The 72,089-nt window shown below is 34.1% G+C and overlaps 1 protein-coding gene and 1 long non-coding RNA gene across 8 annotated transcripts; both read left to right on the top strand.

The window, feature by feature from the left end:
* The first annotated feature begins 25,625 nt into the window (after window positions 1-25,625).
* LOC107845699 (outer envelope protein 64, mitochondrial) lies at window positions 25,626-66,183 on the top strand. Of its 7 annotated transcripts, none has more exons than XM_016690151.2 (14): window positions 25,626-26,002; window positions 26,077-26,229; window positions 28,416-28,540; window positions 29,213-29,338; window positions 41,445-41,627; window positions 41,767-41,911; window positions 52,035-52,203; window positions 53,185-53,319; window positions 53,439-53,639; window positions 55,452-55,576; window positions 55,660-55,711; window positions 56,172-56,241; window positions 56,979-57,029; window positions 65,551-66,183. In XM_016690151.2, exons 1-14 carry the CDS (start codon window positions 25,764-25,766, stop codon window positions 65,631-65,633), a joined length of 1,857 nt encoding a protein of 618 aa, XP_016545637.2. In that variant the 5' UTR covers window positions 25,626-25,763; the 3' UTR covers window positions 65,634-66,183. The 7 variants fall into 7 exon arrangements, with proteins under 7 accessions (XP_016545637.2, XP_016545639.2, XP_016545642.2 ...); XM_016690153.2 differs by having other exon boundaries at window positions 25,640-26,002; window positions 56,979-57,079; XM_016690156.2 differs by lacking the exon at window positions 65,551-66,183 and adding an exon at window positions 58,171-63,948 and having other exon boundaries at window positions 25,640-26,002.
* Window positions 66,184-67,760: 1,577 nt separating this feature from the next.
* LOC124887936 lies at window positions 67,761-68,796 on the top strand. The gene is made up of 2 exons (XR_007045577.1): window positions 67,761-68,136; window positions 68,407-68,796. It is a non-coding gene; the product is annotated as an uncharacterized LOC124887936 (long non-coding RNA).
* Window positions 68,797-72,089: the final 3,293 nt, after the last annotated feature.

The following is a 72,089-nucleotide window of genomic DNA, read 5'->3' as shown; positions in this document are numbered from 1 at the left end:
ACTGAGTCTCCTACTAAGGTAGAACAGAAAAAGAAACCGACAGACTCTCAGGACCAAATCTAAGATGCACAGCCACAAATGGGGTAACATAAGATAAGGTAGACCCTAGATCAAGCAAACAGTACACATCACGAGACAAAAGTTTCAACATACTCGTGACAACATCGGGTGACGCCTCAGAATCCTGGTGAGTAGCAAGTGAATACAAATGATTTTGACCAGCATCGGTACCAAAAACAGAGGTAGAAGCAAAAATAACACCGTTCAGTACGGGAGTAGATGAAGTAGCAATAGGGGCCCTATTAGCCCAAAAATCTATTAAAGAGGGGCACTCTCATTGCATGTGCATAATCTGACCACATCTAAAATATCTATTCTGCCCCTTCTCACACTGACCATGATGAGGCTGACCACAGAATATACAAGGTGGGTAGGATGAAACTGACTAAGCCCCACTAGTCTGAGATTAGGCAGCTAGTGCTTGAAACCCACCACCAAACTGAGACTGACGATCGCCTGGATAATGAGTATTAACTGAGGAGAAAGAACTCAAACTCCCCCACTTCTTTCTAGGCCACTTACCACCACCTCCATCACTATGCTCAGAAGATTTAAATTTTATCCCTTATATTTCACTAAACTCAACTTGTTTTTTTCTCCTCTACCACCTATTGTATGTACACAATCAATCTAGAAATATCTATGTTTTTAATCAACAAAGCCGCCTTGCTCTCAAGCACTAACTCATAGGACAATCCCAAAACAAACTTATACATTCTAGCCCTCATGCTAGAAACCATCTCGAGAGCATATCTAGACAACTGATGGAACTTTAAGGCATACTCCTAAACGAACATCCTCTCTTTCTTCAAGTTCACAAGCTGTTTTGCTTTGATTCTCTTAACTCGAGGAAAGAAGTCATCCAAGAAAGCCTCAGAGAAATCCTCCCAAATGGCAGGACTAAAATCCATACCTCTAAATAATTCCCATACTACATATTTCAATTGGTAGAAAGCAAGATCAACTTTCTCAACATTCAAAGAATGCATAATTTAGAAAGTCTTATTTATTTCATGAATGAAGCCTTAAGGAGCCTCCTCAACCTTCATACCCATGAACATAAAAGGGTTCAACCTTATAAATTGGCCAACTCTTGAGGCCTTAGAAGAGACAGTAGTTGTAGCACCACACTCCAATTAAAAGGATACTAATTAAATCAAGAGGTCGATAGAGCAACGAAATTCAGCATTAGTAGCATCTTCTTAAACTGATGGAATAGAAGGGTCACGCTCATAGTCGAGGTTGGTGAGAAAGGTAGAACCCTATAAGGATGGTCAGATGTCATAACTTTAGCCCGGGTCTGAACCCCGAAAGTTAAACAAACTCCATCCATAGGGCCCTCAGAAGAGTTTGTCAGAGTCTCAGATCTCCTTAGAGTCATTATCTAAAAGATAAGCAAATAGAAATCAGAGGATTCCAAGACCTTAGACTCTATAGCTTGATATTGAAGCACGGGAAATGGAAAAATTCCTAAATGTCTTATACCCATAAAAGGGACTCTACTTGACACGGCATTGTGGACACCCAACTGACCATGAACCTAGGATCTTATACCAACTTGACATGAACTGAAATTAGGCCTTGTCATATGGGCATCTTAAGCCCAAATTGGGCTGCAGATCTCCCCACTAATCCAACTAAACCATCACATAAATCCATAAATATCGGGTGAACTCCGACTATATAATCAAGGTAGCGGAGACATATCTTATAATCATAACTTAGACAATGTCTAAACATTTTATTTACATAGACATACTACCAAAATACCCAAGTTCATAGTCATCCATAATGCCTCTACGAAAATCCGATGTCTATATATATGTCAGGACAAGCCCTTGACAATAGCCAAACCAAGTCTAAATATATATATACGACCAAAGATAAGAGACTATGAAATGTATCCCTTCCAAAAAATAGAAGCTCACAACTTCAATGTCAACACACGAACTGCCCGAACACCTATCACTGTGCAGAAAGAGAAGAAGATGCTCTGAACCCTATGTCGCGTGGGGACATAACATCCAGAGATGGTTAGCGGTCGGAACACTAGCATGTAACTCAAGGATAAGGACAAAATAGCATCATCATTTAAAGATAAATTATTACATCAATTTCAATCATATTAACATACATAATCATACATATAGAAATACATACAACACATTTGTAAAGTGCCATAAGGAAACAAGGCTTAGCAAATATTCTCGATGTACTCATTCGCATGTTATGAGGTGGAGGACTCTGACCTTCTACCCTTATAGATTCAAATATTTATCATTTAGTAATGGACTTTAAACTTACTCATATTTTTATTGGGCAAGCGACTTTACCCACATATGTGTTCATAGACAAGGTACTTTACCCACATACGTCTTTGTTAGGCAAGGGACTCAAACCCCATGCCTTTTTATTAGGTATAGGACTCTAACCTTATGCATTTTATTAGGCAAGGGACTCTAACCTCAAGTCATATTAGATAAGGGACTTTAACCACAAGTGAGCTCATTTGGCAAGGGACTCAAACCATACGCAATTTTATTAAGCAAAGGACTTTAACCGCAAGCAATATTGTTAGGCAAGGAACTCAAATCTCAAAACACTTAATAGGTAGGGGACTTTAACAACAAGCCATTATGACAATTATTAGTCGACATAGGGACTCTAACCATTATCCATACACCACAACCATAATATTCCCACTTAAGGCTTTAACCCATTTTAACCAAATCAATACCATATATGACCACAAGGTCTTTATGGGACCATTTATCCAGCAAATACTTTAATAAGACAATGCATTATTTTAATTCATCATTTAATTCAATGTATGGTCAGCAAGACCCTTCTAAGCTATTCATTCCTTATTAACAATCTTATACCGCACTTTAGTTCAAGCATCAATTAATTTCATGTTTAGGGACTTTAACCCTTTTTTGCCATCAAACCAACAAGGTCATAATTTAACTATTACATGGCTAACATTATATTTACCATACCATTTATTAACCATTCATACTTATTAGGCCATTTCCCTAGTTCAAAACATCATCAACATGTGACAAGTCTTTTCACTTAGATATTTTCACAAACACCATGTGTGCATACCTTTTATCAACGCCAAATTCATAGTAGAATTCATCAATATTAGGGTTAATCAAGACCTATTTGTTAAACCCCAAACAACAAGCACCCATATATGTAAATCATCACTAATAATGTGTATAAATACAAGTCTAAGCAAGAACAAACATCATTCATCATTAGGCAACAAAACCCTTATCATTTGAAAGCAAAATCACCAATTTCAATTATTTATCCATGTGTAAAATACATGTTTTTTTAGTTATTTAACAAGGGATAGAGTTACATGCCTTAAACAAGATGATCCACCAAGAAATTTGACTTCTCTTTGTCTCTAGATGACCACCTTTGAAACCCTAGCCTCCAAATATTCAAAGATGTGATTGAGAGAGTATTTAGGATGTTTGATCCACTAAAAATATATTATAGAAGGCCACACACACTTTCATAGTAAGGGGACTTAAGGGTTTTGGGATAGGAAATGACCATAGAGCCCTTAGCTAAATGTTGGAAACTGAACCCGCAGGGGGGTACGCCTCACTTAAGTCAACTGTACCCTAAGGTATGAGTGGTACCCTAAATCATACCCTAGGCTTTACCTAGGACCCCTACACTATTTAAGGTACGACTACACAGCCCATACTCACGTCCAAAGGGTACAATTAGTACCTTAAACCGTACTCACAAATCTTACCCAAACAGTGTGCACTATATTAAGACAACACTCCATAAAAATTAGTTTGGTCCAACTCGTACCCTAATGTATGACCATGGGGAGGCTAACTCGTACCTAGGATAGTGTGTAACCCCAACCACACTATCTAAGGTACGAGATGGGGGTCACCAACTCATATCCAAAGGGTACAATTAGTACCCTTAGTCATACCAAGTCCAGAACCCTCAAACTAAATGAATTCTCTAAGGGCCCAAAGCCTAGATGTTTCAGTGCATGGACTTAGCTGGTGCATTCTCTTAAGTGGGCCTTTGGTCGCTTATGATAAGGCTACTTAAGTGTACAAGTGGTCACTTAAGTGACCAAGTCTGGTCTAGCCTAATCACTTTAGTGAAGGCCTGTCCGCTTAAGCAACGTTCGTCCCAGTTAAGCAGAAGTCAACCTAAGGTAAGGATCGCGTAAATGATTATGGACCCTTTTAGTAGTGACCTCTTAAGCGACACTTGGGAGTGCATTAAATTTCTCTCACATGATTTTTCATTATTTTCTCACAAATCTCAAGATTTAAAAGCCCTAGAGACTATGGGAAATTAAGAGACTGATCATTAGGAGATTGTGGGGTATTTGTGAGCTCGGAATAATTATTTTCTCATTGAAATCCAAGTAATTTTCTGTCTAATTTATGGTTTAATTCCTTATCCATAGATTCTTTTTAGGTTTATTTTAGTATCATTTGAGCTAAGAATTTATCCATTTTTATGGTAAATGATCCTGTACATAGAGGAACATGTTGGTGGTTTTGAAAGTGAGATTCGACAAGTGGACCACACATAGGATTTTGGCTTATTTGGACCTGAAGCATAATAGTTTAATATAGGTACTGTCATTCTAATATTAATGCATAGATTACCATTTGATCGTCTGACATCATGAAGAAGCTTTTCAAAAGGAAAAATCTCTAGTTTAGAAAATTTATTGGGCTTTCTTCGATGCCTAGGTAGGCTAGGCTTACCTTTATCTTACATTGAGCTTTATTTTAGTATCGATGTGACAATATCCTAGTTTTGGGTTGGGAATTAGGTTTTAGAGGTACTCTTTGGGTAAATTAGATTACTTAGCCAATTAAGGGATAGTAATTAGGTATAGCTGACTTAACTACTTGTTCTTTAGGTACTATCCTAGTACGCAATAGGGATATTTAGTATTTTTTAATGGGATTTGACACCCTAACCAAGTTTGGGGTATAATTTGCCTTAGAATGGATTTTCAGGGTTAGAAGTGGGCCCCTCTAATCCACCTTAGGCTTAGTCTACTATTAGCTTCCTGTAGACTCGATGGACCTTTATGTGTTATTCTATTTATGTTCTTGAGCCCGGAGAGGATTTGGTACATTATGGCTTACTCTAGGTATGAACTTGAGATATGGTAAGACAGGTTCAAGTCTAGTAAATTATGATATTTATTATTGGTTCAAGTTCAACATTGATGATGATATTTCTCTGGTTCAAGTGTAGTGTTCATGATAATATTCTTAGTTTAAGTTCGGTATTGAGAGGTTACTTATAACAGTTATGTAACTGATTCAAGTCTGGTGTTTATGGTATAAAAAGATCCACGATTATAATTTCAAGATATGGGTAGTGTGTACATTTACTTAATTATATCTTGATTGCATCCAACTAGCTTATAGAGGACCGAGTTAGGTTCTTTACTTTGGTTGAATCTTCTAGGCTCGTGGGGCTTAGTTATGTTAGAGATAGTTATGTTTTCTTTATTATTATTATTTATTTTGACTGTTTACCTTTAGTATTTGTAGAATTATTCTAGGTTTTCCATTTTCCTTAGACTTAGCTTATTTATCTTGCATTTTATTATATTTATATAATGTTTTAGCTTAGTCGGCCAATGATATCTTCTGATTAACCATGGCCTTGGTACTCAAACTATACTTCTGTACTATTTTGGTGTAGATCTAAGTACTAGCTACCGCTGTTGACACTGTGATTGTGCGAGTTAGAGCTCAGAGATAGGGTGAGATCTTAGAGCCAGAGTTGACCTTCTCAACATCTTTTTTTGTATGATCTTGCTATTTTTAAGACTGTTATATATTGACTTGGATAGTACTCATATTCTTTTTATTAGAGGCTCTTATACCAACCTTACTAGGTGTGGGATAATATTACTCTTCTCTCTATTTCCCTTCATTTTATGCTATAGTTCTTATGATTTATGTCTTGTAATTTAATTACTTGCATAATTCCGATATTTATGCTATTTTCCACTAATTAGCCTATAACTTATAGTTTTGGGCTACAATTTGGCATGCCTACAAGTAGGGTAATGTAGGTGTCATTATCACTCATAAAATTAGGTTGACACACATAGCTTACAATATTTATAAAGAAAATAAGATTAAAGTAAGTAAATGAATACAATGTACATGATTTCAAAGTATAAGCCAAGGTGGTCTCTTATCCTTATCTATACATTTGTACTTGAGTTCATTTGAGATCTTGTTTTACCTATGGTTATTTTATGTCCTACAGAGTCAGTACATTCTTTCATACTGATTTTCCTCATAAGGGGCACTATATATCATGCTTTAGGCACATGTACTCTAGCTAGTATATCTCCCTAATAAAAGCATAGAATACTCAACGACCTTTGGTAAGCTCCAGGTTGATTCGGGGGCTTGTAAAATTTTTAGCACATAATTTTATATTATAGTTGAGGGTATGATGGGTGCCTATCCTGACCTAAACTAAATTGTCCATCTTTTAGAGGCTTTATAGATTAATGTTAAATAAAAGCCCAGTTGGATCTTATATTTTAGTAATTAAGGCCCCAACAACCAAGTCATGTACATCTATTTTAGACCTATATGTGTTTGTATTTTTATTTTTGTATCTTACCTATACTTTTCAAAGATTTTTTATTATCATAGATATATTCACGTTAATCATTTATTACAATTTAGTTCTCTAGGCCTTTTGGGTATCAGGTGCCTCTCAATCTCAATGGAATTGGAGGTATGATAGAAGTGGTATCAGAGCAGGTTATCCTAAGGAGTCTATAAGGTTGTGTCTAGTAGAGCCTTACTTCTGAATGTATTATGCACCACATTTATATTTCGGGGACTTCTTAGACATTTAGGAAATGTGGCCATTTACAATTAAGATTATGCGATAGATCTTTGTTAAGAAGTCTATTACTAATTATCTATAATCTGTGTCTTCCAAATTATGCCTACTACCATTAAGATGAAATAGAGCAAAGTGATAACGCCAATATTTTCTTAGAGAAAAGCTTTAGAGAAAGGTCTCATGTTATAAAAATTTAGAGAAAGACTATAGAATTTTCTGTGTTACTTGCATCTACAACTTCATTTGTACAACTTATATTATTGAGGCTTATTTAAGAAGGATATGGTAGGATTATTAATGTGTTACATAGTAAATAATTACCTATCACAAAGATGGGCTACAATATTTCCCTATATAACTTCTTAGGAGGATGTCATCAGTTCATGAGTCTAAGGTTTTCTTAAACATGTCTCATCTAGTGGTTATAGAATCTGATCCTATAGAAGACATTCAACACTTAGTAACATACATAGATTTTTTAGGGCATGTATAGGAAATGGAGGTTGTTGAATAAGCTTTGTATTAGGTAAAGGTTGTGGTAGTAGCATAGTCCAGTAAGTGAATATACAATAATTATATTGGTTAGAGATACACTTAGTTGGTCAGTACGGCCCAAATACTTACTCATCATCCCAGGTATATTAGTAATTAAAATTATAAGATATGTACATATGATCACCCTAAATAGATTAAAATGTGTCATCCATTTATGGTTAGAAAACCTAGAGGATTAGTGTTTTGATTGATTCATATAAAAGTTTATGTGTAATAGTACCTTGTTGATCTATGTTTTGGTTATGTAATAGAATACAACAAACGCTTAAGGTTAAAAATGTAGGGATTAGATGTAAGTTATGATTTGTTGGAATATTCATAATAGAAAAAGGCATAGTTTTGATTATTCAATAGTAGGAGAGTTTTTTATAATATATAAAATAAAGGAGAACGATATTTGAATGCCACAGAATGGAGATACAAGTTAAATAAAGTTCCTTGATAGTATAATAAGATGATGTATATGTGTATTAGAAGAAAAAGTTAGGTTGGGCCATTATTATAGAGAATTTATGAAGCATGTGACAAAAATAGAGAGAGAGATTTAACCCTTTAATCCTAACCATTTGAAAAGGCACACCAGAAACACTCCCTAAACAAATCTTTAAACTTTTGTTAGAAGGAGAAATAATTTTGGTATCTAGATGACTTTCGATAACCAATATTAATAGCAACATGAATAAAGAGGATAATCAAAATATCACATTCATAGAAGATAAATTGACCAAGTGTATAACCCTAGGATGTACCTCTATCATTCGTACAAAATAAAGATAGTTCATTATGCATATGTATGGAGTTAACTAAATAAATCTACTACAAATTTCATTTGATGTATACCCCCAATAGAGAAATCATAACTCAACTAAAGGGCTGGACAATTGATTATATGCTATTTTTCTTATTGGTTCCCATGGAAAGGGGTTTGAGCACCCTCATTTGTTATACCATTGTGAGAAATTTGTTAGCATGGAGAAACCTAACTTGATAAGCCAAAGTGGCTACTGCTCACTTTCTGCGAAATTACAAGGTGAGTTTTCATGTACTTAATATTATGTGCAACTAATAACATGTAAAAGTTCATTGGTTCCCTTATAAATTACTTAGAATAGTTAAAATTTCTGAGAAAATTTTATAGGATCTAAAAGACAACATAAAAAATCAATTGTATATTCTTCTAGGTGAGTAAAGAAACACGAGTAGAACTACGCCACCCGTGATTTAGAACTAGTGGAAGTATGATTGAACTTAATATATAGTAGAGTGGTGTAACGAACCATTCTATTATTGCTGAAAATATTTGTGATGAAGTCTAAGAATCTCATTCTTTGTAGGTGTTAGGATTAATTCTCTAGTATGGGAGTACATTAGATATGAATTAAGGTCATAAAATATCCCTAACACAAAGTTATATTGGAAGTATCCTTACTGATTTAGTTTTGAGATAAGTTTAAACTAGGTTCAACATTAAATAATCACTCCTCATAGAATATAAGGTGCTATAAGGCGCAATACCGATAAAATTAAGCATCTCTAGGTCTTCTTTCAAACACAACTGACCATTTGTTAAACCACTTCTTGATTAACAAGTTATTATTATTTTATTAAAGATTGTTTGTGCTGAACAACTAAGGATGTTGTAGTTGGTTCAGGCTGTTATAGCAGGATGAAGGCAATTTATAAGATTATTTTTGATGGGTTTCAGTTCCAGAACTCAGATATTCACTCCCCATCCCTAGAGAGGCAATTTCTTTAGTTTCCAATCAATTTCTTCCATTGATATATATTTTTCCATTAATCCAACACTCGCTTGATTCTAAAATCCTTAAAATAATATTAGATTGATCATAGTGGAGGTGTAAAGTTACCTAGATGGAATTTTCAAGAGTAAAGTGAATTAATAGGCTAAAATCCCTTGAATTTAAGTTAGTATTAAGATATTATGTCCTTGGGACTAGAAACTAATCAAACTATTCAAAAATATAAGATTTTTAGTAGATTAAAGGGTAGAACTAATGGGTTTGGATATCTAAAAAAGTATTTCTTTTAAGAGTAGTTGATTAATTAATCTTAGAATTATTGTTTATTAGATGATTTATTCTTCAAAAATATGAAGAAGAAGGAAGATAATTCATGGTATATCCTACTTGTTGCAGCAGCTTGGCACTTAGGTAGGTTATGATTTATAGTTGTAGACTGTGGTTAGAAATTTTATACATAATATAGATTTTAAGGGAGAAATCATGCTTAGGCTTGTGGTCATGGAGTGTGGATAATTAAAACATGGGATTAATGCACTAAAGACCTAATTATGTGTTGTTATATTAATATATAATTCTTGGTGGGTATTTTGTGTTTGTGTGACTCCATGGTGGATTGTAATGTGAATTATGTGAATATAGATGATGATAAGGAGATTGTGTGATCTTATAATCTAATAATTCAGCCTAAATACTATAAAAGGGTTAACTAAGGATGGACACGTTTTGAATGTGTGGTACTCCTATTGTAATATTATTAGAAGTATTGTTTTTGTGAGGGAAATACGGTATCATGACATGGGAATCAAAAGTCAAGTTAGGCTAAAGGTCAAGAAGCAAGATGTGTAAAGGTTTGTGACTAAAGTTAGAATTGTAAGTTGTATGTTTGAAAAAAAGAGTAGAATGTTGGACCTAGTAATGACTTAAAATTAAGAGTTACTAAATAACAGCAGAATCATTGGTCTTAGTAGAAATAAAGGAGGATTCGATTAGTGAATGAGTTTATGATTATTAAACTAGAGTTTGGACTCCATTTGATTGAATATGCACTTCTAAAATGAATACTTGAATTTGATAAATATGGCTTATTAATTCTTATTAAGTTGTGGATTGGTCTTGGCGTGATGACCCTCCAAGTAATTTTTTGTATTTCCATTCATTTTCGCCGTTTAGAGCTTTCCTATAGCTGGCCCAAGTCATTATGACTTGCTGGAACTGACAGTTTGGTTACCAAGAAGTTCGTTTGGTTTCAAAGTCAATCCCTTGTTTTGAAGCCTTCATTGGTTCAAATTGGCTACTAGGAAAAACCTTCAGCTAAACAATCTCGTATGCCAATTTTAACTATTCCAGCAGCTTTGAAACGTCAATTTTAGGTTAGGTAGACCCTTGGTTTGGTTTCCGAGGCTCTCGGACTCATTTTGGGTTATTGGTCGATAGTTAAGAAAATGACAAGTAGGTGTGGGACTCATTTTTTATCAAAACGACCTCGAATAAAACTTTAAATTATACCATTGAGTCCAGAACGTCAAATTTGATAGGATAGTATAGTTTATTTGTATATACGGGATCCCAAATGAATCTCGAGAGATTGGCGGAGACTTATAATTTCTCCAAGTCTCAATTGGTGCATCACTTTAGTGATGCCTTTGATCGCTTAAGAGATCTGCCAAACCCCAACAAGTATTGCTTAAGCGACATATTTTGTCTCTTAATTCATACAACAAATATGATATTTAGCAACCAAATTGTTAGCTACGATATAAAATTTGTCATTTATTGTTTATTTTTTATGAAAAATTTTAGGTTTCTCCATTAAATACCTTTGATACATGCTCTTAGTGACAAAATATAAAATTTTATGCCAAAAAAATTGTCCCCAAATATTTCCCACCAAAAATTGAGTTTACGCCATTTATTGGGTAATTTTAGCCACAAATTTTAGGCTATCCGTGATATATTATTTTGTCACTAATAATTTATTCAATTTGTGACAAATCATCTTTTGTCATAAATTAGTTAAATTTTAGGCACGAAAAATATTTCATCACAAAAACACGTTGTTGCAATAATGACAAATTAGAATTTGTAGTTAATATCAAACGCTTCATAACAAATCGATCGGGTCCATCAATTAATTGGTGGGAAAAAACTTCAAAAATTGACAAATTTGGTTGGTTTTATTAAAATGAAGAAATTTATCAATTTTTTAAATTAAAAAATTATAAAAATGCGCCATCTAGATTTGCCTATGCCTCGATTTGAATTCTACCAAATCCTGGCCTTTAATTTCAAAGCTATGCCACCCTCCCCCTCCCCGAGATATTGCTCAGCTCGCTTTAGTTCGTCTTAAATTGCATTTGCACAACAAAAGAGTACTTTTATAATTATGTTGTAATTATGTTATGACAAACAAATAGATCATTATAATTACGGACAGACATCTCTACATACAACGGTCTTTTGTTATAATGATATTTCTCTATATCTGCCTAGTTGTCTTCAAAATTAATTTTTTATTTTATATTTTACTTCTTTATAACGATAATATACTTATAATAATAATGACATTTATTATAGTAGTATACTCTTTGTACCTCTCTATAATAACATACTCAACTATTATATAGTAATTAATATTTTATAAAAAATATATTATTTTTGTATAAATAAAATATTAAAACATTTATGATAATCATCATTAAACTAAGTTGTAAGCTTTTTTAAGTTTTTCAACTGTTGTACTTTAGGCAACATAATATATAAGAATCCTTTTTTGCTAAAAGTTTGGACAAAAATCTTGGTCAATTTAAGTGGTAGATTGTCATTTAGAGATAAGAATTTACGAAACAGCCTACAATTATAGAATTCTTACATCAAAATTGAAATATTTAATCTTTTCATTAATTCAACATATATATGTTTCTTAGGTTTAATTCTTTGGTAGTATGATATATCTAGTTATGAATTTTTTTAGTAACGTATTAGTCCTTTCAATAATGAAATGTGAATATCAATTGGGATTTTAAATTCGACAAGTATTTTGTTTTCATTTATAAAATCAAAAGTACAAATAAATAATTTTTGATATTTTTATTTACAACAACAAAATGAGATTTAAACATCAAATGTCTCTATGCATGTATAACACCTCTCTATAATAACTATGAACTTTGCGAACAAATACTGTTATTGTAGAAAGATTTGAATATACTATATTGTGTAACAATATTCAAGTAATTACATCATTCTAATTATAAAGTAACTTTTCAAATAAATTTTAAAAATTCAAAAATGACTCTATTTATGTCTAAACACAACTTCAATTATTTTTTGAGTACTAAATTTTTCCAAACAAATGTTTATATCCAAAGCCCTACTTACTATTTAGTAGGCGTTTTGTCATGAATATTATTCACAATATTTTGAAATATATTTTCACCTTATTCTGAATGCATATTTGGCATAAATTTTTTGGAATACGTTTTTCCCAATATTTAGATTTTGAGGTGTTTTCACTATGGATTAATCCTGAGGTGTTTTCACTATGGATTCACTTTTTTTTTGCACTTTTTAGTTTTTTTGTTTTTGAGAAAAATCATAATTTTGTATTTTTATAAAATAATTTTATTTTCACAAAACTCTAAATTTTTAAAATTTATTTTTGATGTTTATGTTTTTAAACTTCAAAGATATCCCATTTTAAAATATTGTGGTCAAATACCACTCCAACTTTATTTAACTTAAAAATACCAAACAAAGTAGATGTAATTTTAAGTTTTCAAGGTAAATGGGTCATTAGCTTGTTTCCGAGAAAATATTGTCAATATATTTTTCAATTTCACACAAAAATAAAAGCAACAATATTCCCTCGACTGTTTTTTTTTACGAGAGTTCTTCCCTCTTTTAGCTTCACTTTTAGGTTTTCTAATTTCACTGTCGGACTATAGCTTTCACTCAACCTAAAAAACTTGAATTTGTAAGTTTCTTCTCTCTAGTTTCATTCATTTCTTGCTTATAGTTTGTTAATTTTTTTCTAGTTTCAAGTTTGTCTTGATTATTTTATTATTGTTTAGAATTAAGTTTTAACTTGGGCTAAAACACGTTTAATGAAAAAAAATTAGAGGTTTGTTTCCCTCTAATAGTTTTTCTGATGTCTTTATCGGCCACAAACAGTTGTGAGTCTCTTCTTCAAGGATTGCAGGTAATTTTTTATGCAGATTTTCTCTTTTATCTTCAACTTTTCTTGTTTTTTTTTCATAAATAATGTGTGTTTGAAATTGATTTTTTGTTCGTTTTCCTTTTTCTTTTTGTTATCCAGATCTTTGTTCGTCTTTCTTGTTAGAATAAAATTGAGTTGCTTTATAGAATTTTTTTCGAATTGACCATAATGATAGTTATGATAGTGGCAAATAGTTTCTTACATGATTTCTAGATATGTCTGGTTAATTTGATTTTGAGGCTTTTTCACTTTCCTTGAGGTATCTATATTATAGTTCCTTAGTTCTACTATCTACAGAAAAGCTGGAAGGGAGATGAAATAATTTTTATGTGAAATAACCATTATAGTAAGGTATGACTAAATACAAAAAAAATTGTTATTTTTGTTGTCTATTAATTAAAAATTTTATTTCTTTTCTTTATGAGATTTTGTCTTTTAAACCAAACCTCTAACAAAAAAATCAACTACACAAACTTTTTCTGAAGATAGAAAATTTTATACAATATCCTTTCCAATACATAAAAAGCTTCTTAGTTAACAAAAAAGTTACATTTCTCATATCTTAATATTATGAAAGGAAATCATCTTTCATCCAACTGACTTAAACCTTTAACCTCTCCTGGGAGTTGATGATAAGAGGAGAAAAAGAATTTTTTTCCACAATCAGAAGTTAATTTTATAAAAAAGTCGGTTACTTGATTAGCCTCTCACAAATAACGAGTAATAATCATGGAACTTAACTATTGTAGTGAGTAATTCTCTTTTCTTGAAGAAATTTCCTTGTTTCTAATATATCTTCTTTTTTTTTGTTTTTGCTTCTACCTCTTTTGGTAGAGTTGTTAGTGTCTTTGTGTTTCTGTATAAAGTTGTGTGCCTCATTGTAGTAATTTTTTTCATGTGAAGTCCCTTTCCTCTCTATGATTTTTTCCTTTTTCCTTGTTCTATTTTTGCCCCTAATTTTGGTTTCCTTTTGTTTTTTCTGCATCAGATGATTGTATCTCTTATTGCAATTGATTCTGGATCAGAGGAAATCCTCAATCTCAATATGTAAATCATTGTTTCGGATAGTACATGGTTGTTTTGATTGAATTTGGGGGTGAGTTTCTTGTCTCTAAATTTCGCGAACTGTTCACTTTCAATGTCGCATCCATTTTGAATTCTCCAAAATTACACTACTTTGGGAAAATTCAACACGCTTTCGTTGTCATTTTTTGAAGAGTCTGAGCAACATAACTTGTCGTAACTTTGGTATAATACCTCTTCTGATTTATTTTGTATTTATCGTGCAATAGAGTCAAATATAGAAACATCTTGGTGTTGATGAGTTGATGGTCTCTTGAATTTATCTGCTAGATCATTCAAAAATTCTTTTACGACATTACCCGAAAATAGAATATTTTGTTGTTTTAGGGTGACTCGCGAACTTTTTTACCTTCATTTTAGTATTTTGAGGTATAGCAGTCTTGCAACGCACTATGTTTTTCAGTTTAGGCAACTTTTTAAACATTTTGGTCTTCTTTTTCTTCTTTTTTTCCTGATGACTTCAGTAGACATGTTCAATTTTTTCCCTACAATTTTGATCTTCATGTATCTTTTTGTATTAGTATCTTTGTTGGTATCAAGTTGTGTCTTTTGTTCTTGAAAATCAATATTCACCTTGTACTCCTTATGTATCACTATTTCATTAATCTATTGGATGTTGTTTGTTCCCTTATAACTTTAATATTTTGTTGTTGGATATTTTGATCCAAAGTTTTTTAATGGTATGTTTGTTAGTATTTTGATAAAACACTTTTTCATCATTTAGCACATCTTCGGCATGTTCATCTTCAATCTTCTTAGCATTTTACTATTTCAGAACCCAACAATTTTGAATAGTATGACCCAATTTTCTTCATTTCCTACAATATTTTGGGATGCTCATATGTTATATATTTGAGTATATCCTTTTAGAAGAGAATCATACTACTCTTTTTATATAGTTTAATATGACCTGGGTGAGAACATTGTCTGAAAATGAAAGAAAAAACAAAGCTTAAAGACAACCAAATATAAAATTCGAATGACATATATAAACTAGCTCAACTAAAAGATTGTTCTAGATAAAATATGTTACCCTTCCAGTGATGCCTATGCTTGAGTTAGAAACTAAAACATCTGTTGATGGAGTTGCATTCTCTAACCTTAAATCCTCGCTCTTTATCCAGCAATCTTATCGTCTTCGATGAGTTCTAGAGCTCATGTCCATTGCTAGCTTTATGTATTGATTCTCATTTGGTGTTTCCCTGTTCTTTATAGCTCTAGTGGTGTTGATGGCGAATCCATTAATGGATCTCTTTCTTTGCTCCACCATTTGCTTCTCTTTCATAGTAGGTAATAACTGATTTCTCCACAAGTAGTTTTATGTTGTAGTTTTCTCTTCGAGGTTTTCCTTGTAGAAATTAATCACCTATTTAGATCTTTTCTAGGGTTTTGTAAGAGACTTTTTGGGCTTAGTCTGTGAATCTGGTGTATGAGGATTGACGCTATTGCTTTTATTTTGAGATAGAGACGATCACCTCATTTGTAAAGCCCATGTTTATCAGATTTTTTAGAAAATCAATAACGGGAGATGTGTACATGTGATGTCTATTTTGCTTCCCCTACTCTTATATTCCTGTCACATTGATCTCCTATGTTCTAATACTTAGCATTATTGTCTATTGTTTCTCCAAGTTTAAAATCTATCTAGCTTGACTAGGTAACTCAGTGAATTGGTTGATCTCTAGTGCCAGGCATATCAAGAGCTAAATTGGCTAAAAAAAATTAGCTATTTTTTTCTTCTCTTTATAAAGATGTTGTATTTATCGATAGGAGAACAAATTAGCTAGGTTTTTTAACCGATTTAGCTCTTCATATGCCATACTAGAGATCAACTTGTTCACTGAGAATCATCATACACACGAAACCTATCTAAATAGATTTCGGGAAAGATTTTAGTAAGTCGGCGCTGACTTCAATGGTTGTCATAATGAAGCATGGTAGAGATGCACCGTTTAGTGAAGTTGTTAGGTTACTATTGTCAGTAGAGAGGAGAGCATTTTAATATTCCTATTCTCCTTCATTGTTTATTAAAGAAAGAAAGGAATAAAAGTACCAAGAATTTTTAAGAGTAGAAGTTACTTGGTAAATCATCTAACAATCATTTTAAGAAGATTTAAGTATTCTTCTCAAAGTAAGGTTATTTAATTTTCTTTGCTCTTGTAGTCTAAAGTTGTATGGTTGCTGCAAGTTCAGAATCTAAATCTTATCCTATACTTCAATAAGCGTGCTATGCTTTTTGTTATTTAAGAATAAGTTCTATTCATGATTTTCCTTGTGTAATTCATTATCCATACAACAATCATTGATTTATTTTTTTTCCTCATGTTAATTTGCGCTGAAACTTTTTTGGGCATATAGTTTCAGTGTTAATTTAATTTTTTTTGACATTCTATCATAATTTTATGTATTTAGTTCTTACTTCTCCACATTACAGTCATTGAAATAATCTTCAACCATATATTATATATTTATTTCACTTTTTATTTTGCATTTTGAATAGTATTTAGAATTGACTTCTTTTCTGTGAAAGCGATGCAGATTCAATGAGAGTCAAGAAAGTTTGTGAAAAAATTAAAAGGTCTCGACTATGAAAGTAGTCTATGGAGAAATAATGATATTAGAGATCTTAGAGGTTAAAGTGAGATCACCCCAGGCAATTCCATCAGTAAAGCTATTAAATGTGTTGCAGATAACTCTTGCTCAAATTTTGTTTCTCATCAAATAAGTGGAATGAACTCACCATGAGAGAGGAGAGCGTAATTATTAATTACATTGTATTTGTCAACATAATCTCATTTTTTTGCAAGAGATATTAGTTCATGCCAAATTCACTATATTCGTGACAAAGAGTCTTTGTCCCAAGACAGTCTTCTGATAATAGGAGTATAGTTTTTTCTTTTGACTACAATTTAAATTTTAAAGCAATTGTTATTGGTGACGATTTTGTTAGTAAAAAATAATTTTTAGTGACGAAATGATAGGTTTCAACTACAAAATATAAGCATTTTTATGAAAGGAAAATTATCGCCAATTTATATAATTAGGGACGAAATATCTTTTCATATAAAAGATAGTCTTTAGTGATGAACTTGCCTTCATTCAACTGCGACAACAGATAATTCAGAGACAATTAAAGCTATCACTAATTAAATAAGAAAGTTAGTGACAATGTGATTTTGTCAGTACTAATGAACCCTTTTAGTGACGAAAAGAAACTATCAACTACATATTTTTGTTCTTTTTTGACGAATAAGTTTGTCATAAAAACTATGAATTTGGGACCAAAAAATAATTCGCAGTTAATATATTCATATTTAGTGACCAAACACTAAGTTGTCTTTGAATACATTTAGCGACCCATGCTTTGGGACGAATGACTGATAATTTTTTTTTTGTAACGAAATATTTTTGTGACGAAATATGATGTTTAGGTGATGAAATAGTTCGTCGTTAGTAATCAAATTTGTTGTAGTGTTGGGTTATCACATTCTCGTTCAAAGATTTAGTTGTGAGGTTCATTCGAATAAACGATTAGAAGCTCAGAAGATCATGTCTCATATAATCAATCTCGTGAATCAACGCTAAATAATCAAATAAATTGATGAAAGTGATACTCTACATGATTGTTAGCAATATTATCCTAGAATGATTTATTCATTGATCGCTTAAAATCTTTTCTTCTCTTGTTTAATTGTTCATTAGTTACTTTTTTTTTAGTTTAGTTAATCCATAAATACATATTTTGGGATTTATTTCTTGAATAAATAGAAAGAATTAGTTTAATTTAGAAAAATAGTTGATTGACAAGTCTCTGTGGATATGATATCTGGACTCTCAATCGTATATTACTTGTATGACCATGTACACACACGTGTGCGTTTGGACACAACACCCTTGTAGACCGATGATACCTATTATTACTTGTGTTTGTAATGATACTACATTTACTATACCTTCTATTGAGGATGTAGATATGCATGCAGGTCAATTGAAGTTTCTATAATGCGCCAGAGATTATTCCTCAACAACTTCTGGTTTTCTACTCTTACATGGAGTTGTGTCTTGATTCATCATTCATGTATTTGGAGCTCTTGTACGTATTTAGATTAGGTTTTGGGAAGTTGTTGAGCTAAATTTTGTAATTGCTATTGTAAAATGCTTTTGATTTAAATTAGAGGTTAAAGTTGTTTCCAAACTTTATTTTGTGGTACAAAAAGCTCCATTTAATGTAAATATGTTAAATTAAAATGCCAGTTACTTTTTCATTATTCTATAAACATAATTGTTCGATGTCCAAAGTTTAGTTTTAATAGTTGCTTCAAATCTTCATCTTAGCATTCCTTAATCGAACATACAATATTGTCTACAAAGTACTTGGTGTGATACGCTTTCTTACAGGTTTATATTTATACAATAAAAAAGTACACACACACATACATATATAGAGAGGGGGGGGAGGGGAGGGGGCTAATTAAACTATTATCGTTTATCTTGATAAGTTGAGACGTTATTGAATTATCTTGACATTGACAAACAAGTCATGTATATATGATAATCCAAAAAAATTATACACCCTCGATTTATTTTTATTTGTTCATTTACTAAAAATAAAAGTTCAGTAATGCTTGTGTAGTTAGAAAAACTAATGGATAATTTATCTTTTTCTACCCATTTTATCCTTACTATTAAATAAAATTCATCACTTAATATATTTCTCAAATTATTAAATTAATGATATTCAAAGAGAGTTAAAGTAAAATTATCCCATTATTTGTTATTTTTAAGGTATGTATCAAATTAATAGTAGATAAGTATTGTTGAATAGATAAAGTACATGTCATGCATATTTATTATCTTTGTTCTGATAATATTAATATTATTTTATAAAAACATGTACTACTTCATAAAATTACTCTCTCAGTTTTGTAGATCATTTTTCTTTTTACACGTATATTAAGAACTCATAGATAAAAATGTAATTTTGTTAATTCACTTTTGAAAACTTAGTGTGAATACTTTAAAAATAAATTGAAAAGATAATATGGGAACAATCTCTCTCTCTCTCTCTCTCTCTCTCTCTCTCTCTCTCTCTCTCTCTCTCTCTCTCTCTCTATATATATATATATATATATATATATAAAATCAAAACTAAAAGCAAGACAAAAAGGCAAGTGACAAGCTATTAAAAAGCTATGTGAGAATTTTTAGGACAAAACTTGATAGTATTGTAATAAATTTTTTGAATTAAATAATATTAAATATTTTAATTTAAAAATATTAAGATTTTAGAAGCATTAAAAAAAAGAATTTCATTATCTTAAAGTTGGGAACCCATAATTGAAAAGTATTAAATAAATTATAATTATTTCATATAATAATAATAATAATTTATATAAATAAATAATAATAGAAATCATAATATCAGTGCATACATTTAACAAGAACAAGAACAAGAACAACAACAATAACAACAATAAAAACAACAACAATAACACCACCACCAACAACAACAACGGTTGCACCAACAACACCAATAGTATCAACAACAATAACAACAACAAAAATAGAAATAGCAGCAGCAACAGTAGCAACAGCAACAACAACAATAACAACAGGGGCAGCAACAGCAACAACAACAACAATAATAACAGCAACAACAACAGTAACAACAACAACAATAACAACAACGGTAATACCAACAACAACAGAAGCAACACCACCACCAATAACAACAATAGCAACAACAACAGCAGCAGCAATAACAATAACAGCAGCAGCAACAACAACACAAACAATAATAGCAACAACAATAACAATAACAATAACAACAACAACACCATTAACTACAACAACAACAATAACAGAAACAACAACAACAACACCAATAACAACAACAACAATATAAGGTCACTACGAAGACGACCATGCTTGTGACTGCATTTTTCGAGAATGGTTCTACTTGTGTTGGCAAGACCATCATCGACGAATTTTTTCTCAAAAAATCAATATGATATTATTTGAATTTATAAGATTAAAAATATTTGAATTTGAAAGTATTAGATATCTGGAAATATTGAAGATAAAATTAATCTTTTTTTAGGGTGGGCGAGGGAAATGGGAAATTGTGTTACTATTTTTACATTAGTATTTCATTAAAATTCTTTAAATTGTAAACAATATAATATGAAAAATCTAAAATATAAAAGATTTTTTTTGCAATTACATGATTATTTTTATTCATATAAATTTGAATAAAAATGTAAGGGGAGGGGACGGGAGGAGGAATACTAACAATCTATCATCTTTAAATTATGAATAATATAGTAACAATGAATATAATTTTTTTTAATAATTATATGATTTTTTTTGTATAGATTTAATTAGTTAAGATGTGGGGGGATTCGGGTGGGGGAGGATGGTTGGAGTAGAGGCATGTTAGAGGGAAGGAAAGTAGAACAAAGTTTATATATATATATATATATATATATTAAATTGAGGGTGTTGGTGTGTGGAGATGGAGTTGGAGGTGGGAGGTGGGGTGAGTTGAGGTAAAATAAATATTATTATTTTTTGTATTTTATTAAAAATAACATGATAGTTGAATTTTTTTTTAGAAAAAAGTGTCAAATTTACCCCTCTACTTTAAGTTTACCTTCCATCATACTTTAAGATCATATTTTCCCTTGCCGTTAGCAAAGTATTCACTTGTGCCCCTTAATTTAACGGAATGATCCAAGTTACAACAAATTATCCATTTTTAATGATAAAATCCATTTCCTATTCCAATTAACCTGCCCGACCCAAATTAACCAAAATGGACCTAAGGAGAAGAGAGGTTTTTTTCTATGCTCTTTAAAACTTGAGAGAACATCACAAACTTGAGATTTTAATAGAGTTGATGAACTCAAAGAAGACGTACACATCATTCTATGTTAAACGTAACTTTATGTAATGAAGTGTCTGTTAAGTTATACTCACTTAAATCTGGCAATGCTCTTCCTCCCACCTCCTTTTTTGTAAACTTACTGAATCTTTTCCTGTCCAGCAAAGACACTGAATACAATACAGGATGACTGTTGGAGAAAAATACACCTTAAAGATGTCTTTTTGTAAATGAAGCTTAGTGTCCTTGGTGCTCATTAGAAAGATAGGTGTCACATTAGTCTGCTCCATTCCTTACAGCTTCTTTGATCGACCAACTTCGAAATGCTAATAATTTCCTGATACCATGAGCAACCTAAAAAGTGTTTGCCCGCCTACTGCCTTCGTATTGCATTTTTTTATAAGGAAAAAGTTTGTTTCAAGAAAAAGAAAGCAAATGTTGAAAAAAAACAAATAGAATGATGTGTACATTTTTTTTGAGTTCATCAACTCTGTTACAATCCCAAATTTGTGATGTTCTCTCAAGTTTTGAACAACATTGAAGAAAACTTCTCTTCCCCTTGGGTCCATTTTGGTTAATTTGGGTCGGGCGAGTTAATTAGAATAGAAAATGGGTTTTATCTTTAAAAATGGATAATTTATCGTCAGTTGGATCGTTTCGTTAAATTAAGGGGCACTAGAGAATACTTTGCTAACGGTAAGGGCAAATATAACCCCATAGTATGACGAAGGATAAACTTAGCTATTAAACTTAAGTAAAAGGGTAAATTTGACGCTTTTGATATAATATAATTTAACATGTTTGAATGAGACACCTAAATATAAAATGATAAAAAATAATATTTAAATATAAAATACCCAATTATTATGCATACATTATTATTGTGTGAACAAATTATTAATTATTGAATTATTCATTATGTATCAACTTTTTTGAGAGGGTGATCATAAAAGTTATTATTTGTTTAATTCTAAAAATATTACTTAATAGAATGATACATTAATTTTGAATGTTGGTTTTTCTTTGAAGGAAATAGGGGTCTTTTTCGGGAAAGAAGAAAGCCTATAGCGATTAGAAATTTTGAAAAATACATTTTATTTGGCACTAAAGCTTTTGACTTTTTTGGTTGGATTATTTGCGAGCAAAAGTCAGTTTTCTCTATCTTATTAGCGTATTTATCATGTCATTCATGTGTAAACTCCTCTTGCTTCATTTTTTCTATGGTCATATGAAAAAATGCTTAATAGACATTTTTTATGAAAGGTTTAGAGGTTCAATAACACCATGGTCTAGTTAAAGTGTCAATAAAAAAACTCAATAAATTTAGGAGCCTGCTTATGTGTTCCGTAATAATAATAACAACAACAACAACAACAATAATAATAATTTTAAAAATAATAATAAAAAGAACTTCCAAGCATAAAAAGAACTCAAAATACTTAAAGTTTTTCTAACATTAAACTTCTTGTTTATCTAAGAGTAAGAATTTAATGCAAAAGAACTTGCAGTATTGCTAACTCTCCTTCCCGTCGTATTCTTTCAAATCAATTTGTATAAATTGAAATCTCTTGATTCTGAAACTACATTCTCAAACAACTGTGTTTCTTATGTTTCATAATAAAAATAAATGCAAACCACAATACACATATGTAGTATTATTAAAGAAAAAAAGTAGGGAGAATAAGCACAATTATAAGCAAAACACAAATAATATTTATCCACACATAATATAACATAATTATGTTAGATGATTGCAGATATTATATCTGGGTGCGTTAACTACAATATAATTATATCAATTATTGAGAGTTAAAATAAGATGAAAAACTTATCAGAAGGAGGACACTTAACAAAAAGAAAGCATGAATATGTTTTGTTGATGATACCCCTCTTTCGAGCAACATAGGTGTAGCCATATTTCAAATAGATTGAGTTTTATATATTCATAGAAGGTGCATATTTACCTTAACTTTCATGATTCCGATGATAATGTTATTGACATATTGATCCATTGAATCTTTTTCTAGTGCCATTTCATTCTCATTAATTAGCCCTCAGCTGATGATAATATAAAATTCAACTATATACAAAGTTTCAAAAAAAAATAATCTTCAAAATCAGACATGTCTACATTCTACAAGGATTGCAGACCCACAAACAAAAACAAAGCAAGAAAATATGAATACACATGTATATAAATTAAAGAGTCCTAGGGCTATTATGATCAGCTATTAATGAAGATGGAATGGATATTTAGCTGCGGTGAAGTAGGCACGAATATCAACACCTAATTCTCAATTTACAACTATCTATCAAGAATACGTAATAATTTATTTATTATAAACCTCAAGAACATACTAAAATTTTAGAAAACAAAACCTATGCTATGATAGCTATTTTAATGGTGGATCCAAGAAGATAAGAAATCTTAGCCATTGATATGACCTTTCTTCAGAATCAATCTAATACCAAAAAATATAAGAAATTACACATCTCTCTATCTCAACGTTTTTATATAATAGAGAGAGTATATAAGGTAAAAAAACATGCACGAGTATATAGAAAGAATATGATGGAAGATGATATTGCAAGATATATAGGAAAAAACCTAGAAAGTGGGCAACATTATTTCGTATAATACTTCTAAATTAAAGGTTCAAACCCTAGGTTCAATTCTATTTTGGGAAACCTTTTGGCAGTGACTCCTATGCTAGAAAGGTAGAGAAAAAAGCTCCAAATTTAAGAAAATATAATTAAATATTTATTTTTAAATATTAAAAAATTAGTAAAACAAGATTTTGTCTAAAGAGAAAACTTTTAATGAAGGGTAAAAAATCTATATATTATAGATTATGGATATAGATTTATGTATACTAGTTTAATTAATAGTACTTGTTTTAAGTGGACATATAAGCGTAGACTGTCAACTCTTCACCGATAAATGCTTTTATGGAATATTTTCTTGTTCACCGTGGAAAAAGGGAGATTCCGTGCGTGTAAGAAATACGCAGAGTCACGTGGAAAGTTGGGCAAATTAATTAAGGGTGACAAAAAAGTTTTAAAACTAAAAAAGAGTGACACAAGTCTTAAATATTGAGTAGAGGTGACAATTTTAAGATTAGTGTTAATGACACTAATTTTAAAATCCTCAAGTTTTATTATTTACACAAAGATCCCTAACCCATATTTACACAAAAATCCCTACACCATCACCACCACTCCTCCCCCTCACCCTTTTTGTTGCCGCCCACTGCCGCCACCTTCTCTTCCTCCACTATCACTATCACTACCATTGCCACCTCTTCCAGATTCATCATTTTTCCTCCCTCTACATAACTATCGCCTATTTTTCTTCTTTCTCCCCTATCACCATCGCTATCAACACCACAATAAATGTCATCTTCTCATTCGGCATCACCACCAGCACCACCACCTTTATTTGACCATAAATATCACTTTTTCGTGGGCTCCTCCTCCAATCACATTTTTTTTCAGAAATTAAGTAAGTATTGAAGATGCTGCAGCAACAATCGAAATTGTTGCAGCAAATTCTATAGTTGCTGCAACAACTTCTATAGTTCCTGCAGCAATTTCGAAAAGTTGCTGCAACAACTTCTATAGTTCCTGCATCAATTTTGATAGTTGCTGCTGTAATTCGATATTTGCTACAGTAACTTCGATGATGCTGCAACACAAAAACTAATAATAGTTATTGCACCAATTATCGTAATTGCTGAAATAACTCTCGTAGTTGCTGAAGCAACTAAATTATTTCTTTATTCATTTTTAAAAGAAACCAAAAAATATATTTTTAAATTTTTTTTTCTTTTAAAAGTAGTCCATGAAAATTAGAAAAGGAAGAATGAAATGAAAAGAGAAAGAAAAAGAAGAAGAGAAGATGAAAGAAGAGGAAAATTTAAATAGAAAGAAAAAAATAAAAAGCAAATGGGGAGAAAGAAAAAGAAAAGAAAAATTGAAAGATAAGAAAAGGGGACTCTAAAATTTGAAATTTGAAGTTGGAGGACATTTTAAGAAATTTAAAAGTTTTTAAACATTAGATATTATATTTCAATTAATTTAATCACAATTTAAATAAAACTTTGACTTTAACGGGTCAAAATTATGACTATTTTTAATTTTAAACACTTTCTTGTCGCTCCCACTTAATTTTATCGGGAAAGTTGTAGGACGAGACTAGGCTCTTAAACCCATTTCTATGTCCTTGACTTTGAAAAAAACCCCAAAAATAAATACCACCACCATTTCCCCTGTTGCTTAAACCCTTGCAAAACCCTGACCAGTGATGACACTAGTACCGAAGCTGAATGCATCGAACCCCAAAGTGTGGGTTATGATCGGCGTCGGTGTCGCCGGAATATTAATCCTGACTGAGGTTAAACGGCGACGATTGAAAGGCAGAAACTCAATCAAACAAAACTATGGCGCTTTTATTCAGCGGATAGAGTTGCTTCCGTTTCCTCAACCACCTCCTCCAGCTGCTCCGCTTTCCCTTTCTGCCCTCACATTTGCCATCAGTGACAAGTTCGTCGCGCTCCTCTCTTCAAATGATGTTGTGCTTGCTTTCTGTATCTTATTTCTTTTTTTTCCTGTTACAGTATTGATGTGAAGGAATATGTGACGGGTTTCGGTAGTCCAGACTGGAAACAGACGCATGAGGTCGCTACAAAGACGGCCATGCTTGTGACTGCGCTTCTCAAGAATGGTTCTACTTGTGTTGGCAAGACCATCATGGACGAATTTGGACTTGGGTACTTCCCTTATTCTATGTATTCTTTGGCATTAATTCCCTATATCACACTAATTTCATATGTATGCACATATTAATTGTACACGGACATTAACTGTTAATTCTTATATACACTATTTTTTTTTTTTTTTTTTAAATTTATACACTCTAATATCTACTGGAATAAGCATTAACCCAGTCTTGAAAAGTAGTTCAACAAGACAACAAGTTTCAAGTTTCAAATTTGGGAAGGATGTGGCCTCGGGGCTTTGGTCTCTAGCGATAAGAGCACAACAAGTAATGTGTGAGTTATGCACATATCATAGGTTCAAACCTTGCTGCAATGTAAAAGTTGGGACAAAAGTAGTATGATTTTCAACTATATGCATCGCTATTGTGAGAAAATATAAGAGAAAAATATTATTGAATTATTGTAACTACATTATTACATTTTAACCAAAAAAAAAAACTACATTATTACATTAAGGCTCTATTTATAGACGCTACATTCCAATCCTTTTCCTAATAGGATACTACATTCCAATCCTTTTCCTAATAGGATACTACGTTACAATCCTTTTCCTAATAGGATACTACGTTACAATCCTTTTCCAAGTAGGATTGTATATGCTATTCCTATTCCTACTCATATTCTACACTCCCCTCAAGTTGGTGCATAGAAGACATATGTACCAAGTTTGTTATGGATGTAATTAACACGAGGATGGGTGAGGGACTTGGTGAAGATATCTGCAAGAGAACTGATAAGGACTGCTCTGGACATCTGGGAAACCTTAATTGAAAAGGAACAAACTAAAGAAGTGATCCAAAAAGTAGTAAACATCGCTAGAAAGTTGATTTGTCACTAGAAATTTATTGGAACTTGGTATAAAATCTATGAATCATCTCGAAATCAAGAGACGAGTAGATCTTGAACAAGAAAGTCACCGGAAACTTATCCGAAACATTCTCACATACCGGATTATTAGATTTGATGACTGAAAAGTGACTACAATCTGAGGAAAAAGAATTATATAGACAGGGTCGGAATGATGACACACCCTACTGAAAAAGAGAAATATGGGTAGGGTCGGAATGACGGCACGATCCTACTGGAAAAGAGAAGGGCAGGGTCGGAATGATGGCACGACCCTACTGAAAAAGAGAAATTATATGGGTAGGGTCGGAACGATGGCACAACCCTACTGAAAAAGAGAAATTATATGGGAAGGGTCGGAATGATGGCACGAGCCTACTGAAAAAGAGAAATTATATGTGTAAGGTCAGAATGATGGCACGACCCCACATAAATTAGATCTAGGAGTCATCGGAAAGACGTACGGAAGAAGCACGTTGCTATGCAACTCAAATATGAGAAGTAGTCTGGAAAGATGCACGGTGCTACGCAAATCAGATATGAGAAAATAGTCACCAAAAAGAAGCACGGTGCTAAGAAAAATAGATATGAAAAAGTAGTTACCGGATAGATGCACGGTGCTACGCAAATCAGATATGAGAAAATAGTCACCGAAAAGAAGCACGGTGCTAAGAAAAATAGATATGAAAAAGTAGTCACCGAACAGATGCATAGTGCTACGCAAAGATATGAGAAAGTAGTTACTAGAAAGATACACAGTGAGTCAATGACCCAACTTTTGGTAACATAATCATTGGCCAAACGGGCGGCATATATGGATTATAGCCGCCCACCGGTAGCGGAAACTCTTTGATTCTTTACTAAGATCGTGGAAGCTCTGATAACATGTGAGAAAATATAAGAGAAAAATATTATTGAATTATTGTAACTATATTATTTCATTAAGACTCTATTTATAGACACTACATTCCAATCCTTTTCCTAATAGGATACTACGTTATAATCCTTTTCCTAATAGGATACTACGTTACTATCCTTTTCCAAGTAGGATTCTATATGCTATTCCTATTCCTACTCATATTCTACCAGCTATCACCTATTGCTAGTGTGAGAAATAGGAGAAAAATATTATTGAATTGTGCAGCTAAGCCTTATTTATAGACACTACATGACAATCCTTCTCCATTACATACAAATCATATTCCTATTCCTATTCTAACAGCCACACTCTTGTTCCTCCCTCTATGTTTCTTTTGGCTGACAAAGACAGTTTGTGTTTGAAGAAATGCGAGTTCAGCAAAGGGAATTATGTCTCTGTTGAAATGTTTCAGGATTACCGGAGAGAATGTGTGTTATGGTACTCCATTAAATCCAAAATTGCCATCTCATATTCCAGGTGGCTCAGCCAGTGGTTCAGCTGTTGCTGTTGCAGCTGAACTTGTTGATTTTGCTTTAGGTATGGTTTCCCTATTTAAATTGCAGTTATTGAAAGTCTCTGATTTAAAATTTTCTCTTCTTTTGTTTCATGTGTGTGTTCAAATTTTTTATAATGGTTTGAAGTATGAAGATGATGAAGTTACTGTATTCACAAAATGTTAGAATTGTTGAAGATATTCATGTTGTAGTCACCAAGAGTGTTTGCATGTGGCTTAGTAGTCAGAGATGTGAGAAAAGAACCATGAGGTCTCCGGTTCAAATCCTGGGAAAAAAACAACACTCGGTGATTCTTTCCATCTGCTATGCCTTGGTGGCAAAAGTTGTACGCGGTACCTGGTAGGAGGTAATAGGTATCCGGTAGAATAGTCGAGGTGCATGTAAGTTGGTTCGGATACCACCATTTTGAAAAAAAGATACTATATTTATTCCTGCTATAGTCTAGGCCTCCTATTTGTTGCCTCCCTTTTTCTCTCCTCTTTCCTTTTTATCTCCCTCTTTTGGATAAATTTAACATTGAATTGTGTTTCCTTATCTTATATATCTGCGAAGTATGAAAATGATGGAATTGGAGATTTAACTTTTAAGTGGTTGGCAGGTTTCTGTTTAACTAAACAGGAATGGTATTAATTTGTAATAAAAATTGACTTTGGATTCAGAATGTTAGATAGTTACAGAAGCTGATCTATTGCAGGTACTGATACGACTGGGTGCATTAGAGCACCAGCAGCATTTTGTGGTGTCTTTGGGTTTAGGTCGTCACATGGGGCCGTATCAACTATTGGTGTTCTTCCTGTATCACAAAGTTTGGACTGTATTGGTATGCATGATTTTGCTTTCTCTAGACTGTTACCACAGTATTTGCTTTGTGACTAATGCAAAAAATGCATGTAGAGGCCAAATTCTGTATAACTATGTCTGCCATTGTTAAGTAAACATTTAATCCAGAGGTAGAAAAACGCCCCATGGAGAAGGCCTTGTTGCAAAATGCGTTAGTGGAACCAGGGTAATAGCAGAGAAGGCCTTGTTGCAAAATGCATTAGTGGAACCAGGAAAATAGCAAGTTCTTCACTTTTTTTCATATTAGAACAACACCAGAAAAAGGAGAAACAAAAGATGAGCAGTTTCTTTTTAATGCTTAATGGGATAAAAAGTAACTTTTACTTGTTTCCTTCTTTACCATTTAAGGCCCGTTACGACTCCAATTTTTGATACTTTTTATGACAACAAAATTAACTGACATGGCAATCTACAATTCCAATACCTGATATTTCCACGACCACAAAACTAATTGACATGAACAATTCCAATTCCTGATATTTTCACGACCACAAAACTAATTGACACGGCAACCTATTGGAATGTCTTGATTTAGTAGGTACATATTTAAGTGCAAGGGAACTATCAACAACTTAATTTAGTATTGGGCAAGTATTTAACTGACACAATGTAAAATTACATAGCTTCCTTAGGAGTAAAAAATATTATGAATTAAAGGAAATAAGAATTTTTCGTATAAATACACAAGTGCTTGAAAACCTTTCTCTATCAAAAAAGCATTACGATCTTAAGTTTTGTCTCTGAATTTCTCTTTTTGAACAGGTAAGAATAGTATTATCTCTAAATTTCTTATAAAAAGGTTTGATCAAATCTTCTTTTAAAACATGGAATCCCTGTATGGTGGGTGATTTGGAAGGAAAGAAATGCCCAAGTTTTTCGAAGGCAAGAAAGACATTGTTGTTAAGCTTAAGCTCAACTGTATGTATATGCCTGCTGAGTTTTTGGTGCAACATTGTAATGCCAATTTTTTTAGAGCCAGACCTTATGATTGGATTCTTAGTTCTCTCACTTTTTGTGAAGTCCCTTTTTTATTTTCTCTTGGATGTACCTGAAATATAAGGACCACAAGTTTTCATATATTTGGACACTATTGAGGGATGAAACAAGATTGTCTTTGAAGAACCAAGCCATGCTAACTTCAGAGTGATGAAAGAACTGTGTGCGAATTGGGACTAGTTTGCGAGACAAGACAGTTTCATAGACATGTGAATTGACGCAAAGGGTGAGGGGAAATTTTCATAACTTGTACCTCACCATTGGAAACAACCTTTCCTTTTGAGCTGAGGGTCTATTGAAAACAACAACTCTAGCTCACAAAGGTAAGGGTAAGGTTTGCGTACATACTACCCTCTCCCCAGACACCACTTGTGGGATTACGCTGTGTATTATGTTGTTGCACCTTATCGTTGGTCCATTTCACACCTCGACCGTCTCTTTCCTCGAACTATAGTTGTTTGGTTAAGTGTGTATTACAAGTGCTTAAGGAAGCAAGATATGCAAAAAATACTGATTCGACAAATAGGTCAAGGCCAGTAACATAGCTGACAAATAAAAGGACACATGCTTAAAGGGGCTGATTAGGGGCAATCAACATTATGATAAGCTAGAAAATAAGAGACGAGTCAAAGAAAGCTTATAATCATTTTTAAATTAAGCAACACTTAAGAATCACTTCAATTCTCATTCCGGGCAAACTCTCGATTTAAATGCAGTGCATAGAACATATTAAAAACTCATTTCACACGTGGTACATGATTTAGAAAAAAAAGGATGGCTCTATTTCGGCTCTTAATCAAAGCTAGTACTAGCAACTCTAAGAAATATATTTTTGAAGCACACAAGTAAACCAAACCTAGGAGTTCAGAAATCGAGTGTAAACGTCACGAGACATGCTATTTAATAATTTCAAGGCCCTCATGATATTTCAATTCACAACATTGTTTAATCTACTATCATGGCTCAAAAATCTAGGTCATGATGACACCTACTATAAACCACTCGTAGGTAAGGCAAATCCATAGCTCGGAACGACAAGTAACGGACTAATAAGATAGAGAAGTACACAAGATATAGAGGCCAAACATAAAGAAAGTGCCCATGCATATATACAAGATAGTGAAGGAACAAAATATACAAAAATAACACTCAAGACCTAGTGTCAGTCGATGCAAGAGACACTACATATACAAGAAGTACTGAATAGATAAAGTATGTATCGAATGGTCTGTGAATATACAAATTAAAGACTAGTCCAAAAGTAGAAGATGGATCAACTTCGATCGTCAAGAGCTCACCCTAAGTCTTCGATCAAAATGCTCCGCACGAGAAAAACGTCAGCGGCGATGGCTCGTACTAGGATCTGCATCAGGAAAAAGTGGAAAAAAGATGTAGAAGTGTAGTACGAGTACCAAAACTCGAGGTACCCAGTAGGCATCATAGCGCGACTGAGCTCAGATAAGATATAATAAAATGCGAATATAAGCGAAGGTTAAGTATAGTAAGGCCAGAAAGGGGATAATAGTTCAAATCTATATGATTACTAGAAATGTAAGTAAGTTACCACCAAACACATAATAATAAGTTATCTAAAAACTAATCAGGCCCCTGTAAATCTAGAAGGCACAGACACAAGCAATATAACCCAACCGACCCCTATAAGCATGGTGGACCCGCCCCTATAAGCATGGTGGATACAAGCAACAAACAATACTAATTACAAGCAATGCATAAAATAAATAGATAAGTACGAATGGATGTCACGAAATGCAATATGAGATGAATATCATGTACACAATACCTTAGCCACCGGCCAGAGGTTGTGGTGCTCAGGATAGTTGGGGTGGTTCCCAGGGGTGCTCAGCCGGGTAGGGAAATTGGTGGTTTGGGTACTTAGTCCGATGGTGGGCGTGGACAGTTGTATGTCTATCCTGGTAGGCCAGAGGCGGAGGCATCAAATGTCATGATCATAAGTACAATTTCAGTTTGTCGTCACCCAGCCTCTGTCTTATTTAATCCGGGTTCTACATATTCATATGTGTTTGCATACTTTGCTTATCGTTTGGGGTTGTCTATTGAGCCCTTGCCTGTTCCTGTGTGTGTAGTTACTCCCACAGGTGATTCTTTAGTAGTGGATCGGGTTTATAAATTTTGTATGATGACTCTTTGGGAGTATGACACTTGGGCAGACCTTTTCGTGCTTGATATGGTAAATTTTGATGCTATTCTTGGCATGGACTGGTTATCCCCTTGTCATGCTATCTCGGATTGCTTTGCCAAGACCGTTGTCTTAGCCATGCTTGGCATATCCCCGATCGTGTGGCAAGGTTCTGATAGTCACGCACCAACAGGGACCATTTCTTATGTTCAGGTTAGGAGGTTAGTGTTGAAGGGGTGCTTGGCCTACCTTGCTTATGTAGCCTTAGGCTCTGTTGGTATCAAACAAGTCTCATAGTACACCTTCAAATTCAAAACCAAGCTTTCTTCTTTCACCGATTTATCCTAAAACTACTCAAAAACAGAATATACCCATTGGGGGATTATTAATTAACTATTAAATGGAATAAAAACTAACTAGTAAAGCATTTTTTGGGGTGTTTTAAAGCTTTTTTTTTCCAAAGGGGAATAGAACCTGGAAATAATTCATCTACAATATGTAGATGATACTCTAGTCTTTTGCGAAGCAGGTAAGGATCAAATGTTGTTCCTAAGGGTGATTTTCATCATATTTGAAGCAGTTTCTGGTTTACACATAAACTGGGGAAAGGGCTTCATTTATCCTATAAATAAAATGGCAGAGGTGGACAATTTGGCAGCAATTTTGGGTGGCAGAGTAGGTGAGCTGCCAACCATATATTTAGGCATGCCTCTAGGAGCCAAAAGCAAGTCTAAAGGGATTTGGAATAGGGTAATTGAAAAATGTGAGAAGAAGCTTACCCACTGGAAGAGTCAATGACTCTTCTTAGGAGGTAGATTGACTATGATTAATAGGGTGCTTGATGCACTTCCAACATATATGCTGTCTACTTTTTCAGCACCAAACAATGTGATAAAGAGGATAGATATCCTAAGAAGAAACTTTTTCTGGCAAGGGAAGGGAATGAAGACAATAAGAAATTTCATTTGGTCAAATGGGAGGTGGTAACAAAAAACAAGAAAGGAGGAGGAATGGGGATCAGGGATATGAAAATGCAAAATAGGAGCTTAATGATGAAATGGCTTTGGAAATTTGTTACAGGGAAAAATACACTATGGAAAGTGGTAATCAAGGAAAAATATGACATGGAGGATAGGTGGATAACAAAGATGGTGGTTACTCCATACAGATGCGGCATTTGGAGAGCCATTAGGAATCTTTAGCCACTAGTCTTATCCAGGATTAGTTTCAAAGTAGGGAATGGTCAAAAAGTATCATTTTGGGAGGACAATTGGATAGATCAGAGGCCCCTGAAACAGCTTTACCCAGACATTCACATCCTAAACCTACAACAAGAAGCCACTGTATCTGAAATGTGGACAGGACAGGACAGGAATGGAATTTGCAGCTTAGAAGAAATTTAAATGATTGGGAGACGGAGAGTGATACAAGAACAAGGCTAAAAACCGAAATTAAGGACTCAATGAACAAAAATCAGCAACCACACTAGAAGGAAAACAACACATAGAAAGGAGATGAAGATGAAGAAGAAGATTGCATAAATGTAAAGATAGATAATGAAACATACACCATCTTGAATAATTAGCACCTAATTGTGTATCAAACAACTAGACACACTTCACTGTGGATGGATACGACATCATTTGTTGGTGGACCAAGGGAATTCACACTCCTCAAAACCCACCTTTCTTGCCAAATAGTCAACACAAGTGAAGAACCACCTCACTTGCATAGAACCTTTAAGTTTCGGTTTCTCTCTCCTAAGGAGAAGGAGAAGACTACAAGCTAAGACTACAATTACAATCTAAAAAGTCACTCAATTCATTATGTCAAAACTAAAGAGAATAGAAGCTAAAATGTCTATTTACACTATTACATAACAAAAGACTCAAATGCCCTTAATGAGGGCTAGAAAAGGGCGCCTCTTGAGTGTTGGAATGTAGTGTATAAAGTCCACTTTGCCCTTAGTGGGAGGCGCCTATGAGATATTGGAACTCCTCCTTTCCTCACTTGATCAAGGCTTTAAAAGGCTCCAAACACTTGCCAATTTCGAAGCTTAAACCTTTGACAATGCCTTGTACTCTTTTGTGCTCTTCATGCTTGTATCATCCTCTCCATCTTGAAAGGAATTTGTCCTCAAATTTGCACCTTGGAAAATCAAAGAGAGGAAAAACAAGCACACATTCCTCATGGTACGAGGGTTAGCATTAGCACCACAAGTTATATAATCAGGCCAAAGGGGTACACTCTTGGAATACACCCAACCATCCTTTGTTATGAGTAAGAAACATCGACCACAAACATCACAAAGGACACGTCCAAGGCAAACATCAAGGAGTGAAGAATATAATCCGAAACAAACACATATTCCATCACTAACCACATTCCTATGAACATGATCACTATGGACCCTACTACTATCAAGGTCTTCATCAAACAAAATCAAAGGACCATATTCATCATCAAGACTTACATTATAAGCATCTTCACTAACTTGAAGGTTTTCAATCACACTATACTCATGATCAAGTAGTGAGCTATCCTTAGGAGCACATGGTTCATTATACATGTTAAGAGAGCTAACAATGGGAGAAACATGCACATCTAGATCAAGAAAAAACGAGATCACTTCACAAGGAATCACCATTAGTACCACACTCATATCATCAATCCTTGGTTGTTCACACTTGACATATAAAGGGTACCAAGGAGGTGGATAGCATCAACATTAAAAAATAATGAGCATGAACTAAAACTACACTTCCAACACCTCACAAGTACTTGCGCATAAGAAGAATCAAAGCTAGGCAAAATGCTAGCTTTTGGGTTAGCAAGTAACAAGGCACACTTGTGGGCAAGTCCCACAATCAAGTTTGCTTTTCCCTTTTCAAGGTCATAGTCCGAGACCTCCCCTTCCCTTTCCTTCTTTCTTTTCTCACATTCTTCTTGTACCTCACCATCCATTTCCTCTCCATCTTGAGGCTTGGCCTCACTTTCCTTGGGTTCTAACTCTTCTTCTTCTTCTACTTGGATGGAGGAAATTCGGTTTTGGGAAGTTTGGATGGGGGAAACCGGGTTTGGTTGAAGGAGGATTTGAATTGGTGGCCTTGGATTTGGGGGAGTGTAGGATCTTTGGTTTTGAGGGTTTTGAACTTGTGGAGGGTTTGGTGGACATAGTCTATCACATAGTCTATCAACCCCCGCTTTCATTCTAATCACACCACCCTTCAAAGTCACCATTTCACTCATAGCATCCATATCACCCTTCATATCTCGGGCAAGGGCCTCAAACCGAGCCATCAAGGCTCCCAAAACATCATTACCCAAGGGTTGAGATGCGGTGCCCTCGGATTCCATCTCAAATATACCTAACAAAAGCCAAAAAACAGCAAAAAAGAGAACCGACAAAATGAACAAACACGTTAGTTCAAAAGCCTCACCGCACTCACACTCGGATCTCACCTCACACTTGGTCTCACAAGTGTTGAAAACTTGGCAATACTTGGCAAGTGAATTGAATGGTGAATAAGCCTTGGTTCGGAATCGATTTTTGTTTGATAAGACTCAAATAAAATGATGCACGGACTTGAACAAACTACTACGACTTAAAAACTAGAAAAACACACAAAAAGCGAAGACACGAACAGAACAAACTCAAGACTAATTATCAACCTAGTAGGTACTTACTAGTTTGCTAATTAGTGATAGAATAAACAAAATTGAAACTAGAAACAACAATTAGAAACTAGGAAATCTAAATTTGAACTCAATTTGTTTGGTCACCAAAGTGATGACATGGCAGCTTGTGATTGGACGTTACCTTTCAAATTTTTCAATTCTCAAATTCTTGTCTCGGCCAAACAACACTTAGGGAAGGAAGAGAATTCGTTTGGAGGGAAAAATATACAAGTTTGAATCCTTTTCAAGCTTCAAAATAGATTTGAAATGAATGGCCCCCCCTTGTACTTGCAATTGTACTTGAAGATTCCTTTTGTCTTTGTTGTTTTCTTCTTTTGGCAAGACTAGGAAGCTTCTTGGAAATTGCCTTGAACAACTAGTACACTCTCTTTCCTCCTTTTTTAAGATCAAACAACCTCCTTGAATATTCTTCTTCAACAATCTATGAAGATGAAGAAGAACAACATGAATATTCAAGAGTTGACCCAAGTTTGACCACAAGGCAAATGAACCCTAAATTCAATTTTTCTTTTAGATCTAGGTTCCCTTTGCCAAGACAAGCTCAAATACCAACAAATCAGCCACAAACATCCACAATACCACAAGTTCACACGTTACCCACTTCACAAAAGCTTCAAAACGCCACAACAATGGTGGATCTTAACTCAAACACAACCAAATCTTGTTTCAAACTTAGATCTAGATACTTTAAGTGCTAGAGAACAAGAATCTAACACTTGAAACCAACAAAACACAATAAAATTTAGTAGATCTAATTTGTAACTCACGGATCTACTACAAACAACAAGGCAACGCACAATTTTTTGAGATTTTCAGATTTTGACTCTTTTTTGTGAGATTTTCTTAATAAGGACACTAAAAACCAAGATTTAGGGATGTAGGAACAACCCTAACCAAGGCTTTGATACCAAATGATACAAGAACAAAGCTAAAAACCGAAATTAAGGACTCAATGAACAAAAATCAGCAACCACACTAGAAGGAAAACAACACATAGAAAGGAGATGAAGACGAAGATTGCATAAATGTAAAGATAGATAATGAAACATACACCACCTTGAATGATTAGCACCTAATTGTGTATCAAACAGCTAGACACACTTCACCGTGGATGGATAACACTTCATTCTTAGGTGGACCAAGGGAATTCACACTCCTCAAAACCCACCTTTCTTGCCAAATGGTCAGCACAAGTGAAGAACCACCTCACTTGCATAGAACCTTTAAGTTTCGATTTCTCTCTCTTAAGGAGAAGGAGAAGGGGAAGATTACAAGCTAAGACTACAATTACAATCTAAAAAGTCACTCAATTCATTATGTCAAAACTAAAGAGAATAGAAGCTAAAATGTCTATTTATACTATTACATAACAAAGGACTCAAATGCCCTTAATGAGGGCTAGAAAGGGGCGCCTCTTGAGTGTTGGAATGTAGTGTATAAAGTCCACTTTGCCCTTAGTGGGAGGCGCCTATGAGATGTTGGAACACCTCCTTCTTTCCTCACTTGATCAAGGCTTTAAAAGGCTCCAAACACTTGCCAATTTCAAAGCTTAAACCTTTGACAATGCCTTGTACTCTTTTGTGCTCTTCATGCTTGTATCAGAGAGGATAAGTGCTTTCTACAATACTATGGAATCGTTTAACAATCTAACAGGGGAAGATGACACAACAGTTTGGAAGATTGGCAATAAAGGGGTTTTCAGTGTAAACTCTGCATACAAAGATCTCATCATCTTGCAAATAGGAGAAGAACTCTTAACTCTGGCCATGTAAGATGATATAGAGGGTCAAAATCCCTTACAAAGTCAATTTTTTCTCCTGGTTGTTGGCTAAGGAAAACACAAGAAAATATGAAGAAAAGTGGTTTCCAACTATGTTCTAGATGCTATTTATGTGGGGAACGCCAAGACAGTTAACCATCTCTTTTTACATTACAATTGGGCGGATCAGCTTTGTGTCATGAACTTGCTCTTTTAAACCTTTTAAATTTTAGTTAAGTTAGTTAGCAGTGTAGCAATAATAAAAAAGAGAAGGGACGGCCACGATTAGTTCTTGTTTAATGAAGACCAAAGGCCCTGATCATGCCAGCTCAGCAGTCGCCAACTCAGCCTCCTGGTGGTTATAAACATAACAAACAGGAGAGAGAAAAGGCAGCAATCATTATGGTATTTCCTTCCCTATTTTTTCTGCTGCTGCTTCTCCAAATTCTCTCCTTCTTCTGAAATCTCTCTCTACTTCCATTGCAGATCTTCGAGCTATCAATGGATTCCTCCACTTCTTATGTTTAACTTTCAGTTTATTTCCATTTCCTTGTCATTTTAAGTTCCATTTTGATAATAGAAAACAGAAAATTGTCCCAATTATTGGTTTCTCTTTCGCAAATTATCAACTGATCATTAGTTTAGTTAGTCAGATCCTGACACTTAAAAAGGATATTCACCAGCCTAAGGAAGTTTACTTGGGTAAAACCAAGGAACATTGAAGGTGTTCTTAAGTGTTGGATCAGAGTGGGAAATACTACGGAAAAGGAGGAGAGATGGAAGATTGTCCCAGCATGTATATGGTGGACAGCATGGAAAAAAGAAATCAAAGGTGTTTTGAGGGCAAACAGAACAATTTACAGAATTTTAAGATGAATTGTTTAGCTCTTTATTATTTTTGGTGTGAACAGAAAGTGTTAGGACAAACAAAAGATATTTTTGATGTTCTAGACTATTTGTAACAAATAATACAAATAGGAATCAAATAGTTTCTGTAATACTTTTGGAAGGGGGACTGCACATTTTTGATGTAGTACACCTGTGGATATATAGATAAAAAGTTATCTTTCTCAAAAAAAGGGGGGGGGGGGGGGGGGGGAATAGAACAAGTAATTTAACAGTGGGTTAAGTTTTGGGGAATAAAACAAATAATTTAACAGTGGGTTAACACCTATATTCCTATGAAATTAGAACTAACATGGATGCAGTGATTCCTGTAAATGTGATTAAGCAAGGTGATTAAGTATATACCTATTCTAATTGTGAATCCATTATCTAATGCCTAGGTTCAAGGATATGCACTGTTAATTTCTATTACAATCAAGAATTCTCACTTCTGTATTCGAGTCATGATTCATAGTATTCCATTGGTGATCTAACAAATAAATAAACAAGCACCCAAGGGTGTGGCCTTACTGGTTCAATGAAGTTGGGTTGAGCACCATGAGGTGTCAGGTTCAATTCCCAACCGAGACAAACACTAGGTGATTTCTTCCCATCTGTTCTAGCCTTAGTGGACAGAGTTACCTGGTACTTGTTGTTGGTGGGAGGTGCCAGGTATCCCGTGGAATTAGTCAAGGTGCACAAAGTTGGTCCGGACACCACGGTTATTAAAAAAAAGAATAGAATAAATAAATCAATATGATAAAACCGATAATTCAATTTAAACTTCACATAGGCATTTATGTAGCACCATAAACCTTTAGCTAAGAAAAAAAAACATGCCCCACAGTCATGGTGACAATACTATGAATATTAGAAGTCATAAAACTACTAAGAACAAATTAAAGAAGAAAAACTCAATCACTCCATGGTCTCAAGATGTCCTAGCTGTTTCTGTGCCTTCATTGTTCAAATCTCGTAAAAAAAATATGTTTTGAAGCATTAATATGTAGTGGAAAAATATAGGATGAAGTTGCCTTTTTTCTAACGAAGTTGGATATTTCCTCTGCGGGCTATGGGGTTTGAGGCGTGCACAGGCCACAGGCATGCGCCTGGCCAGATGACCAGGCCAAAATCCCTTGCACCTGCTCTTTGGGGGTGCGACTTGCAGTGTACCCTGCGGCCGCTCCAGTGCTTTACTAATGCGATGCTCGACCAAAGTCGTGATCACCGTTGTGTGTTCCTCAAGAGGTGCACAGCGTTATTGCGCAGGTTGTGTCCTAATTTGGTCATTTCTCTCCAACATCGTACGCGTTTCGTCCTTTTACTCTAAATGTCCCCTACACATTAAAATAGCTCATTAAGGTTCAAAACATTGTGATTCACACTACTTACCCGAATAAAGTACTAAAATATGAGGTACTTAATACTCAAATACTGCTGTTTTTGACCAAATATCAGTACTCCTCTAAACAATTCCTTTATGCAATTTTTCTTGCATCAATAATACTTTTACTTTACCAATAAAAGAAAAATCTTTTCGTGTTAGGTGAACCTTCAGAATTTCCGAGATTTCTTACCTATCTTTAGCCACATGCCAGACAACTAGTTTTGCGTTCTCCGATGTCGCATCTTTTTGAGATTTCTTCGCAACATTGTCCAACTTATCACTATTTTGTCTACATAAATGTGCTCCATCTATTTGTCAATTGGCCACATGATAGCACAGGATTAGCTGAATGAAACAAATATGCTGAAGTGGGACTCGTACATACTGGTGCCCAGAGAGAAATTGCAAGTTTGCAACTATGTGCCGCTTCTGACTTTCTATACTAGACATTTTAGCTACAGACATATTATTTAAAGTAAAAATGCATGAACAGAAGAGGGTTGGGGGGCTATTGCAGCAAGAAGCATATTATATCAGGTTTACAGGTCAGTCAAACTTGTATACCGATAAATGTTGGTTATGATATATTTGTTACAGTTATATGATTTAGAGTTTCTTTTATATTTGATCCCTTTGAATTCCATTATCGAAATTGCAACCAGATCATTCTAAAAAGAACTGAGAATGGACAATTTGTTATGTACTAGTATACCGATAAATGTTGGCTATGATATATTTGTTACAGATCTATGATTTAGAGTATCTTTTATATTTGACCCCTTTGAATTCCATTATCGAAATTGCAATCACATCATTCATTAAAAAGAACTGAGAATGGACGATTCGTAATGTACTAGACCATAGGTATTTCATTTGTTAATAAGCAAAAACACCAAGCATTCAAAGACACTGAAAACAAAGATATGTCCCACGACTTGTTGATACAATAATGAAATTCTGAAAAGCAATGTGAGGAGTTGATATCCATGAGCGAGGCCTATTTGGGTAGTATCATAACTTATAATTGCCCTGGCAAAATTTATTGATGGTAGAGATAAAAAGTTTTAACTTCTGAATTTCGATTAACTGAATTTAAGATGGCTTGTATTGTAAACAGACAGAATGTCTCTTTGGGCATTTTAGGTATTCCTGCTAGGCGTTAAATCAGTTATCTATTCTTTATGGTGCAATCCCTTTTGCAGGATGGTTAGCTCGTGATCCATCTGTGCTGCATCGAGTTGGACATGTGTTACTTCATATGCCATCAGTTGAACCTAAGAGGACAAGATACTTTGTTATAGCTGACGATCTTTTTCAGCTGTGTATGGTGCCAAAGCAGAAGACAGTGTATGTTGTCACCAAAGTAATAGAAAAATTACCAGGATGTAAGTTGCAGTTTACGTTTTCTTTTTCCTCCTAATTTGTATCATAATTCTTCGACGCACTCATTTGGGTGCCAGATGCTGGTACACTTATATTACTTCTCTCTCTCTCTCTCTTTTTTTTTTCTTTGTATTTGCACAGACCAGACACCCAGACATCTGAACCTTGGGCAGTATATTGCATCAAATGTACCCAGCTTAAAAGGTTTCATTGACCAATCAACCATCCAGCAGAATGGGATGTCTACTCTGGGAGCTCTCTCGTCTGTGATGTTTCTTCTTCAAAGGTCAGCACATGCCATGCTTTGAATATTGGACTAGGCTGATCTTCTTACCAGAAAGTGATTTAACTTTTAAACTACTACTATTATGCTTTCTACTTTCACGTTTCTTGTCTGACAATGTGTCCTGCTATGTGTAATATCTTAGGGGTCGTTTAGTAGAGTGCTATAAAAATCACAGTGAATAGGGTGTATTAGTAATGCTGAGATTAGTTGTGTAAGGCTTATTTCTTAGGAAAAAGGGTCAAGTTTACCCCTCTACTTTGGAAAATTGGTTAAATATACCCTTCGACATACTTTGATGTCAAATTTACTTGCGCTGTCATATTTTGTGGTCAAATTTACCCTCACTGTTAAGAAAATTTTCACTTGTACCCTTTTTAATAGAGAAGCCCGAATCAATTTAAATGCCTCATTTTTTAAAATTAAAACACACACTAATCTAACCCGACCCACCAACCTGACCCACAAAAAAGACAAACAAATATACCCCTTCTACAGCCCTGTTGGTCAAATTTTTCCAACGAGAATAGGTCATTGGATATTTATCCGTGCATAGCTCATAAAAAATGGATCTGCATTAGTGCATACACAAACAAATATACCCCTCTCAATTCATGGATCCGCATCAGTGTAGAGCTCATGTAAAAAGGCACTTAGCGGTCAAATTAAACACATTAGGCCCACTGAATATTTTTTTGGATGATTGAGTTAAGAGGTCTCCTTATGTGTCAATTATGCCATCTCTTCATTCTTATGTCTCTATATTTAGTGTCAATCATGCCATCTCTTCATTCTTATATCTATATTTAGTTTGAATCTACACAAATTTTTCATCATGTCATTTGCTCAGAAAATTTATCCATTGATTCTAGAATCTAGATGCACATAAAAATGCATATCAAATTGTGGAATTTGAACATTACTGGAACATGAATAGAGTTTGTACTAGACATTTTCTCTAGTTCTATGCTTCTGCATTATCCCATTCCATTTACTTTTTGTTCATTTGTAAACACCCTACTAGCGCTGCACATTGAAAGAGAAGTATATTTGTTGGGAAAATTCGACCAACAAAACTGGGTTGGGGGGTATATTTATTTGCGTCTTTTTGTTGGTCGGGTGGGGCGGGTTAGGCTAGGGTGTGTTTTATTTTTAACAAATGGGGTATTTAATGTTGATTTGAGATTTTCTGTTAAAGGTTGGGTACAAGTGAAAAGTTTCTTAACAGCGAGAATAAATTTGGCCCCAAAATATGATAGCGAGGGTAAATTTGGCCCAAGTATGATGAATAGTATTTAGCCAATTTTTCAGAGTAGAGGGGTAAATTTGGCCCTTTTATCTATTTCTTATTCAGTGTTTGGTTTGATTATTAAAAATAGTATGCGTTGCTATATTTCCTTAAAAGTTATCATTTGTTTACAAAAAATACCCTCAACATTCTATAGATTTGTGTATTTTATTTGCAAATCCTTATTATTCATTTTTAAAAACGTTTTTTTTAGATGTTGTCACTTAAATTATTGGAGGGTATTAAGATGAAAATTATTTACTCTCAATATCAAATAATTTTAAAGTGAAAATTGATTGGGAACAATTATTTACCCTAAAAAAAATTTAAGCTTTAAGTATTAATAACCATATCAGGAGGCCAATATCCTGCATCTGGGTATTGATATCAATTTAAGTGAAAATTGATTTGTATTGATATCAATATTTTTAAGTGAGAAAATTGTTTACCCTAAAAAAACTTTATTAATCGGGAGCATCAACTTAAGCTTCAGGAGGCCACTTTGTATTGATTGATCTTGGATTTTATTTAGCAACGGAAACTCTCTTTAAATAATAAAATTTGAAGCTAATTTATTTAAATAAATTTACTAGTACAAATATATACATATATCCTAGAAAATAAACAAAATGATAAGGTTTTGAGGGGTATTTTTGTCTTTACATATATTAATATTATGGTATTAAATCCTATATATTACTTGTTAGCATGATGTAAATATTGTATATTAATGTAATTATATATTGTTGTATATTAGTGTAATTACATAGATTTGATTTAGTAGTTAAGGAGAATAATAGTGACTTTAGTAAGAGCAGATTTGGTGGGATAGAATAGCGGATTTAGAGGGATAGAAAAACTGATCTTTAGGGATAGGAAGACGGATCTTTAGGGATGGTATTAGGGATTGAATATTTTCTATTTAATGACAAGACTCTCAATATTGAGAGGCATTCAGCAGAAAATTGACATGGTATTAGAACCTTCTCTTGGCTGTTTTGTTTCATAGAGTTCATTTGTGGTTCTTTCAAAATTTATTTTGAAAATTTCGGTTTTTGTTGATTGTTCCTTGACAATTAACACCTAGGACTTTGATCTTGGTCATTTTGGTTGTTTTTTTTGAGTTAGTGTTTCTAGTTTTCATAATTATGAGTTCATATCAGTTTGAATCATTCAGTGTTCGTTTCACTGGAAAGAATTTTTTGTCATGGGAGTTTCAGTTTCAGTTATTTGTCACCGAAAAAGAACTATGGGGCCATATAGATGGAGCCGATCCTGCTCCTACTGATCCTACAAAGTTAGGTGAATGGAAGATTAAAGATGGTCGGGTGATGACATGGCTTTTAGGGTCAATTAATCCTCTTATTGTTTCTAATCTCAGGCCTTACAAGACAGCTAAGGCCATGTGAGATTATTTACAAAAGGTTTACAACCAAGATAATAGTGCCCAGCGCTTTCACTTAGAGTATGAAATTGCTAATTACTCTCAAAGAGGTCTTTCTATTCAGGATTTCAGAACTTATGGGCTGAATTTACAGATATTGTTTATGCCAAAATACCTTCCGAATCTCTCTCTATAATTCAGCAAGTTCATGAGCAAAGCAAGCGAGATTAATTTTTGATGAAGTTACGCTCTGAGTTTGAGAGTGTTTGCTCTAACTTGATGAATCGTGACCCGCCTCCCTCCCTGGATGTTTGTTTTAGGGAATTGCTTCGTGAAGAGCAGCGTTATGTCACACAAAATGCTTTCAGAAGAGGAAATGATGTCGCTGCTGCATTTGCTGCTCAAGGTAAAGGTATGAGTAGGGATATGAATAGAACTCAATGCTACAATTGCAAGGAATATGGCCATATTGCTAGAAATTGTGGCCAAAAGTTCTGTAATTATTGTAAACAACAAGGACACATTATCAAAGAGTGTCCCACACGCCCTCAGAATCCCTCAGAATCGTAAGGTAAATAATTTTCATGCAGCAATAAATGGTTACACTCTTGAGAACTCATCTTCAGGACCTTCAGGACCTTCAGGACAAGTTCTTACTCCTGAAATGGTACAACAAGTGATCGTATCAGCCTTTTCAGCATTGGGATTACAAGGTATTGATGTTAAATCTAATTTTTGGATTGTTGATTCTGGTGCTTCCAATCATATAACCAACTCAACAAGCATGCTAAAAAATGCTTGTTAGTATCAAGGTTCATCACAAATACAGGTTGCTAATGGTAGTAATTTACCCATTACCAAGGTTGGTGATATTGCTCCAACTTTCAAGAATGTTTTTTGTTTCACCGAAGCTCTCAACTAGTCTTATTTCAGTTGGACAATTGGTTGATGACAATTGTGATGTAAATTTTTCTCGTAATGGTTGTCTTGTGCAGGATCAGATGTCGGGGACGATAATCGCGAAGGGGCCTAAAGTTGGAAGATTGTTTTCTATACAATTTTCCATTCCTCCTGTTATATCTTTTGCTTGTACTTCTACGGCTAATAAGACTGAGCTTTGGCATAAGCATCTAGGACATCCAAATTCTGTTGTGTTGTCTCATTTATCAAATTTTGGTTTATTAGGAAGTAAAAATCAATTTTCCCCTGCTTCATTTGATTGTTCTATTTGTAAATTAGGCAAAAGTAAAATTCTTCCTTTTCCTAATTTGGGTAGTCGTGCTATAAAGTGTTTTGATGTTGTTCATAGTGATGTTTGGGGTATTTCACCAATTGTTTCTCATGCTCAGTTCAAGTACTTTGTGACATTCATAGATGATTATAGTCGATTTACGTGGGTGTATTTTCTTCGTACCAAATCTGAAGTATTTTCCATGTTCAAGATATTTTTTGCTTACATTGAGACTCAATTTTCTACTTGTATCAAATTATTAAGATCTGATTCTGGTGGAGAATATATGTCAAATGAATTCAAAAATTTTTTGCTTGACAAAGGAATTGTCTCACAACGCTCTTGTCCATATACACCACAACACAATGGGGTCGCTGAGCGTAAAAATCGTCATCTTTTAGGTGTCACTCGTACTTTATTGATTGAGTCCTTTGTCCCATCTAAATATTGGATTGAAGCTTTGTCTACTGCTGTCTATTTAATTAACAGGCTGCTATCTAAAGTGTTAAATCTTGAATCTCCATATTTTTGTCTTTATCACAAAAATCCAAGCTATGATAATTTTCATACATTTGGTTGTATTTGTTTTGTGCATCTTCCTCCTTCTCAGCATAATAAACTTTCTGTTCAGTCTATTAAATGTGTTTTTATGGGTTATAGTACTTCACAGAAAGGTTTTCTCTGTTATGATCCATGTTCTAATAAATTTCATGTTTCTAGAAATGTTGTTTTCTTTGAGAATCAGTATTTTTTTCCTACTCATGTTGAGTCATCTCCTGCTTCTCTTCTTCTTCCTACTTTTGAAGTTTGTCATCTTCTTTTAAGAGGTTCAAACCCGGATTTGTGTACGAACGTCGGCGGCCAACTTTACCCCTTCCTGATATTGATCCGCCACCTGAAATTGCACCACAACTAGAATCTGAGAATTCTTCAAGGCCTGCTCCTCTTGAGCCTACTCGACGATCTACGAGAGTATCTCGTACTCCTAATTGGTATGGCTTTTCATCTACTTTATCCACCATTTCTGTTCCAACTTGTTACTCACAAGCTTCTAAGCATGAATGTTGGCAGAAGGCAATGGAGGAAGAACTTTTGGCTCTCAAAGAAAATGACACATGGGAGATTGTTTCATGTCCTTCAAATGTCCATCCAATTGGATGTAAATGGGTTTATTTAATTAAATTTCATTCTGATGGAACTCTTGATTGGTACAAAGCTCGGTTGGTTGTTCATGGTAACAAGTAGAAGTATGGTGTGAACTATGAAGAGACTTTTGCACCGGTAGCAAAAAAGACGACGGTGAGAACTATTGTTGCCATTGCTGCCTCACAAAACTGGACTCTTCATCAAATGGATGTCAAAAATGCTTTTCTTCATGGTGATCTCAAAGAGGATATTTATATGAAACCTCCACCAGGTTTGTTCTCATTGCCTACATCAGATGTATGCAAGTTGAAGCGGTCTTTGTATGGATTAAAACAAGCTCCCAGAGCTTGGTTTGACAAATTTCGGTCTACTTTGCGACAATTCTCTTTTGAGCAGAGCAACTATGACTCATCTTTGTTTCTTCGGAAAACATCCACAGGTTGTGTTCTTCTTTTGGTATATGTTGATGACATTATTATTACAGGAACTGATTCTTCACTAATCACTAGCCTGCAACAGCAACTTAAGGATTCTTTTCATATGAAAGATCTTGGTATTCTTACATATTTCTTGGGTTTGGAAGTTCATCGTGATTCATTCGGTGTGTTTCTAAATCTACACAAATATACCCAAGTTGATTTCTTTGGCAGGTCTTCAGGATTCCTCCTCTGTGGATACTCCATTAGAATTGAATGTAAAGTATCGCCGGGAGGAAGACGATCTTCTTCCTGATCCAACTATATTTCGGCAATTAGTTGGGAGCTTAAATTATCTTACTATTACCAGGCCTGATATCTCTTTTGCAGTTCAACAAGTTAGTCAGTTCATGCAAGCTCCCCGTCATCTTCATTTGGTGGTTGTCCGTCACATCATTTGATACCCCCGAGGAACATCTAATCGTGGATTATTCTTTCTTAGTGGTTCGCCTATTCGTCTTAATGCTTTTAGTGATTCTGATTGGGCGGGATGTTCTGACACTCGTCGTTCGGTTACTGGTTGGTGCATGTTTCTTGGAGAGTCTTTGATATCTTGGAAGAGTAAGAAGCAAGACCGCGTGTCAAAATCTTCAACAGAGGCTGAATATCGAGCAATGTCTACTGCTTGCTCCGAGATTGTATGGCTTCGTGGACTACTTGCTACTCCTCTCCATGCTGACAATACAAGTGCTATTCAGATTGCTACTAATCCGGTTTATAATGAGTGAACCAAACGCATCGAAGTATACTATCATTATATACGAGAAGCTGTAGATAAAGGTGTCATTACTCTTCCGCACGTGTCCAGTGATCTTCAAATAGCTGATGCATTTACAAAATCAATGGCACGACAACATCAGTTTCTCGTTGCCAAATTGATGCTTATTGATCTACCAACATCAATTTGAGGGGGATGTTAGCATGATGTAAATATTGTATATTAATGTAATCATATATTGTTGTATATTAGTGTAATTACATAGATTTGATTTGTAGTTAAAGAGAATAATAGTGACTTTAGTAAGAGCAAATCTGGTAGGATAGAATAGCGGATTTAGAAGGATAGAAAAGCTGATCTTTAGGGATAGGAAGACAGATTTTCAGGGATGTAATCATTGAATATTTTCTATTTAATGACAAGACTCTCAATATTGAGAGACATTTAGCAGAAAATTGACATTACTAATACCACCAAATAGAAGGTATTAGTTATACACCCTATAATACCAAATAGGCTGTATAACTAATACTATGTATTAGTCATACGTAGTCCCAAAATTCCTATCAAACATAGTGCTAAATAATACCATACATAATGCATGAACTATTTCTCCTAATACATTGTACTAAACGGCCTCTTAGTGGTTTATAATTTAGTATGCACCAGAATTGGTTAAGATGATTGGTCTATGCCAGAGAAGATGATAGACCTTTTGAGCGTCTGGAATGTAGTTGGTGGTATTAAAGGGTAGCCCGGTGCACTAAAGCTCCTACTATGAAGGGTCCGGGGAAGTGCCCTGCCACAAGGGTGTATTGTACACAACCTTACCTTGCATTCTATCAGAGGTTGGAAACGTTCTTGCATTCTATCAGAGGTTGGAAACGTTTCTAAGGCTTGAACCCGTGACCTCTTGGTCACATTGCATCAACTTTACTTGTGGAGTTGGTGGTATTAACCAAAAAAAATGGTGGCAAACCACGTTCCAACATGCATTTGGATTTGATGAACATTTTGGAAGAAAATAAATTCCATGTTTTTTGAGAATACAAAGAACTCCATAAAGATGTGACGTGACACATGAGACTGATGTGGAAGTGAGGTTTGATACATGCAATCCAAAAAAGAGTCAAAGAACTCCATAAAGATGTGACGTGACACATGAGACTGATGTGGAAGTGAGGTTTGATACATGCAATCCAAAAAAGAGTTAGTTTTAAGTATCTTGGGTCTATTACCCCCTGAAGAGATTGACATGGATGTCATTCACCGTATTGGAGCAGGGTGGATAAAATAGAGGCTCACATTTGGAGTCTTGTGTGATAAGAAGGTGCCACCTAAACTTAAAGGCAGGTTCTACATAGTGGTAACTAGACCAACTTTGTTGTATGGGACAGAGTGTAGGCCAGTCAAAAACTCTCAGATTTAGAAGATGAAAGTGGTGGGGATTAGGATGTTTTGATGGATGTGTGAATATACTAGGAGAGATAGGATAAAAAATGAGGATATACGTGGCATGTGGGAGTGACTTCGGTGGAAGACAAGATGCAGGAAGCGAGGTTGAGATAGTTCAATCATGTGATGAGGAGATGCACGGATTCCCCAGTGCGGAGGTGTGAAAGGTTGACTATGGATGGATTCGGAAGAGGTAGAGGTAGACCAAAGAAGTATTGGGAGAGTGATTAGACAGGATATGGCGCAGTCGCAACTTACCGAAGGTCAGTAGGTAGGAGTGCGTCCACACTAGTAGGTAGGAATGCGTCCATACTAGTAGCTAGGAATGCATTGTCCTGTTGTCATTACTTGCAGTCGTAGGACTACTCTTTTAGTTTCTTGTTTTTCAATTTCTGTTACTATCTTTTCTTTCATGTAGTTCGAGTGTAGTATTATTTTGTTGTAGTACCGTTTTGCTACTATCTATTATTTTTGTTACTATCTATGGTGTCTTGTACTTCCATTACGTCTTTTTCTAGTCTGCATTTGTTTTGATCCAGGGGTCTATCGGAAACCTCCTCTCTACCTCACTCATAGGTTGAGGTAAGGTCTGCATACACTCTACCCTCCCTAGACCCCACTTTGTGGGACTTACACTGGGTATGTTGTTGTCGTTGTTAAAGAACTCCACAGAAAGAATAAAGTTGAATTGTTTATCACTCTTTCATTTTTGGAGTAAAGGATGTTGTAAATGATAGTAAAACCATACTCGAAGTCATCTTATCCTTGTAAATTTTTGTTGATTATGGGGGAGTTTTATGTTTTGTTTTGTCTGGAGATTGTATTCTTTCTTTTATCAGCACAAACTTTGTGCTGATGTTTTTAATGAAATGTTACCATTCTCAAAAAAAAAAAAAAAGAAGAAAAAAGGAATTGGTTTCAGAGATTCTGGAGTGTCGTACTGGACTCCCTCTTCACAAGAATCTCTCTGCACTGAAATCTCCAATCTCTTTCTGTAAGCTCTTCCTACCTTCTATATTCATTTGGCTGCGCTTTAGTTATGGCCTCCTACATTGTGTTGGACCATCTTGAGGGAAATGAGTGTTTGTTTAGGTGAGGAATCTCAGATAGGTATCCTCAAAATATCAAGCTGCTGTGCTGTGCTTCGAATACAGGTCGTTGTTGTTGACAAGATCATCTGCTTCTGTCTCACATCTCCTCTACCCTCCTGGCTTCTACCTGTATGGAGATAGTTTGTTTCTCAGAAGTTCTTTGTTTGCGCGTTTCTGGGGTGCTGGAAATCTCATCTAGAGTTTTATAAATCCACGGGAAGCTGTTCCATTTAAAGCTGTGAAAATGCTAAATACATCCCTTTGTCAGATCTTTGAAGCTTGTTTCTCTCCTTCAGTGTTGAGTCAAATTTCTGCCTATCTATTGGAGTTGGTGCTGGGGGTCTATCGGAAACGGCCTCTCTACTTCTCTGGAGGTAGCAGTATGGATTGCGTACACTCTACCCTCCCCAGACCCCACTTGGTGGGAATACACTGGGTTTGTTGTTGTTTAATTGGAGTTGGTGCTTTTTCTTGTCTTCACTAAAATATTGGTTTACTTATAGAAAACTACTACTCTCATTCTTGGTTCAAGAAATAGTGTCTAGTTTATTGAAAACTTTCAATCTGTTTCATAGTAAAATGTAAAATGTAAATTATCTGATACTCCTACGCATTACATGGTGCCTAAACTCATTTCTGGAGTATTTGACATAGAGGGACTACTGGAATTCAGAGCTGAATGGTTTCGTTATCTAAAACCACTTTTTTGATCCTATCTAAATTGTTCTTCTGTTAAGCTATATGTCCATCTAGCGAGTGTAGTAGGATTTTCTGCTTTTCTCTGTTCAATATACCGAGAAGTCTAGCACTGGCACTGATGTTTCATTAATCCACTTCCACCTTGAGACTTTCAACCGTTAACTGGCATTTTCATTGATTTAAAGTGTTCCATCATTCGCCACATTTGGTAACCTTGTCAAAAATGCAAATGGTTTGGAAGTTAACAGTTGACTGGTTAATTGATAGTTACACTGCTGTATTTTGTCCTTCTAGTAGTAAAGCACCGATAGCCATGTGCAAGCTGCTGCTGATTGTGGATGATAGGTTGTAGTGGTGGGAGAATGCTTAACTGGATTTCTGTTTGAATAAAGAGGGGCATTACTACCATCTACTTTTGTTGCCTTTCCTGAGAAAGATTACTTTACATGGTTCACTGTGGCAATACCCTTTTAGTGTATTATTTCCCATGATTTTCTAAACTTGATTTATGAAACACGCTCAACTACATATGTGCTATCTCTGGTTTTTCCATCTTCATCCTATCTTGGTCAGAATTCTGATTTGGTTGATGCAATGATTTCCTCTGACCATCATCGCTGATGCTTAATTTTCATCAGCTATGAGTTTAAGACAAATTATGAAGAATGGATGAAGGCTGTGAAACCGAGGTTGGGTTCTCAAGTATCCAATTACATTGCTGCAGCAGTTACATTGGCTCCGGAGAACATCAAAGTACTATACAGAGTGAGGACCGAGATGCGAGTTGCTATGAAGAACCTTCTGAAGGTACTTTTCCACAGCCCTAACTAAAAAATGACGTAGTCTCCTTTTTCTTCTGCGGGGGTGGGGTGTTTGGATTACCACTCCATTGGTGGCAGCTACCATTATCTTCTTCTCATGTCAATAATGCCACTTAAATTTTCACAACTTCGGTACAAATTTTCGAGGGAACAGTTTTGAAAAGTTCACGATGTCATTTGCCATTTCAAAAATGTCTCGTCCTGCATCCCATTTTAATGTAACATGTTTGTTTTTTGGGTTATCCTAAATATTTGGCATACATATAAAACACAAACAAATTAGGGGGCATTTGATTGGCTGATAAAAGTCGTAGTGCATATAGTATTGGTTGTGGGTCTTTGGTTGTTGAGCAGAACAAAAAGGATACGTAAAACTCATGTCAGTTAGGTTGTCCTTATTTTGTTGTATCCCTCCAATTTAGGATATATATTGCAGGAATGGTGATATCAGTGGCCCCCACCTTGTTAGTTATTTCCTTTTTGTAATCCCAAGAATATGTGCCGGGTATTACAATTCAAATGTACTATAGTTCCATCCTTGATCCCCGCATTATTATATCTGCATCTCATATGGCATGTAAGAATTTTTTTTGAAATAGTGAAATGGCCTGTTAAAGCTATACATTGATGTATTGTTTTTAACTCTCTAAGAAAATTTTATGCAAGTTCCAATAATGAGTTATACTATCATTCGACTACTATCAATGTACTATCTGATTCAGATCCCTGATTCCCCTGCTTGACTGCATCAGATATTGAATATATGTTTGAATGCCAGTTTTGTCCACTCCATACGGACAGATTTAGTGGCAGTAAATTGTGTTTAAGATTCTTGCACAATCTATTGCCAGTAGCAATTTCCTTTCTTTCTCAGTCACTTTCATAAGATCTCCAGCATCGAATACATTATTTGTGGTATCCTTTAATGGTAATTGTATCTTAAGAATTCACTTCATTTTGTTTGAAGAACGATGGCATATTGGTTCTTCCATCTACTGCAGATCCTCCATTAAAACTAAAGTCAAGGCAAGGTTTATCTGCTGAAGTTCATGATAGAACATTTGCTTTATTGGGCATTGCCAGTATGTCAGGATGTTGTCAGGTAATTCCATGTTGCAGAATTCAAGCTCAAGTAGTACTTGGTCTTCCCCATACTTCTGTTTTCTTTCCATATTTTAGTGATTTCACAGTGGACATTCTGTTCCATGTTTTGAATGTCAGGCTGCCATTCCTTTGGGAGAACATGATAACTATCCTATCTCCCTGTCATTTATTGCATCTCACGGAACGGATAAGTTTCTACTCGACACTTTCTTGGATATGTATTCATCTCTTCAAGAGGAAGTAAGCATACAATCCAGCGCATCTCCATTACAAGATACCAATGGTAGCATTGATGAATCTGAGCTTTTGAAAGAAAAGGTTTCATTCTCCATTTCTTCTTTTAATGCTAAAATCAACTTCTTAGTCTTATTTGACATGATTATTTTTCAGATTTTTAATTTGGTTTACTAGGTCTCTTGTGGAATCACACTATTCTGTATCCTAATCTGAAAGGCTGCAAAGACCTGATAGTTGAATTCCCAGTTCCTTATTAGTTATTACAGCCTTTTAGCGGCAAGCATCGAAGATACAATATTATCTGTGATGAGGAGCAAATATGGGGCTCTTGAAACTGAAAGTATTATTATTCAATTTGGATGTCCGATTAAACATTTGGAATTTTCTTCTTTTTTTTCCGCATTCTAATCATCCTTGCTTCTTGTTATCTTACCTTCTTTGGGAAGACCGAGAAGCAGAATGCTCTCTCATTTTTTTTAATCGCATTTTTACCGAATTTTTGCACTTCCACCACATCTCTCTTGCCTGGTCTGTCCTCTAAAAGAAGAGGCAGCTAATAAGACACACACCAGTAATATTTAGTTTCTACTCAAATGCTACTTGCATGTTAATACCATAATTGTAGCAAATTTTGCAAGCAAGGCTCACAGTATCTACTACAGATTTTGAGTTCAATCTTAAGTAACGGTAGATGCAATTATGTTAATCTTTTTTTAAATGAAAAGGGACAAATATACCCTTGAACTATAATACCATAATGGTACGTATATACCTCCGTCATACTTTGAATTCATACATGTCCTTACCGTTAATAAAATGGTACGTATATGTCCCTCACACTATGTGTACCCCAAAGTATGACGGAGGGTATATACAAACCATTTATCATAGTTTGGGAGTATATTTGTCCCTTTTTTGTTTTAGTTTTTTTTATCCCAAATAATTAACCCAAACTGACTATCCGACCCTACAAACCTATCGAAACCAAGTTCAAACCAACTCGATCCAACCTCTATTTTTTGTTCCAAACGCGATATTCCCTCTATTTTTTCTTAAAGGTGAATCCCATCAAATTGCGGATTGTTGCTACTAGTTGGTATTTATTGGTTGGAGGGCGTGGAGATTAGGTTGGAGGTGGCCGGAGCTAGGGGTGCGACGATGGTTCGTCAGTGGGGTGTTTTTGGTTCGGCGGATACGGTGGCTATGTGGTGTTGATTGATGGTGGGTAGTGTTTTTCCTACGGAATTTCGCTGCAAATTGAAACATGAGGGGTTCAATTTATTTGATGTTGTTTTTGGGTATTATGGGTTAATTTTCTTTTTCTTTTGAAATTGATAGTAGTAAGTGTTACCGTATTGTGTGTGCATATCGTTATAGGGATGAGAAAAATGCGTCTGTTAGATAGGCACTTTAATTGGGACCGCGTTGGGTAGTGGGTTTATTGGGTGGGGTAGAGGGTTTAGGTTAATAGTTTGAAATAAAAAAATAAAAATAGAAAAGGGACAAATATACTCCCGAACTATGATAAATGGTAAGTATATACCTTCCGTCATACTTTGGGTACACATATGCCCCTACCGTTAGTGTGAGGGGTATATATGTACCATTCATTAATGGTAGGGGCATATGTGTACTCAAAATATGACGGAGAGTATATACATATCATTTATCGTAATTCGAGGGTATATATGTATCATAATTCGAGGGTATATATGTTTCTTTTCCATTTTTTAAATGCTCTGTTTTAGTCTTCTTGAAACTTAACCAATGAGAAATAAAAGAATGTCGTGCCTGATAGTCATTTCGCCTTCATTTTACCATGTTGTGAAAATTATGGGCTGTCATTAATATGCTCTTCTAATTTATCATGGTAATTAGATGAATTCTATGTAGGGAAATGCTGCATTTAAAGGCAGGCAGTGGTACAAGGCTGTAAGCTACTACACAGAAGCTATTAAATTGAATGACAACGCCACATACTATTGCAACCGGGCAGCTGCTTACCTAGAATTGGGATGGTATGATGAAAAATTATGATACTAGTGCAACTTTTTCTGTACTCTGTTCGAATTTGTCTTTTACAGAGTGATCTAACTTGCAGCTTCCAACAAGCTGAAGAGGACTGTACTACAGCAATTTCACTTGATAAAAAGGTATCAGGAGAAACTTCGTTTACACGAGTGTTAGTTCTTAGTTCTGAAGAAACTCTTTTTTCCCTCTGTTCTTATTTGCTATCTGGCGGTTTGTTCTGTGTGGGTATTATGCAGTAATCTAAGCATAACATGAAGATACTAGATAGTTTAGCAGAAAACACATGAATTTTCTAGTACCTTTACTATTAAATGAGTTGTGGGTGGCAACTCCTGTTAAGCAAATTTGATTTAGTTGTGTAAGATATTGTGAATGCTGTACCATTTCTCTTTGTTTTGTTCAATGGTGACAATTACGGTTTCTCATGTCGCTTAGACTCATATTATTCTACCTTTTTCCTCTTGTATCTTAGGTCCACTATTTGATGCATGGTAGTACAGATGCCCGTCTCCCATGCATTCAATTTCCATTTTATGACCCTAATATATTCTGACTGGGTGGAATTTTTATTTTTGTGTACAGAATGTTAAGGCTTATATGAGGCGGGGAACTGCCAGGGAGTCCCTTTTCTTCTATAAAGAGGCTCTTCAAGGTGAGGTTATGGTGTTATATGCGAGTGTTTGCAATAAATTTTCGTAGTGCTGAAAATTAATTGTAAGCAAAAATAAAATAAATAAAAAAGAATATTTTTATTTAAATGAATCTTGTGAGTACAATTCTGTTGTTCTCTTGATTCTTCTCTCTTAATTTTTTTTTGTGATTCGAGGGTCTTCCATAGCGTGTTTCTCGAATGTAGATGATTTGAACCTCCTAGAAATGCGTTTGGATCTCCAGGAATGTCAGAGAACACTTCGTCTTGTCGAGTTGATCTTCGGACAGAACTCCGTTAGTCAATTCTTTAAAGAGTTGTGTAGTCAATGCAGAGCTTTCTCCAATGCTTGTAGAATCCTCTTTTTCGAATCCCCTTTTCTTTTTTTTTTTTTCCTTTTAGAATGTTATGTTACCCCCCTATTTATAGTTGTAGACGGTAGGTCTAGTTGCTTGTGATTGGCCGAAAACATGTCATTTGGGACACTTGGCATTTTTTGACTGGTTGAATTTGAATGAGATTTTCGCATTATTTGTACATATGACGGCGTCTCATTGGTCTTGGATTTGACTGGGATGTCACATCACTTGATGAGTTTGGAGTTCAAGGTGAGATGGACCTTGATGAGGAATAAAATGGTCTTATTATTTTTTTAAACCCAAAATAATTTAACCCAATAAAATATGGATCAAATTCAAATTTTATATAAATTTGATCCAATAAATTTTACGTGTCTACAGATCCCCCCTACTTCAAGGTTGGTCGACGTGTAGGCTTGCCGAAACTTGGCGGTGAGACTTGACGTACTCATGAATGTGTTTTCATTCTCGTGACTTCAAAGGTATTTGTTTCTCATCAATACATCCTAGTTAGATCAATACTTGCGAGTGGTCTAACTAAAGTTTCCTCCAGGAACTTTCATGTCGTGAAGTCTTCGTCAAAGCAACCAACAATTTGTTTGTGGTGATCCTCATTTTTCGTCCACAATCGAGTACAAACTCGATAATATTTCAAGAGTTAAAAAAAATGACCAACTTGATTTTTTTTTTGACTCGTCTTGGACAAGTATAAACATGAGAAATCACCACCTTAATATTTATTTAAGCAGTTTTTACCTGCACAACAATGTGACCCTCTCAATGTATTTGAATTAAAAGGATCAATACAATCCCCTCACTTGACATATTGCATGTATGAAGTAAAAAAGTTGACTTGATCTTTTTGTACCAAAGGAAAATATTAACTTTCCTTTTGATTTCATGTACCAAAGAAAAAATATCAACTTCCCTTTTGGTTTCATGTATCAAAGGAAAAAAATATCAATTTTCCTTTTGATTTCAAGAAAGAATTAAAGTCACCTCCAAAGAAATCTCTTCAATATGGTAATTTTTCAACTGATTGGCAATTTGAAATTCCCAAATTCTCATCTTCTAATTTCACCACAACATTCCTTATACACAAACTGAAAATTCTTCATAGTAGCCTCTACATAAGGAGATGTTATGAAATCACATTACCCATAATCTTTTGAAATCCGTAGCCCTTGCAAAGACATCTCTTGGCTTCTTTGTGACCATGTATTTGGAAAACACTGCTGGTGTACCTCAACTTTTTTGGCAGCATTGGTGGACGTCACACAAAGTATACAACCTCCTCGCAACATTGACCAAAGAAGTACATGGAGTGTTTCTAGATTTTCAACTTCAAACACTTGCAGAGTAAAAATCATATCTGATTGTAGGAATGTCCAAATGTTGATCGACTTAGTTCTGGAGAGACTAGACTTGTATTGCTACGTCATATCCAAAAATCAATGTCAAACTCCTTCTGTATTGACGAGAATCAATTTTTGAAGTTGACGCTATAAGTTGTCATGTCGTGACTCCAGATAGCATGTTCGTGATCGCTCCTCTTTGCTTTTTTTTTTTGTAGGTTTATGAAAAAATGCAAGTGGGGTCGATATCACACCAAGCATATACAAACATTGTCTAGATGATTGGTCAGGAACCACTTGAGGCATCATTTTTCGAGTCGCAGTTTTCAATGAGCAACAACTAGGTGCTTCACCCATTTTCTTGAGGATTTGGCGAGCAATATTCCCTTTCACGGCTTGAAAACGGACACTCAGAGCAACTCTTTTCTATCCTTGGCAAGAAAATTTGTGCCTATTTTCTTAAATCTTGGAATAGAAAACTCCTTGCATTTCGGCATAGAAGATCAATGGTTGAAAATCAAATTTCATGCTAATCGACATCGATATCAGCCATGTTGAACTAAATTGATGTGTTTCTCTCAATGTTGATCATGCCATATCGAAGCATCGTGCGTTTGATATCGACACTTATCGCCTGATTGAAGTTTCATGTAGTTGGCATCAATCCGCATAGAACCGAGAAGCTTCATCCGGTCAACACGGTAGATGTGTTCCATCTTCATTTTTTTTTGCAGGTTTATGCAAATGGTCTTGATGTCAGACCAAAAAAAGTCGACATGATTGATGTTGAACCATTTGGTGCATTACTTCCTTACTGCTTGATAAGAAACTGACTTGGAATGATCTGATTTCATCCTTGATGACGCTGAAAGTTCCCCATTTTAGCTTCAGTGAGCATGTGCTTGGTGTCATTCTTGCGACCTTGTGATGATGAAGTTCTGAGTGTCTGCAGTCCATTCTTGCAAAGCAAGCGTGTGGTGCATCTCATCCGTAGGGCTCGGCGATAAAGAGGCTTCGAGTGAGAGCATTCCATTCTTTTCAAGGACCACGTACGTGGTGCTATCCAGATTGATAATATTGACACAGGGAGTAGACTCGAAAGTAGACTCGTGAGGCTACGTTCTACATGAAAACCACGCTCAATTTATCTCCAGATTTGCCCATGTATCGTTTCAAAATCAGACCATCAGTTCTGTTTTCACATTTTACTTGTTTTGTGTAGTCTCACGAAAACTCTTATATCTTGATTTATGAACATCAAAATCAAGAGCCGTTGTTTGCGTTTGAAACTAGACTCGTAGATCTACGTCTCACGCGAAAACCACAATCAGATTGCATCCGAATCGTCCCAGATATCGCTAAAAAAAGGGCTTTCTAATCTTGGTTCGCTAGTTTTTTTCCAGCTTTGTTCAGCGTCACGATACGTAGGAGTATCGGAATTAGGTGTTGTTTTTTGCATTGGAAAGTAGATTCGTAGAGCTACATCCCACGTGAAAACCACCATCATAGAACTTTTATATTTTTTCAGGTTCTTTTCCAAAGTTGCAGACTAAATCTTGTGATACTCTATTTCTAATCAGATTTTGGGTACTTCATGAATTTCATCATCTACTTAAAGTTTTCGGCCACATCACTTTCGCAATATGTTGAAGGCTAGACTAGAGCAATATTCAAAGTACCACAAGTCTTTTCCTTGTCGAGAAGACTTTATTGCTTGAGAGATAATGAAGAATTCTTTTGCTTTAAGGACGACATCTTCAAAGGACTCCAAATATGCATTCAAGCATACTTTTCTTTTTATTTTTTAATAATAAATTATTTTTTGAGAGCCGTTCATAGTTTAGACTCATGCGGTCCAGGAGTGTTTAACTTGCAGTTTAGACTCGTGTGTCGAGGAGCATTTTTGACTTGCATTTTAGGCTCGTGCATCGAGGAGTATCTTGACTTGCAGTTTAGGCCATGCATCGAGGAACATCTTGACTTGCAGTTTAGGCTCGTGCATTAAGGAGCATTTTGACTTGCAGTTTAGGATCGTCGTCGAGGAGCACTTTAACTTGCAGTTTAGGCTCGTACGTCGAAGAGCATTTTTGACTTGCAGTTTAGGCTCGTGGGTCGAGGAGCATTTTGACTTGCAATTTAGGCTCGTGCATCAAGGATCATTTTGGGGAAGAATTCTTTTAATGTAACTTTCCTTCCAACCTTTTGTAATGGAGTATTCTTGCACTTCAGTTTGGTATTTATTGCCCCCATTGGTTGAAGCAGATTTGCTCCTGATTTTGTGTCGACTTTTGGAAGTTGGAGTTTAGAAGTCTTTTGACGTTTTTTCCTTTTGCGAGTGATCAATGTCCAAGTGTTACCCTTTCTTGATATTGGAGAGGTCATTTGACATGGAGTTTTTGTTTTCTTTAGGGTGAGAACTTCAATTGGGTTTAAACTCCCAAATTGTAGCATGATGATTCCCTCACCTTTTGGTGTAGCATGATGATTCCCTCACCTTTTGGTGATGCCACAGAGCACATGAGTTGTAGAACTTTTGAAATTGAACCTTTTTTATGGTCCAGTTCGGCGCTAACATGATTCGCATCAACTGTATCGCCATCATCGATGATGATCTTTTCCTCTTGCATTAATGTCATGATCTTTTCCTTCGGGATGAAGCATTTTGTGGTGTGATGACCAACAATGCGGTGAAATTTGCAGTATTTAGGATCGTCGACTTTGTTTGATTCTTCAGGTCGCTTTGACTTAGGAAGCTCAATGACTTCTTTGGCTAACAACTCGTCAATAATTTCTGGAACATCAGGGTCGGAAAAAGGATATACCCTTGCTTGTAACTCCTTTAAGGTTAGTTGATTTTTCACCTCTCGCATTTGTTGCTTTGGAGCTTTTTCTTTTAACTTTTGTCTTGTGGAGGCCTTTGTAAAATTCACAGTTGTCATAGATTCCCCAATTTGGTCTTCAGACGAGTCTTTGAATTTCGTGACTTCTTTTCTAGGATCAAAAACAGGTGACGCCATTCTATGTCTTGCAATACTTTGCTCCATGTCATGAGCGTGCGTAGCTAATTCTTCAAAAGTTCGAGGCTTAATTCCTTGGAGGATATACACAAGGCCCCGACGCATCCCTTGAATGCAAATTTCAATCGTGGAAGTTTCAGAAAGTTGATCCTTGTAATTGAAGCTCAATGTTCGCCAACGATTTATGTAGTCCATTACAGGCTCATCTTTAGTTTGTCTTGTGTTGGTCAATTCCATCATGTTGACCGTATGACGGGTGCTGTAGAAACGATTTAGGAACTGACTTTCTAGTTGCTCCCAACAATCAATTGATCCGGACTCTAAGTTTATGTACCAATCAAAAGCATTGCCTTTCAAAGAGCGAACAAACTGCTTGACAAGAAGATCACCGTGTGTACCAGCACTGCTACAAGTCTCAACGAAATGAGCGATGTGTTGCCTTGAATTTTCCTTTCCGTCAAATTGTTGAAACTTTGGCAGTTGATATCCAATTGGCATCGATAAGCCCTCGATTCGCTTAGAATACGGCTTTGAGTATCCTACGAAACTTTGTGGCGGATCGCCATATTGTACTTTGATGGTGTTTACAATCATATCTTGTAGTTGTTGAACTGTTAGAGTAGCCACTGAAGCGGATCGATCATCGAAGTGATTGTCACTTGGATGAGAGATTCACCATCAACTTTTTCTCGCGGTGTTAGATCATAATTTGACTCTCCAGGATTGTAGAGATCTAACTTGCTTATAAGTTGGGCGATTTGATGATCTTTCTCATCAACAGACTTCTTCAAGGTTTCAATGGTTTGCTCCATCATTGCAAACTTCTCATTCATGCCAACTGCATCAACCATGAAGGTGTTGATTTTCGTTGAAGTTGGAGAATTTATTAAGTCTTCAGATTCTCCGAAGTTGCAGACAGTTTTAGACGGTTCATCTAATAACATAGATGCAAAGTTGCCCTCAGGGGTTGTAGTTACAGTCGAAATTTGAGATTTTCTCCTTTTCGTCATCTCCAAAAAGGTGAAGTATTAGGATCCATCCAAAGCACAAACGTTGATGGAGCTAACAAGTATGATCTTAGTAGACGTGACAGTATTTTAACTTCTTGCATGAAACTTCATTGATTTGTCTTAAGTCTATTGTAGTAGTTGAGTTTGTGATTTTTCAATTTGTAGAAGGAAAAGATGAAGAACAGAACTGGTCCCACTGGGTGTGCCAAAATTTGTTCGCACAAATTTTTGTAGTGCTGAAAATTAACTGCAAACAAAAATAAAATAAACAAAAAAGAATAATGTTATTTAAATGAATCTTGTGAGTACAATTCTGTTGTTCTCTTGATTCTTCTCTCCTAAGCTTTTTTCGTGATTCGAGGGCCTTCCGTAGCGTGTTTCTCGAATGTAGGATGATTTGAACCTCCTAAAAAATGCATTTGGATCTCTAGGAATGTTAGACAACACTTCGTCTTGTGGAGTTGATCTTCGGGAAGAACTCCGTTAGTCAATTCTTTGAAGAGCTTGTGTAGTCAATGCAGAGCTTTCTCCAATGCTTGCAGAATCCTTTTTTTCGAATCCCGTTTTTTTTCCATTTTAGAATGTTATGTTACCCCCTATTTATAGTTGTAGGGGTAGGCCTAGTTGCTTATGATTGACTGGAAACATGTCATTTGGGACACTTGACATGTGGCGGCGTCTCATTGGTCTTGGATTTGACTGGGATGCCACGACACTTGATGAGTTTGGGTTTCAAGGTGAGATGGGCCTTGATGAGGAATAAAATGGGCTTATTATTTTTTTAAGGAGAAAGGATAAAAATAACACCTAAAACTAAAATAGTTTCACAAAACTAGCGCCTAAATTTAAAAATTCAGTAAATAGCCACAATAGTGCGTTTTTATTAATAGAAGTGTACGCTTTACTTCTTGTTTTTTCGCTCCAATTCCTATGGCCTTGTCATTTTTTGTGCTTTTCACTTTATAAACACTGAACCACTCTACTGAATATTTCGACTGATATCAGGCTAACAAGTTTGGTTGAGCAGTTACGCGATCTGCGAGATTGTCGTTTTTCTCATAGAAAGGCACATCGGTAATGGTATGTTATGGTGTTTAAGCTGTACGAAGGAATGTGTGATGCTGTAGGCATTACTTGAAATCCATTCTCCTCGAAATAGTTTATATTTTCCTTCCAAAAGTGAGGGTCTTTATGCATCAGGGACCAATCAAGATCGCCGAGTAGGACTTCCTACTTGTACTTATCGTACGAACTCAATTTTTTGATGTTGTCCTTCAATCCTCCTTCAAGTTGATTTAGAGCATCCAAAAGGTCCTAGAAAGATTAAACGACAAATTAGGGTGATGTTGATAAATCTGTGAATCTAGCAATCCATCTCGACCAATTGAACCTTCTCGAACTGTTTTCTTATAAGAACCAAAATGATTGTGTTTTAGACAATAGACGATGTGTTTCACCTCCATAGTTTGATACAATAAACCAAAAGAGTAACTATATAATACAATTGTTAAAAATATACATTTATATATAATAATGATACAATTTTTATATATATACATATTCTATATAATAATTATATCATTTTTATACACATTCTATATAATTTTTAACTATAATTATTATTTAGATACATATTTTATACGGCTCTATATAGTTTCTACATGCATTCTAAAAGTGTATCAATCTAGTATAAGAGAGTATCAATTGAGTATATGGACACTGCAAGTGTATCAATGTAGTATAAAAGTGTATTAATGTGGTATAAAAAAGTATCAATTGGGTATAGGGACTGCATGTGCTTGCATAGAATTTCCTTTTCTCTTTTTTAAAAAGTTTATCAAATTGGTATAAAAGTGTATCAATTGAGTATAGAAACTGCATGTGCCCAATTGGGCCAAATGGCTCAAAGAGGGAATTACTTTAGCCGATTGGCTACAGTATGTCCACCTTCTCAATTATGAGCCATTTTTTTTTTTTAAATGATCATTCCATGTCCTTTTCCCTTTTTTTAAATCCAAAATAATTTTAGACCCAATGAAATATGGATCAAATTCAAACTTTATATAAAATTGATCCAATAAATTTTACGTGTCTACGGCGAGTCTGTCTGTTGCACAGTGCATCTTTCCTATTCATTTGTTTCTTTCCACGGTACAAGTGCAATTTTATCTTCAGTCTTCTTCAGATACCTTTTATTGATCTCATTTTGGTAGGAATAAAATTTTTAATTGCACAGAATTTGCTCAAAATTGATATCTCCCTATGACTAAGACCTTTCCAAAAACTAATGACAAAAAAACTAATTTACCAAATTTAATTTACTCATCTCATGTTAGTTTTAAAAGTTGGAAGCTTCATATTGATTTGGACTACAGTACTTGGAAGGGGGAGGGGGTCAAGTTTTCTCGTTTGGCTGCTGTTTCATTATTCAATGCCTTGTACTACAGTACTTGGAAGGGGGAGGGGGTCAAGTTTTCTCATTTGGCTGCTGTTTCATTATTCAATGCCTTGTGTGTCACCGGGCAGATCTAAATAGCAGCGGGCCCTAGCAGGTGGGGAGCTAAGTAGCAGTAAGTGCAATCACAACAATTGTGTTTGGCTCATGCTCATACGTACATATGGATATGCAACAACAACATACCCAACTCAGTGTATTCCCACATAGTGGGATTTGGGGAGGATAGAGTGTACGCAGATTATACCACTACCTCAGGTAAAGTAGAACGGTTGTTTCCGATAGACCCCCGACTTAGGATCAATAATAGTATAACGAACACAAAATATAAATGCATATAAACTAGTAGAGTATGCAAAATAAACCAACATTGCTAGTAACAAGATAATACTGCAGCCACAAGATAATACTAAAAACTATCTAACCGAAATTACAGATATTACTCAACACCACGAACAAGAAACTTCAGCCACAAATAAAGAACGTTCCCTTATTGTTACCGACACACTTCCACCCCCTAACCCTCTACCCTAATCCGCGTCCTCCACATCTTCGTATCAAGGGTCATGTCCTCCATAAGCTTCATAAGCTGTAACTGCTCCATATCATGCGTAATCACCTTCCTCTAGTATTTCTTCGGTCTACCTCTACCTCGTGTAGTTTTATATGATCACTTTCCGATTGATGCAAATATCTTTTGGGTAATATTCCGTTGATTCTAAATTTGTCACTTGCTTTCCATATTATCTTTTCATGCTGTCTTCAGTATTTGTTGTGGCTCTTTCACTTCTGTTATTTCTTTTCCCAAATTGCTTTGTTTTCCTTTTCATTGAGACGAGGGTCTATCGGAAATCACCTCTCTACCTCCCAAGTAGGGGCAAGGTCTGCGTACAACACCCTACCTCTGTGGACCCCACTTGTGGGATTACCGGGTATGTTATTATTGTGTGCCATATTATCTTTTCATGTTAAATTTGAACTATATTTGTTGAAGACACGTGTGCAATTGTACAGATTTCAATTTTAGGTTGGATGGTGCGTCCTGGCAAGATGTGGGCATCTAGTTTCCTTTTAGTTAGTTCATTTATTAATTTACAGAGGATTTTAATATTGCAGATATCAGACATGCACTTGTTCTGGAACCACAGAATAAGTTTGCCAGTCTGGCTGAAAAGAGACTCAGAAAGCTAATTAGTTGATCATTTACTATCAAAATGGTATAATATATTTGAACCCAAAGGAAAATCAGCGGAGTGATCTATACTTTCTTTATTGCTCAAGGCAGAGGAATTGTTTTTAAGAGACAGATGAACATTGCTGGGCAAACCTTGGACTGGATCTGTATGATTCTTTGTATTTGCCCATGGATCTGTATTGGAGAAATATAATCTGCTTCGCTTCCCAAATGATATCCACACACCTTTAAGTCCCAATTGCTTTGCATGCAAAGGATATGGTAGTCGGTTTGATGATAAGCTTTTGGACTTTCTGCAATGAGCCTTGTAAATTATGTTCTCATGGTGTGATAGATATGTTTAATTTTCCCCGCATATATGGACTACCTTCTTGCCTTTTTATTTTTCTTCCATCCAACAGTTGTAGATGGTTCCTCCTTTTTGCAAATAGGGTATTTTATACTTGTACAGAAATGATTTTAAGTTTTGATGACATTTTTTCTTGTTTAAATATCCTATGAACCCTTTGGATCCAACTATGAATATTGAGCAAAGGTTGTGAGATATGTTTTAAGTAGTGCTTCCCTTCAATTAATATGCTAAAGTGATATGCGTAGCATTTTCTCGTAAAACCTTCAAATCTAGGATTCTGGCTTATTCACGCCTAACTTTGAAAATGTTATAATTATGACGTCCGTTGTTTTAAGGTTTCACTCAAGACATCCCATTAGTTTTAATTTCAATCGCCCAATAGCAAATGATAAAGTTATGCCACATACATATGATTCGTTATCATCTTAATTTCATTTATTTTATCAAATTATTTACAGGTCATGCCGAATTGGTATGATTTGGTGCTGCTTTAATTCTATTTGTTATTTTTTGTTGGCGTACAAATGTTCACCTTAACTATCTTGTTGGATGGGCTAAAAAAGCATGCCGGATTGTTGTGGTTCCAAAACTATAAAAAAAAATAAAGGGAAAAGGATCAAATTTACTTCTCTTTACTTTGAAAAATTGGCTATATATATGTTCATCATATTTTAAAATTAAATTTACTCATCATACTTTGGGGTCAAGTTTACCCCTACTTTGAAAAATTGGCTAAATATTCCTTCGTCGTATTTTGGAGTCAAATTTACTCTTGATGTCATACCTTTGTGGTCAAATTTGTCCTCGTTAAGAAATTTTTCACATGTACTCTTCATCTATATCTATACTATATTAAAAGTCTGAAAGATTTTAGAAATGTCGTTCGAACTTTTTGTCCTTCGTTAAAATACTCTACAGTACGTAAAATCGTCTTTTTATTTTTTTTATTCATTAAAATAGTATTTTCAACATAGTTAATACAACATAAATTGTAATATTTACTACCCAACTTGTAAGACTTTGACATCAACTATAATTTGTTACTTCTAATCGTCGTAATACTCTTTAAATTTTAATAATAGTTACACAATTTGCTAACCTTTTTATGAGTGTGTGGATGTCAGGCAATTAAAGTCCATGTGGGAAACATGTATTGTCCTTAATACCTTATATATAATAAGGTTTATTTGATGAAGTAAATCTCTACAATAGTTGGTGAAATACATCAGTCTATCCTATAATTGAAATTATATGTTTGTCTGTTTTACAAACGTACTTTGATATCTCAACAGTAATTGTCTATAAAAAATACATGATAATTTATTTTTGTGAGCATATTATAATTTAAAAAATTTACATCAAATCACTGGAAAATGTGTTTGCAATAATAGCTACTATCGATATCTCACTAAGAACTTTGTAATCAATAGTTGTCTATCACAAATATATGATAATTTATTATTATAAACATCAAAACATACTAAAATTTTAGAAAATTTACCTCTAATTAAAAGATTTTTTTCATATTGTAAGCATCAAGAACTAAAATTTTAGAAAGTTGACCTTAAATCACAAATAAATTTGTGAACAACCATAACAAAGAAAGAACTTATTTGAGAAATACATAATGCACGTATTGTTGTAGAAAGAAAATATTATCAATTTAGAAGAAATTTTAGATTTAATTTTACTTTCTTTCTCCCAATATTTTTGATGTCCTTTGTCGATTCAAATTTGTATTTATTTAAGGCAAAAATTCACATATAGGCATATTATAAGACCTATAACTAACTTCCTAGTGAAAGTTTCAATAATTACAAATTATAGGCAAAAGTAGTTAATAGTTATTTGAATATTTATAAGAATTATACAAATCAGATGAAAAATAATCTAACTGAAATAGGAGATAAAAAAGGAAATTTGAAAGCAACCCAACAACAATTAGAGATAAACAAGGAATGTTAAATGCAATCAATTTTCTTAAATTTCTTCAATACAATCAATTTCCTTAAATTCTTCCAACTTGTCCACATATTTCTCCTTCATAACTGAACATTAAATTTTATTTTTAGAAATCTGCCAAAAATGGAGAAAAAATGTTTTCTTAAGATTTGAATAAGCAGTAGAAGATTTCAATTCATACAATTGATAACAGGTAAATCTCTATTCAAAAATATGTAAAAGAAAATTCATGAAATACTTTTTTTCTGAAAAATATGTTTTTGAATTCATTCTCGAATTTGTATATGTTTTCTGAATTCGAATAACTATTACGATTATGAATTTGTTCTGATTATTGGATTTTTATATTTTTGATTACTAAGTGTATAATAAAATTAATTTGTGTTTTTCCTCACAAATCATTAAATGTTTGAAAATCTTATTGAAGTAGATATTGATGATACAAATGACCAAATTGATGCAGGTCCTATTGAACAAATTGAAGTAATTGCTATGAATGAGTAATTTCAAGCAAATTTTTCTGGACCAAATCATAATAAAGTTTTGATTGATCAGGTGTATACGAAGAAAACTATTTTGAAGCCGGTAATGACGTCGTACTCAATCAGACACAAATTTCAATTCAATACGATAAAGTCAAATGTAAACCGATAAGTAAAATGTATTTAAAATTGTGTAGGTCAGCGTATTTGTATGAGCATGTAATTTTGTACACGTTTGTATACTTGTACAAGTATATGTATGTTTGTATATTTGTATATGTAAGTATATTTGTATAAGTTTTCTTAATGTTTGGACATTTGTATATGTAATTGTATTTGTATAAGTATATGATTTGAAAGTATTAAATGCATACGTTTTTGTGTACTTTGATATTTTATTTTTCTGTTATACGTATTTACAATTTATTTATACAAATATTTGTTATTCATTATAAAAAGTTCCATTCACTGGTTGATACATATTACATGGTAATATTAAGTGTTTAGTTAATTTGTATATAAGTTGAAATGTATTTTTCTTATATTTATATTATTGTATGTTAATATAAGAATATAAAGTGTATTATGAATATATGTATGTGTATTATGTATCTAGGTAGCTACCCTTTTTATTTGAATATAAGTATATATTCATGTGAATACTGTATATGAACATAAATATATACATTTAGAACTTTCTGCACATTGTATAAAAGTACAAATACACAAACTTTCTGTATATTTTCATCATACGATAATATTGGTGAAGAACACAAAATTTTTTTTAAAATGCATTCATTATATGTGACTAATGTTAGTTAAATAAAAAATTGAATATATATCAAAACAACTTTGTATAAATACTGTGATGTTTCAAAAACAAATTAACCAAGTCATATAACTGTTACAATAAATCAGCTTCAAAAATACCTTCCTATACCATAATTAAATTCTAAATCAACTTGCTATATCAAAAGCTGAATTATAAAACAGATTGCTATACCAAAAAAAAAAATTGATAAGGTATTCTAATAATAACAATTAAACTGTCTATGGAATAACAATCACTTTTGTATTATCATAACCAAACTGTGGTCTCATTAGCCTGTTCGAACTCTCATCATCACTCATGACATTTTTCTCAATCTTTTGAGTCCCGTGATGTCATAAAAGGGCAGTATACCGAGTGCATAAAAACTTCAACGTCAAACACTCCTGATAGTACACTTTTTTCATGGCTAATATACTCTGTATATGCAGTAAAAAATACTCCACAAATCCCCGCATATTCATATTTTTGGGAAGCAGTTAGTAAATTGAAATGAAAAATATGTGTTTGTGATGATATTAAATATATGTATATATGAATCGAACAAAATTAGAGATTTGTATATTGTATATATGAATATGTACTCGTACTAATATGGTTTGGTCCTTAAATTATATATATATATATATATATATATATATATATATATATATATATGCACGCTGGACTAAATAAAATACTAATCAAATCTATTATTAATCAAGTACATTTTTATCCCAAAAATATATGAAATAATTGCATCACAAAGAAAAGTTAGTTTGTTATCGCAGCATGTCCAGCAAATGCTCTCAGAAATACTATCCAAAAGCATAGACACAAAAACTTTCAAATGCTATTCAAGCCAAACATATTTTACAAGTTCACTCTTTATATAAATATGCAAACTGTATGTACATATATGCACTCTCTCTATATATACACAAACTTTATATACGTACTCTAAAACTGTATATGTATGCATTATTATACAAAAAGTATATGTGTAAATTTACTATATATACATATATGAAACACTGTATATACATATATCCAAATGCAAACTTTATATACATACATTTTTGTAGAATATGTATATACTTTTCTTTATACGATAAAATTCACATATATGTCCAGCAAACTTTATATACATATGTTCTACCAAAAAAGTATATGAATATAAGTACATTGAAACAAAAGTGTAACTGGTAACTTGAAACCCTAAAAAATATGCAAAATAGATGAACAACGAAGAAATTTATAGACTCAAATGGATAATATATAAAAAAGGAAATCAAAAAGAAATTCAATCTGATATCAAAAATACTAAGAGATTGGCTCAAATCTTCAATAAATATCAAAAAGAAATTCAATCTAATATGAAAAATATTAAAATATTACCTCAAATCTTCAATAATTCTAATATATTTTTATCAAAAATACAAAAAGATTACCTCACTAACATAATATATAAAAAATCAAAAAGAAATTCAATCTAATAACAAAAATACTAAAAGATTACCTCAAATCTTCAATAAATATCATAAACTGATTTTATGTGGTGATAAATCCGTCAAAATAATTTTTCAAAGAAAAATCAAAGATGATATTTTGTGATATTAGATTGATTTTGAGCTCAAAGTAAGGAGAAAAAAGTTGAAGAAGATCTTTTGAAGAATTGTGTATTATAATGTTGCCAAGGTTATTGTTTCTTCAATGTAAAATCAAGGAGACTATATGTAATTTTGAGAGAAAATTAAGGAAAAAAAAGTTGAAGAACATATCTTCAATCATCTTGTGTTTTGATATGCGCGTTGTTGTCGTTTCTCTAGCCAATAGAATAGAGAGATAGAGAAAAAATAAAATATCAAAAATGCGCATCTTACTCCAATCAGGTAAGAGTGAGAATAAAATATTAATTATAAGAGAGAAAAATTAATTTGCCTTTATTATATACATTAGAAATTATATTTGTATAAATGGACCCATATAAAACTGAATTTTAACTAACAATTACCTATGAATTGTAATTATTTAAAACATTACTCATACCATGTAATTATAAAAGATTTTTACCTATAAACTGTAATTTTTCCTTTATTGTATCTTTATTTAATAAATTAGCCTTTGTGGCCTTTTTTGATTTTAGGTTTAGTTTCTTTTTTTTGTTCCTCCATATGTTTTTTTGTGTAAAAATAAAATAAATTATATATAAGATACATTTTTAATTGATTTAGGACTATTAAATATTATGATTTCTTTCCTAACTTCAATAAGGACCTTAATTAATTTCAAAGTCCTCTTATTAATAATAATAAAAGGCAAAATGGCCTTTTGGACTCCTATACTATGTCGATTTTGTAAGTTGGACACTTCTACTTACATGTTTGTCATCTGGACCCCTGAATCCATTAAAAAGCAGCATTTTAAACCCGTTTTTGATGAGTGTAACACACTCTTTCCCACGTCAGCTGCCACGCCTGCCACGTCTGCCACGTTAGCTGCCACGTCATTTAAAAATAATTACAATAAATTTTAAGTCATTTTTAAAATGCTACATAACAAATTAAATATTAAAATTAATTTAATTAAACAATAAAAATTTATAAATTGTAGAAAAATTTGAATAATCATGTTTTTATTTTTGCTCAGAAATTAAACATCAAATCAATTTCAAATAATTAAAATTCTTCTTCAACTAATTTAAATTTTTAACTATAAATTCATATATACAAACATAATAAATTTTTTATTTTAAAATTTGAATATTTTTCACAAATTCACAAAAATTTTAATTTTTTTCAAGCGAAATTCACTAATTTTTTTCAATATTCACTATCACTCACTTTCAATTTCAAT

This window comes from Capsicum annuum, chromosome 10, assembly GCF_002878395.1.
Source record: "Capsicum annuum cultivar UCD-10X-F1 chromosome 10, UCD10Xv1.1, whole genome shotgun sequence".
NCBI classification, from domain to species: Eukaryota; Viridiplantae; Streptophyta; class Magnoliopsida; order Solanales; family Solanaceae; genus Capsicum; species Capsicum annuum.
Note: the sequence above shows the minus strand (reverse complement) of the source record. Positions and strands in the feature narration are given on the sequence as shown.

Excerpts from the sequence above, each read along its gene's own strand:
- LOC107845699 (XM_016690151.2), top strand. The coding sequence starts at position 25,764 with ATGACACTAGTACCGAAGCTGAATGCATCGAACCCCAAAGTGTGGGTT. Across the intron at positions 28,541-29,212 it reads ACTTGTTGATTTTGCTTTAG|GTACTGATACGACTGGGTGC; the intron begins GTATGGTTTCCC and ends GATCTATTGCAG. Across the intron at positions 55,712-56,171 it reads CAATTTCACTTGATAAAAAG|AATGTTAAGGCTTATATGAG; the intron begins GTATCAGGAGAA and ends TTTTGTGTACAG.